Source organism: Pollicipes pollicipes, unplaced genomic scaffold (assembly GCF_011947565.3).
Source record: "Pollicipes pollicipes isolate AB1234 unplaced genomic scaffold, Ppol_2.1 Scaffold_7231;HRSCAF=8579_pilon_pilon_pilon, whole genome shotgun sequence".
Lineage (NCBI taxonomy): Eukaryota > Metazoa > Arthropoda > Thecostraca > Pollicipedomorpha > Pollicipedidae > Pollicipes > Pollicipes pollicipes.
The window spans coordinates 19,721,217-19,785,655 of NW_023597034.1; the positions used below are offsets into that span (position 1 = coordinate 19,721,217).

The 64,439-nt window shown below is 51.9% G+C and overlaps 3 protein-coding genes across 4 annotated transcripts in view; 1 reads left to right on the top strand and 2 right to left on the bottom strand.

Annotated features, from left to right (window-relative positions):
- The window catches only part of LOC119110725 (uncharacterized), an 11,181-nt gene extending 6,865 nt beyond the window's left edge, over positions 1 to 4,316 (bottom strand). For both annotated transcript variants that reach the window (XM_037234645.1, XM_037234646.1), the window contains exons 1-2: positions 4,143 to 4,316; positions 2,333 to 2,521 (exon numbers count right to left, since the gene is read on the bottom strand). In XM_037234645.1, coding sequence (XP_037090540.1) covers positions 2,333 to 2,521; positions 4,143 to 4,222 — 269 coding nt within the window. In that variant the 5' untranslated portion in view covers positions 4,223 to 4,316. The remainder of the gene's footprint in view (positions 1 to 2,332; positions 2,522 to 4,142) is intronic.
- Positions 4,317 to 32,809: 28,493 nt separating this feature from the next.
- On the top strand, positions 32,810 to 41,400 carry LOC119110224 (protein RER1). Its single transcript, XM_037233964.1, has 6 exons — positions 32,810 to 32,931; positions 34,178 to 34,266; positions 34,891 to 34,995; positions 35,550 to 35,652; positions 38,595 to 38,809; positions 40,757 to 41,400. The coding sequence occupies exons 2-6, from the start codon at positions 34,189 to 34,191 to the stop codon at positions 40,841 to 40,843; spliced, it is 588 nt and encodes a 195-aa protein (XP_037089859.1). The 5' UTR covers positions 32,810 to 32,931; positions 34,178 to 34,188; the 3' UTR covers positions 40,844 to 41,400.
- A 9,106-nt stretch (positions 41,401 to 50,506) lies between these two features.
- Positions 50,507 to 60,312, bottom strand: LOC119110269 (GATOR complex protein MIOS; the record flags this gene model as incomplete). The annotated part of the gene is given in 13 exon segments (XM_037234030.1): positions 50,507 to 50,785; positions 51,037 to 51,141; positions 52,193 to 52,295; positions 52,658 to 52,787; positions 53,209 to 53,347; positions 53,645 to 53,797; positions 54,150 to 54,336; positions 56,026 to 56,124; positions 56,742 to 56,897; positions 57,722 to 57,893; positions 59,053 to 59,249; positions 59,590 to 59,712; positions 60,237 to 60,312. Coding segments are annotated over 13 exon segments (1,916 nt in total), but the record flags the coding sequence as incomplete, so codon positions are not given.
- Positions 60,313 to 64,439: the final 4,127 nt, after the last annotated feature.

Below are 64,439 nucleotides of genomic sequence, written 5' to 3' on the forward strand. Positions count from 1 at the left end.
TCTGGATTAAATGGACGTTTTCCATCATATTGCACTCGTGAAAAACCATGACAATTTGAAAGGTAACCGAGCTATGGAGACTTTTCAAAGGTTTGCATCTTATGGGGTAACCCCGGCCTCGGGGCACCACCCAACACACCACTGGAGTTCGCCGTAGAGCGAGCTACATGGTTGAACAGTCCAACTATAGTCTTCGACTACTACATAGCTGAAGCGTTGTGGAACGGGTCGAGCCGAATGTATTTGAACGGAGCTCCTGCGTCCTGGCACTACGTGCGACACCAAAATACTTTGACAAAATGCCTGTTGAACTGAAGTTAATGTGCTGGGGTGACAACGTCGAGGGCACTGCAGCAAATAATGCTTAGAAGGGACCCTGGCCCGACCACTTTGGCAGTGCAATTGATTAGTCCGCGTGCCAGTGTCGCCGGGAAGTCTTTAGTTCAAGCCTGGCTTCGGCAGGTCTTTGGCTCCCGCCCAGGAGGCGGCCGCGAATGGAGATGAGAATGGAGAATGGAGATCAAATGGAGATCGCTCCGCCGCGGGATTAACGCAGTGTCGGCCAACACCCACGAAGATGGATTCACGGGCGCGGTCTGCCTTCAGACCCGTCGGTTCGGTGACAAAACAGTGTCGAGCGCACAGCCTGACTGGGTCACCGGAGCAGTCCTCTGATCGCCGGGCTCGGGAAGTGGGAATAGGCCTAATGTGTACATATAGGCCCACTGTGTGCATGTCTTGTGTACAGCCCCACTTTGTGCTATGGCAGGATCCTGACAGTAGGCGCGAGGTCAAGACTGTTCCGCTAAGGCTTCGAACAATGAGGCCTTTATCGTATTTAGTCTACGGTGCGTGTGTCTGCGCCTCTCCATGTCGCCGAACCAAAAATAGCTCGGGATGGGGCATCAAACAATAAAAAAATGTACCTCATAATAAAGGTAGCTTTGTCATTAACGAAACTGTCGGGTGGCTTATTTTATAGACAAGTTGTTACCATGAGACAAGTTTCAAGCGGCGCCTTCAGAACCCCCTTACCGAGCCAGAAGCCTTGCCGTTAACAAAACTCGGTCTTAAGATGGCACGTACACGTATCAGTTGACGCTTTTTCCTGCGAAGACAAAATCCCGCGTGCCGGGCTTCGCAATGACACACGCATGGTTTTGTCCTACGCAGCAGGATGACGTGACGTGAAGTCCATGCGATTCACCTTCGCCTGATACGAATATTTCTGAACTAGAAATGGCGGCAGGCAAAATCGGGATTGGAATCAGCGGCGTTGCTTAGAAATCTATTTTTAATTCAAGCAGCTATATTTCGATGCTTCTAAATTTGAAACGAGGCAAGAAAACTTATTTCAAGAACACAACCAGCATGATTCAAATCAAAATGTGCGTTGAAATTACTGCACGATTGTGCAAAGTGATGTGGGGTGTGCACCGCTGGTAACTCGCATGGAACGCAGCTCGCTTGTGGGAGGGATATGGATTCAGAGCCCATCCTGTCGCACGCACATTTGATGCACATCTTGGTGGTTGCACACTGGCCATTACACGATGGAGGTGATTTATGAGCTGCTGACATAAATTGACACCTAACACCCGTAGCATACTTTGCTTTGACTGAAAAGCAGTGCTTGACCACGTGATCTAGTACCACGCCAAGCGTATAAACACGAGTGATTGAGAATGGTAAGCATGCGGTACTGGTATCAAACAAATAATTTCAAAGCAATCAGAACCGTGCAGACGTGATGGAAGACAAGGCCGCCCAATCCTCACATATCACATGGCATCAGAGGGTAGACGTTCTGTGTGCGGAGATGGATACACGAGTGGGATGCATGATGTACCTTCATTAATTTATTTTTGTTCCATTCACCGGCATCATTGTGACGACTTTGGATCAATGTGCACTTAAGTGGTGCCTTTTTCGGAGTAAGAATGGACTGAATTGAACTGGTTTGGGGACTGAATTAACTGGACCGTAAACAATTATACAAGCTGATCTGCAATGGCGTCCTGCGGCCCAGGAGTAATGTGTGATGTTTTAACTAGCAATTAGTCCGACAAGCTCATCAGATCTGAATATGGGGGCGGGTATCAACTCCCACGCAGTTTGAAGGCGTCAAACGAGGCAAGAAATCCCGGAGTAAAATATTTGGGAAACAAATTATTTTAAGTGATTCAAACCACATTCCGAACATTTCAAAACATTTTAGGACTTTGCAGCTAGTTTTTGTTTCGTGGTTTTCCAAACCAATTGTTGCTTTATCCCAATGCACCCTGGGAACGCATGCTTCGACTACTGCAGCACCATCATGCCGGTCACTCACCTGCTCTTGATCTGCATGTTGCTGCGGTTGGTGAAGAGTCGCTCACCGTCGCTGCAGCGGCTGCCGTCGGGGCTGGCGCTGGCGGGGCTGGGAAGGCTCTGGAAGCCGGATGAGTCGCTGCGGCACGGCGAGGCACCGAACCGGGGCCCCGAGCCGGTCCCGCCGCCACGAGCAGTCATCGACAGAGGGCTGCGATATACCGCTCGTGTCAACCGGGGCCCCGAACCGACCCCGCCGCCGCGAGCAGTCATCGGCAGGGGGCTGCGATATACCGCTCGTGTCAACCGGGGCCCCGAACCGACCCCGCCGCCGCGAGCAGTCATCGGCAGAGGGCTGCGATATACCGCTCGTGTCAACCGGGGCCCCGAACCGACCCCGCCGCCGCGAGCAGTCATCGGCAGAGGGCTGCGATATACCGCTCGTGTCAACCGGGGCCCCGAACCGACCCCGCCGCCGCGAGCAGTCATCGGCAGAGGGCTGCGATATACCGCTCGTGTCAACCGGGGCCCCGAACCGACCCCGCCGCCGCGAGCAGTCATCGGCAGAGGGCTGCGATATACCGCTCGTGTCAACCGGGGCCCCGAACCGACCCCGCCGCTGCGAGCAGTCATCGGCAGAGGGCTGCGATATACCGTTCGTGTCAACCGGGGCCCCGAGCCGGCCCCGCCGCTGCGAGCAGTCATCGGCAGGGGGCCGCGATACACCGCTCGTGTCAACTGGGCCCCGAGACGGCCCCGCCGCTGCGAGCAGTCATCGGCAGGGGGCTGCGATACACCGCTCGTGTCAACCGGGGCCCCGAACCGACCCCGCCGCTGCGAGCAGTCATCGGCAGGGGGCCGCGATACACCGCTCGTGTCAACCGGGCCTCGAGCCGGCCCCGCCGCTGCGAGCAGTCATCGGCAGAGGGCTGCGATATACCGTTCGTGTCAAACGGGCCCCGAGCCGGCCCCGCCGCTGCGAGCAGTCATCGGCAGAGGGCTGCGATATACCGCTCGTGTCAATCGAGCTGGCGCACATCGCATCAGGGCCACATCAACTTGTCTTCGGCAAGACAGGCGAAAAATATTCGGGGTGACCTACCATTTCACCAAGGATTTCGAGATCCGACTTTCGGCGACAGCTAGAAGTGATGAGGCGATTGCGGTACTCTGAATGAAAGGATTCACATCTGCGCGGAACAAGCAGAAAGGCCCGAAACGACATAGTGAGATGTAGAAATTTGAAGTTCATGACCATTTATCGTTCGGTCATAGGTGAATGATGAATGAAGCTAACTCCAGCCAAGAGTGCATTCAAACGGGAATCTAAACAGTCAGTCGACTGTAATCAATAGCAATCGCAATCCCGACCAAGATGGTCAAAGTCAAGAAAGTATAACACGACACATTTCTGCAGGCTGAATAGCATCTAAGGGGCTTTCATGAATATGAGTTTGTTTTCGAACACTGCTTAATGTAAAAAGCGAAATCCGACGAGATTTTTCTAACAGCCAGAAGCCCGCTTTTTCACACACACACACACCCTCCCCAAGAGGCGTTCTGGATCCGTTGTGCCACCCGATGAAGTACGCATCTAACCATCCCTTAAATGTCACTGGGTTTCATGTTTGTTTAGGTGTCATTTTATACGGTCAGAGCACAACAGCTCGTTGAATCTACACAAAAGTTACCGGCCACTGGGGTCCGGATCTCACTGACCTCGGTGGTGGTTACACTCATCCCCTGGGTCAGCTTCGAGAGCATTGTGATACTTGTTTTACCTCATGTTTGTGTTGTATATCGACCACTAGCAAACAGCCGTCCGAACATACCTGATGGAGACATGTCTTTCGGGGGTTTTCCTGGTCGAGATTCGCAGTGGCTTAGGGCATTTCTTTTTGGGTCCCGCCATGTCTGAGCTCCTATTGGCTGACGCGAGATTCAAGGTCAGTGCCTGTAGGCCTATCAGCGCTGCGCGATCCTCCACTTGATCATATTGCGTTTTCGTGGACTTCAGGGACGGTTGGCGGCCGGAAACGCCAATAAATGAGGCGCACGACTGAAAGAAAGAACAGACCAGTTTGCGTACTGCGCGTCATGTTTCGCACGCCATTAGTAACACAAACTGGCCGGGTCAAGCGCGGTGAAGAGCGGCATCCCAGCGACGCCATGCCGCGACGTGCGAACAACGGGCCATCGTGTAGGACACGGATCTCCCGGCGGCGGCACACATCCGGGCGGCGGCCGGAGTACGCCCGCCGCCTTACTAAACAGCTCAGACAGCGCCGCCCAGTGTGGGCAGCAGCGGAGCCAGGAGCGTCTCAGGCTGGCGCTGGCGGCACGAGAGCGCATCAAACCTGCCATCTGGCGACAAGATACAAAGCTCAGCGATCAGGCGTGCCGAGCGTGTCGGAGATACGCGTCAGATTTTATATGCAGTCGAGAGTAATGCGACAGAACCTATATTTGCATGTCAGTATAGATGGCCCATAACCCATTTATAGGCTGACATAGAGTTACGACCAATCGGGCTTGCGATTCTTGACGGAGGTAATTAGAGGGGAGAGGGCGATATGCGAGGGAGAGATGCCACAGCCCACCTACTTTCCATGAAGGTTCAACATTCATCTTATGGTGGTATGGTCTCACGGGGCTCGATTCCACGCGGTGCCCGCCGTCAATCGTTTAAACCACTCCAGCCAAGTGAAGCCTCTCACGTCAGAGAAGCTTGTTCGCCCCCTGCTCTGTTACTAAGCCGCTGCCTTTTAATGGGTTGCGCGTCGCACGCTGTCGCTCAACTCCAAAGTTATGGAGCCCTGGCGACTGCAGTGGTCAGAGCAGCGCCCAGGAGCCATGGTGCCGGCCGGGAGCCGCACATACCCCCGACTGAGAGATGGTTCGTAACTGCCACTGCAGATCCGCGTCAGTTCCGGGTCATGTCCATCCGCCGGGCGCGGTCCCGGGCGACGCTACATGGGTATAACCTGGTCACGTGACAGCAAAAACGGTGACAGCCGCACCTGCAGGGCTGGGCAGAGGCGGGCACGATGTGGGTGCCTCCAAGGCAGCCGGTAGAGTGCGCACAGCTAGTACCATGGCGTGGACAGCTGCGCAGCGAAAGGCCGGCTTTGCACGCGTGCATGGTATGTTCTGCTCTTGCATTGCTACACCCGTCGTAGGCAACACGTGATGATATTTAAAATGTTGTGCATAAGCCCATGGAACAGTCCTTTAATGACGCTGAATACATCGTCGCTGCAATTACGTCTTCGGCATGCTTTGGAATGGAAAGAAAAGGACGCGGAACTTTTCAGCGCCGCATCTACTCTGATGGTCACTGAAATGCAAATGTTTAGATTCTTCAAGAGCTTCCCGCTTGCTCGCTGGAAAATGAACATGAAAAACGTCCCCTGTTCAGGCCTCCTGCCCGCATGCGCTGTTAACGACACTGGTATTGCACGGGCGGGGATCTATGGCGTGGATCGTCGCGTAGAACTTGTGGTATGTGTCATTTCACGCCAATCCGTGCTGCCGTTTGTTTTGCACATCTTGCTAAAGCGCTACGGACAAACGGACGGACAGAGAGAGAGAGCGAGAGAGAAAGGGGCGTACGCCTCAAATTAATGAATTAGATGTTTGCATATCGTTTTAGCATTTTGATTTTTTCTGTGACGTGCCTCTCTTGGCTCGTCACATTGGTGAAATAAACCATCATAATCTTGTCTTGTGACCCAATGGAAAATATCCTATGACTATCTATCAGTGAAGGTGGAAGCTGAACATTAAATGTACTCCGATTATGCAAGGATGAATTGGAATTGAAAATGTCTGCAAACCTGAAGCATGGCGACTTCCATCAAAAAATTATCGGTAGTCCCAAGCCATTCAGCTCAACTTGACGTGCATTTTGTGAGAAGCACTCGTCTGTGAAAAAGCGACTTTCAGCGAAATGATGCGGAGGTATAATACCTGCATCAAGAACTCTCAATTCACACGATCTTTAGGCATGACTACTGTTTCTGCCTCCCGTCATGAGCCTAACTTGGACGACTCGGCAGGGAACTGTACCACACTTCGGAGCACAGGAGCCCCGGGCCTTCTCATGTCCAAGACAAGCGATCAGCCCTCGTCATGCCTCTAGTTTTATGGCAGCATTGGGATGCCCTTGAAGTATAATTAAGGGCTACGGTCATTGCTACACTCTGATGCTGCTGAATCATACGAAAGCAAAACAACAAAACAAAAAAAAAAACTTACCGTTCTCTCGCCAAATCAGTAGAAATCCTAGAGCAGCACAGATTCTAACATAATCGAAATCCGGCCCAATCCCTCTATATTTTAAAGTGCATTATTCTTCCGAAATGCTTCGAGCACGCACATAAAGGTAATGGAGGCCGACTTAAGCTGTAAGGCGTAAATTGTTACAGCTTATTCACAGCCGTAATGGTACTGCGCCCACGCCAAGCTTTGACTTTTGTCACCCGATGTTTTACGACCAACTGCCCAAGGCCTCCTGGCATTGTACACTATGCACAATCGTAAACATTCCTCTGGAACGACGGGGCGGGGGGGGGGGGCAAACCGCACGGGCGTGTAAGTAAACTTGGAACGACACCCTACTCCGCGGCTACTCGGTCCGTTGCCAAGACAGCACGCCTGCACCAAAGGCTGCGGAAGGGACGGGCCCACTCCTCCGGGTGCCTCTCAGCAGCCTCGCGCCAGGTGCGCGCGCCGCGCCGGTCATAGACGTGGCGGCGCACGCCGTCTCGAGCTCCAGTGAAGTTCAGGCGGCCTTGGAGCGCGGGCGACCGCGGGCCGCTGTGGCATATGAGCCTATTTACGGACGCCCACTCGAGTGTGTCCACAATTTATCACGCTCAGCCCTCCCGGGCGGCGGTGGGATGATCGATAAGAGCGCGCCGCCCCAATCGTGGCGCAGTGGCGCCGCTGGCGCAGCAGGTGACGTGGCCCGGCCGCTGGCGACAGCCAGCACGGCGTGGCGTTGCAAATGTGACGCGGACACGACCGGTGCCGGTCGGAACGAGCTGCTCTCTAAAATGTAGACGTGTAGAGCCCTAAAGGAACCCTGCAATATTGCAGGACGGCTGGGCATCCTTTGACGCCATGGTGCAGCATAGCAGACTCAAAGCCCGGGCTCTTGCGTGCAAGGGACTCATCGTTCCTGAAGCCGTGTTCGCGTCAGCCTCCGTGGAAAGCGTGCTTCGGATACATTAACAGGCACTCGTGCACTCCCATGCCGAAACAGACCCGTAGATCATCTTTGTGGGCTTACTGTCCTCGAAGATGAGTTGCTGACAGAAGAAAGCACCAATGAAGCTGTGGCGGTGCAGCTACAGCGAAGCATGCAATGTATGTATCCAAGCTTCAGTCAAGCTACGCCGTCCAGTACACAAGTTTACGAGGGGCTCCACCAGTTGCATACAAATGCATGGTCATGACCGCCGTCAAAGCACAACGCATCCGTCGTGCCAGTGAAAGGAACTAGTGTCAGCGAGGAGCTGCTGGGCGCAGGGCACGTGCCCAAAACGATCACATTAGCTTTAATTGAATTGGATGGAATCCGCATGGTAAACGGGCCGCCCACATGGCCTACTGTTCGTATGATCTGCCGACAGTCGGGCTGATCTAATATTCCTGGGCATTATCTTTTGATGCAAATGGAGGAGCATTAGTACAGTTTTCGTGCTTCCAATGAGCCACTGGGTCGAGAAGCAGATCGCTGCCGCAGACACACAACACTGTGAAGGCTGGTAATGACACAACTGTGCGCTATCGCGGTTGCTATACGAGTTACGAAGTGGACTTGTCTGATGAAACGTATTCTGTTAGGCAATGATGTCATTTTTGTCAGATCCTGATAGTTGGCCGGTATTGGAGTGCCAGTGATGCTTTCAAGCCAGTCTCACCTAATTGCGATGCGACAAAACAGTAAGAAATGAGATTGTTTGAGACCAGTGTGTCAAAACGCATTGCATTTTTACGGAAAATGACAGCCGGTTCGAACGATTTAGGGCACCAAGCCTTTTCTCAAGTTTCGGTCTCGCTTTCATTGGATGGATTAGTTTATCTGTTGATTTCGATCTCCTTTCAGGACTTTAGTGACAGTTTTTCGGCCTCCATAGCACGTTTTGCTAAGGTGACTTGTACACACTGCGTGGGACGCGGCAAACCCATCCGACGTCTCGTTACAACCCAGCTGCCAGCCCAAGCACTATAGCTGACACGTCGGCCCAAGGCTGCCGCTCGGAGGGTCGCAGCGGGAGGTGGAGACCTCGGGAGGCTCAATGTCAGGGGCTCCAGGGAGCGTCGGCAACACTCTGCTGCGGGCGCCGGCGAGCTGCTGAGAGCTTGCTGCAGAACAGCTGCAAAACGGCTGCAGAACACGGCTGACGCCTCCAGCACCGGCCGCAGCTGTTCGAGCTGGGCAGCCGCAGCTGTTCGAGCTGGGCGGGGCGGCGGTGATGCGTCGTCTTAGCGACGAGTCACGGCACCGCGAGTAAAGAGCCAGACGGCTGTTGAATTCAGTCGGATGCAACCCGTGGAATACAACAGGCATAGTTTGAGCGTCATTCACGTTATTAAAAACAGAGGCCGTAGGGCTGGTGTAACTCACACCGGAAACGGAGGAGGGGGGAGGGGATTTCACTAACGGCTTAATTGGGAAGGGGGGGGGGGCGTTTAAGGCGTGGACATCGTTAGAAATATGATGAAGCGAAATGATTTCATGCCATAACAAAAGAAGTGATTTTCAGCGCGAACAAAATATACTTGCAGAAAAATCGCCATACCCAACGCTATGTTTGGTTTTCTCAATACTGCTAAAGCTGCTAGCTGTTAAAACTGCTAAAGCAGCACTGCTACTGCGATAAAATATTCTTCTCCGGCAGTACGGTTAGAGCTTGGTGCATATTTCAAGATTGCAGGCTGTATTAGCTGGTTGCACCACAAATCGTTCTGGTCCTCTGACATAACACTGGACATAAGCTATAAGGACATATAAGGACATATCCCATGATAACAATACGTTCTTACCGGCAGCCAGAGCATCAATAGCCAACCGCATGAAAATGCATGCCGTGTTATATCGCCAACCCACATTGCGGGCCTCTTTGTCTCACAACGATGGCAACGGTTCTGCGTCGCACCGCAGACAGCAGGGTGTGCCTCTACCTCTCACGAGCACGGTTGGTGCGGGGGGAGGGGGAGCGTGACCTCTGTATGCAGGCGGGAGGCCACGGCCGCGCCGCCGTCACGGCTGCTGGAGAGGCGCGGGCCGTGGGGTGGTGGACACCCGCCACCGAGACCACGCTAGGGTCGCATCGGGACGGGTAGACTCAGTCGTGGCAATTGCCATGACCCGACCCGACCCGACCCGACCCGATTCGATCCGATCCAATCTGATCCGATCCGATCCGATCCGACCCCAGCAACCGACCCGATTCGATCCGATCCAATCTGATCCGATCCGATCCGATCCGATGCGACCCCAGCAACCGACCCGATTCGATCCGATCCAATCTGATCCGAACCGATCCGATGCGATCCCAGCAACCGACCCGATTCGATCCGATCCAATCTGATCAGATCCGATCCGATGCGATCCCAGCAAACACGATCAGATCCGGACCGAACCAAACTAAACCGAACCGAACACATCCGATCCCACCCGACCCGACCCGATCTCACCCGACCCGACCCGATCCAATCCGATCCGATCCAATCTGATCCAATGCGATCCGGTCCTGTCCGATCCGGTCCGGTTTGGTCCGGTCCGGTCAGACAGGTTTAGTCTGGTCCGGTCGGGCCCAGTCCGGTCCAATCCGATCCGATCCGATCTTATCCGATCCGATCCAATTCCATACGACCCGATCCTATCCAATCTGATCCCACCCGACCCGATCTGATTAGATCCGATCCTATCCCAACCGATCCAACCGGACCCAAACTGAACGAACCGAATCGAACCGAGCCAAACGAATCAAACCAAATCGAACCAAATGAAAAAAACCGATCCGCTCCATACGTTATCCAAATCAAATTGTCTGCAGCCTATCCGTGGAATTACGTGTCATCCGAGTCGTTGCGAAAGCCTGTGAAACCGAGGAGGCAGTAAAAGCCAGTGGCTATCAAAGTCCTTTGTAAAAAGCACCAGAACTGACTTCATTACTTTTACATGACTCACAGTAAGCTATCACGTTATCGTAAGTGCGAGTTATCGCTACTTGCGAGACAAACGCACAGTAGTTAACAGCCTTCGAATAGGATTTATCATTGAAAAATTGTTATGGCTGTTGGCAATAACAATTAATTTCCAAACAGAAGGAAGGTGGCCGTCAGAATGACTGTTCCGGTTTCTAGTAATGACCCCACGACACGCCCTTCGTTACCGTAAGGTGCAGCTCTGGCGGGAGTGTTGGTATACAAACGACCGTTCAAAAAGGAGTGCTCCTTGCCCTTCTATATGTGGAAGTGGTTGAGCCCGTCAACGAGACATTTTTAAATCAGTGAATTTACGGCCAAAAAGAACATTTGAAGTCCAAAGAGCACCTTTTAAATGCAGCTCATTCAGAACGACTTAAACAATTCTACCAATGTACGTTTCTCTGCGCCTTAGGTTGCTGCCATCATGGTCCCCTGCGAGGAAGAATTCCATATCCGTCCCTTCCACTACCTGTGTAGAGGACTCCCCACAAGAGCCGTTTCTCCCCTCTGTTGTGAACTGGTGCCCGAGCTATCTCCGTGTGCTGTCAGAATTGTAGCCATGCTCACACCAGTACCCTGATATTTCTCAATTTTTTATCCGATTGGCAGATTCATCGGTTCGGCTTAAAGACCCGCGGGTTTATCTGGCCCACGAAGACCTCTAACCAAACTTGCACGCGGTGATGTAATGCCTGCACCTAGCTTTTCGTGGACGAAGAGGGGAAGATCTGGGACGGTCCGCAAAGGTCGCTGGAGAGGAAGGAAACTTCTGCAGAAAACCCGAGGCGACAGCCTAGCACGCATGCATAAGAAACCTGCACGTCTGTAGACCTAGCTTGATCCTTGCATTATGCACTGATTATCTCAGGAAGTGTTGAAAATGAAGTGAGGCTGCAGCATTATCAGCCTCTCTCACTGTGAAGCTGATAGTGCCTGTCTGCCCTCAGCTGGCATACTGCAAGTAGTTATGATTATCGCGCATTGCTTTAACATACGGCTCGTGTCGAAGCCGGCGTTTCTCGCTCAGCGTGGTATTGTAAGGAGATCGCTGATGGCGGGCAGATGAATCGGTCGAAAGCAGGAGGCCAGGACGCATTTCCCGCGCATGATAACACATATCTTCCAGAGAGGATGCTATTGAAACCATCGGATAAAATTGACGCCAAGGAAAAAGTAACGCTGCGTGACTCGATGAACTACCTCCTTCTCGTCGGCGATGAAGCCACGATAACCAGGAAGCCCAAATAGAGCCGTCGTTGTCGGGAACGAGGCGCCCCGCCGCTCTTTGACACCTTGGCCTGAGGACTCCCTGGCCCAGTCGGTGGCCTTCTAAAAAATGATCCTCGAATAACTTCCCTGTCCGAACAGGCGTTTCAGTACTTTTCTCGGGAGGGCCACGTGGAATCCTTTGGTACAAGAACCAGCGGCCAGGCAGCCAGGAAAGCCGGACGGCTCCAGCACCGCGCTTTGATCTGTAACCGATACCGTGACGTCATGGCGGCTCATGAGGCGCGGCCGTGTGGCCGCAAACGTGGCGGCTGCGCGGCGCGCCACGGTGAAACCATCTGCCACACAGCCTTCGGCGAGGATAACCAGCAACATCGCCGCGATATGGGTACCGGTCGGCCGACCTGCGACCCGAGCGACCCGAGCGAGGTCTGACCAACTGCCGCCTGACGCGGTCCCGACATCTCGCGGGCGACGGGACTCTACCCCAGCTGGAGACTCACTGATATGGCAGCTCCCCCCCCCCTACCCCACACACACCCGCCGTCTCCCGGCCGCCCACTGTGTCCCGGGGCGGCAGAGGCAAGCCCGCCCGCACGCCCGTCGCTGATATGGCAGCTCCCCCCCCCCCCCCCTTACCCTAAACACACCCGCCGTCTCCCGGCCGCCCACCTCGTCCCGAGGCGGCAGAGGCGCGCCTGCCCGCACGCCCGTCGCGAATGGCTTATGCCGGACAACTCACGTGGGCGGCGGCCATTGCCGGCAGGCGTCGGTGTCGCGGGCCGGCCGCCCCACCGACCGGCCCTGCTCACGCGCCGACTGACCCGGCGGCGACGCGTCGGCGGCGACGGCCGGCAGCGCGCCGGCGCCGATCTATGGGGAGCGAGCAGTTATGTGCAGCTACTGGTGTGGGTTGCACATGGAAAGTCCCGAAGCGCGTGAGTCAGCGCGGGGCGATCAATGATCGGCGACAGCGGCCACGTCGCCGCTGGAAAGTCCCTGGAAAGTGGCCAGTGGCGGTGCCAGGCGCGCACGACGTGGGGAGGGACAACGACGTAATATGTCAATTATGCGAAGGAGTTGGCTGTGGTCAATGTCATTACTGACACCCCGCCACGACCCATTGCTGCCTCCGCCATTGAGGTTTGAGATCTCCAAATCCTGGCTCCCTGCCCTCGTCAGGGAACCAGGATTGTGTAAAATGAGTTGAAATATGCCTAACACTAAGGCATATGAGTGTCATCTTGCTGGCCAAATGTGGTTGATGCTGGTGCGCACATTTAGATCGGACGTGTCCGATTCGGATTGCGGAACCAGTTCTCTAAAATTCGCCCTGGAGCACCGTATCTCATAATGTTCTTGAACGCTTGGGGCGAGTGCATGGAATTGTGGAATTTTCAGCACCATCGCTACTTTTGACTGACGTTTGCGTGCCTCCGCGACAAAGGAGTCGAGACGCGGATGCACACAATATCCAAAGACTTGACTCATGTAATCCTGACTAGATTCTGACAGGACTCCAAGATAAGAACATCTCCTGATCCCGACAGGAGTCATGGAATCCTGAGAACGACTGGGTGGTATTTGGCTTTCAGTCAAGTGTGCGTCACAATAAAAAATGAGCAAAACAAACGAACAGACGAGAATGAGTTTCTGCTTAGAATTGCTGGGATTCAGACCGTGATCTCTCGTTACAAGTCTATTGCTCTGCCAACTGAGATAACCGATCATATTCGCCATTAGTTCAGTTGGTACAGCGGTGGCCTTGTATACAAAAAAGCCCAGTTCCAGCGAAATTCCGGGGAAAAAATTCGGATTGCGACGCATACATGGCCGAAAGCCAAGCACCGTCCAGTCCCTCTGACGACGCAAGGACGCCTGACGATGGCCAGAGAATAATAAACTGGCAAAAACGTTGTGTTTCACGTTATACGCGGTGTACTGACACAAGACGAAGACCATAGTTCAAGCAATTATCCCACCCATGAGATTCCAAATATCCTTGCACTGTAATTTAAAGGAGCTTTAATTCTCATTCCACATCCTATCGGCAGATACTACAATCTATCAGCAGAGCATGACTGGTAAGTGAACGGCGATAACAGACTCACGGCGTTCGAAGTGCACCGGGCCTGTCACCCCACACGCACACGAGCGCTGGCCAGAACTCAACAATTCACTTGAAACTGAACCATGAGTCCTGCAGAAGTATGCTTTCCACTGGCTACTTCTTACTGAGCAAGGTGTGTAGAAAACGTGTGATTAGGTGGAACCCTAAAGACCTGAGCGGTGTAATGGTTTATGAAAAATAGACCGCATGGGTAACACACTCCATGAGCATGGCAAGCTGGGTTTCGTGGCCGTGTTTGCCGATACTAGCGCGCGGTCCACTACTACATGCCGGCATTGGTGGGATTTGGCATGGCCAGGCGGTTTCGCACCGGAGAGACCCCACTGGTAGACCACCACTGCGGTACCCGTCTGCTGTAGTGACCATGCGGTACCGGTCTGCTGTGGTGACCATGCGGTACCGGTCTGCTGTGGTGACCATGCGGTACCGATCTGCTGTAGTGACTATGCGATACCGGTCTACTGTAGTGACTATGCAATACCGGTCTGCTGTAGTGACCACTGCGGTACCGGTCTGCTGTAGTTACCATGCGGTACCGGTCTGCTGTAGTGACCATGCGGTACCGGTCTGCTGTAGTGACTGCCCTCTATTGATCATGTCGCACTAATGTCGCAGTATTGAGCCGGAGTCATTGATTGCATTCCTGTTAAATGGTAATCCATCAACGTCCAAGTGGAAGCCGTTGTCAGGTCGCGCGAAGGTCCTGCAAAGTCAGCTTGTGCAAAACCAAATGTGTTGCATAACGAAACACTGGAGCTGGATTGGTGCAAGAATTGGACTCCGTCAAACAATCGCCAGACATTGCTTAACATAACGCAGCATGTCGCAGGACAGGCAGCAGTCCATGTATACGTTCATCGTCATATTCCCCAAAACAAAACACATATCGCTTTTAAGAGAGCTATTGCAAAGGGATGCTGCTCAGAATGTTGAATTCTCGCCCGTACTCGCCGCTTCACCCTAAAACTAATGGGCAGGAGAGGGGAGAGCTGGATCCATACCCTGACATTGCAAAACTATGAATGACAAAGATAAAAAATAAGCGGATTGACGTCACCAAGATTCTGCTATTGGTTGCAGGGTTTGCATTGCCAGGTGAGCAAATAAAGCCACTAAGCTAGGTTAAAGGTACTTCCACCAAAAATCAGACAAATTCAGTTTCACACCCCAATTTTTACAAATGATGCAATGAAGAAATGCAAGACCCATACAAGCGTTCTCCTCGGTTAAAGGGGCGTTCCAAATTGTATGGCGGTTCAAAGTGAAAGGCCCATTTTGAAGATCATTCGGTGCAGCTCACAGCCCTGCCCCTCCTAACACCTAAAACCCTCTAGCTCCTGAGTTACACGCCCGCCAAGATGTGCTGAACGTCATTCAGTCACACATGACGCCATAGCAACGTCATTCAAATCCTGCCACCCCATTGGCCAAGCGGCGTTCAAGGCCAGGAAGAATGTTATTGCCACGCCCCTCATATCTGACGTCCATGAGCAGGAGTTGCAAATATGCTTTTAATCACGGTTTGTGGAGGGGTTATTTTGATTCCTTTTCTTTTGATTATGATTATGATTATGAGCCCTTCCGACCATCACTGATCATTGCAGGGCTATGGGATGAACGCAAATGGATAACGATAGGGCAGGACCACGTGCGGCTGGGGGTTAACCTTGAGCCTTGGCCTGAGCAGGAATTCTTCTGCGGGGCACGCGCCGAACGCCCGGTCGGGGTTCCCCTCTAAGTGGCCTTCGGCCCACTCGTGGCTGACGCATGCTGCATGTCCCGGACAAGCGGGGCGTCGTGACGATTTAGAATCAAGCAAGAAAGAGAATGATATGATTGGATCAATCGCGAGTCGCGTTTTGTGCCACATGACATCATAAGTCAAACATTCGTCTTAGTTACTACGGAAATTAGACTCAAAATCAAATAAGTTAAGACTAAAGCTATAACCGAGTATGTGAATTCAAGTAAACGTCTTAGGCTCACAGATCAATAAGCAAGAACACCACTAGAGAAAGCCAAAACACGAGCATATGACGGAATTTGGCTCAGTGAACACTTTCAGACTACCACTGTCATCTCACAGTGAATTTGAGGCATTACGAATGGACATTGGAGTGATAATGTCTACAGTTAGTTTGGCAGCACCTCGACGTGATACACGCGTTCCATGACACAATCAAGCGATGAAGTATCGAGGAGTATGTGCATTGAATAAAGAAACTGTGTGGTCCTGAGCCGTCTTTCCACTCCAAAAATGTCAATAATTATAAGTGAGCTTATTTCATTGCGTCTGAGGCTTGTTTCCATGCCTTCAGATGTGAAACATTCCCTTCAATTTGGAGCAGATTGTTATGTGGACTTTTGGCTTTACAAACATGTTTTCTAAGATTTTATGAGGTATTATGATGTAAATGTTCCGTGAGTATAAGTGTCGTCTTCGTCGACCCTTATCGGAGGACTCGTTTGTTATCGCAAAGGAAAGCGCGGAAAGGAAATAACGCTCCCTCTCGTGTAAAGCATTTAAGTGGTCTCACTGTCAGTAGTTTTTTTTTTAGGCAGACGTTTCTTTTTAGAGCCTTGACTGGTTTCAGAGTGGTTGGTAGCCTCACGATCTCAGTGAGCGCGGCAGACGGAATGAGCGTGTTATAACAAAGTCTATCTGCTGTCGGTATCGAACCGTCTTTTTTCACCGTCTTTAATAATGTTCGAAGCTCTCAGCAGTGGTACTGCATTACCTTCCAGTGGTGGAGAGGTTTATGTAGCATTATTGTACATGAGCCCAGATAAAGTTGGGCTGATAACCAATATGCTTTCTAATAAGCTGCGGTGTTAATTCTCGTATGGAATGACAATTTTTCCTTCTTGACCTGCAGCTAGTCGGTCGTCACTGCCACAAAGGTTTGCTCGATGCCCATGCTGCCTGAGCTGATGCCTTGCAGGCGAATTTGGCCGAAAACTTCGTGCCTTCGTCCAGGTCTTTGAAACTCTTTCAATTTTTGCCAAAGCATCCATGAAATTTGTGTGCAGACGGAATCAACTGATATCCAGCGCTGATCCTGGACGCCGATATATATATATATATATATATATATATATATATGTGTGTATATATATATGTATATATATATATGTATATATATATATATATATATATATATATATATATATATATATATATACGACGGCGATATACATAAGTGTTCTGGTAAACTGTTAAACTGTTTAATCTGTTAAAGAGCTCTATAAAGCTGCGTATCCATTTTTGGACAATTTCCCTAATAGACTTTGTAAGGTTAGGAGAATTGAAGACACAAAGGCTCAGGGAGGCATGCTCAAAACTAATCAAGGCTTCTTCCTATACTTGGGCTCAGGGAAAGACATTGATATATTAATTGCACTAGTTGGCAGAAATTTTCTTCTTGAAATGGTCAATACACACACTATTGGCAGATTTTATTATAAAGACCATCAAGGCAAATATAACATTTCATCCCTAATTTGTCGTCTCGATTTTACCAGCTGTATCACCAGCCATCTTGGAGGGAATGCTCCACATTTGAAGACATTAAAGCAAGCATCAAATATGATACCATAAGCTCACATATAACTATTAGTATACTTTTCAATGGACGAAACTCCTCTAGACCACACAATATCTCTGATGCTTCTCGATATGTCACTGTTTGATTATGTCACCATGCCTTGCACGACATTGATGGAGAGCCAATTGACGGTCGTTTTGTCTAAAAATAGTGGTCACAAGAGCCAGAAATGGACGACTCGACAGTTAAGTTTTTCTTGGCATTGATCACCGCATGGCTAATGGAATGACTGAATTTCAGTAACGCCATCAGAGCGTCATGTATACCAGGGTGACCTTGAAGTAGCCCCCCGAAATACTTTACACATCTTCGATGGCGTGCAGCTCAGAACTAGAGGGATTTAGGCCGTAAGAAGGGCAGGACTGTGAAATGCACCGAATGATCTTCAAGATGTTTTTTTTCAGTTCAGAGCCCATGCAAATGTGGAACACTTCCTTTAATTCACACAAGTGAGAAGTCGGTTTGTGAATACCGCAAAGGAAATCAGATCAAGCATGATTACATAAGGAGGAGGTTTACTTAGATTGTATGCTTTTGATCTATCGAAAACAATGATCTTTCTGGTACATTTAGGTTAAATGTTTTTATCCTCACCCTGAATGGCCCTTTTCCAAAACGTGAACTTGTACGGAGTGGATGTGACACCTCCCCCTCCCTGCTGTTTCTAGAATGAAATGATGCAAGGTCGTGTAAAACATCAGTGGATTGGTCCTAGTGAGATTCTGCTAATGACGATATATTTTATGCCTTTAAGCCAGTAGTTGAGCCCATGATGCCAGGTCATAAGTCAAACGTACACCACATCAGCTGCAAATCCATGCTGTTTTACGGACCATCGACACAATGAGTAATGATGACTCCTTCCATCCAGCTTCGGCTGCCAGATTGTGGGATGCATTGCGAGAGCATTTTGTGAGCGTCTGTCTTGACAGGGATTCCAAACCGTGCATGGACACAATATTCCTCCACATTGGCGAGTTTTTGGTAGGCACGGAGGACTGTTTCGCCATTCAGTCAGCAATTGGTAGAGCAAAGTGATATGGACCTGCGTCACGATCCTGAGCAGTATTATTATGATCCGAGGCGCCTGACATGTCAGCGCGTCAGGAGGAACTTTCTGCTCGGGAAGTAAATGCTGCTTCTGATATTTCTCGAAATGAGTTTGAATAGGCTTTTAATGCTGGTAGGTAAATGGAGCGGAATAATGGAGGGGAATTAAATAAATGGAGTTGGATAAATGGAGGGGAATTTTTGGACGCGACAATGGCTATGCGGATACCGATGCACATTTGGAATTTATCACTACATTTATGGTGGTTTTTGCGGAAGTTGAGTTAAGCAGCTTGCTGCCGGGAAAATAACGTCATATATCGCATCTTGGTGCGTTTCAGTTATCTACAATTTTGGCCACACCGAGGTGAGACGACCGAAAAACATACGCTGAGGTTTTGTGGCTCAGCGCCAAACGTGCAAATATAGTGATTCGCAAAACTGAAACTCAGCTAAATGATGCCAGCTAGGAAAATCTACTTGCTCTAAAGTCTACTCCCTGTGCGATGCTCAACGATGTTCTTGTCATCTTTGTTTTGCATTGGACATGATCGGTGTGGAGTTACATGAATTGCTAAATGCATTTGCGAGGAACATTGTTCACATAGCACAGAAGTAACAGCCCTATTCCTCCGAGAAAAACCAAGAGAAAGGAGATATAGGCACGTTGCTATTTCGGCAACAGGTACGTGCCCGAAATATAAACACATCTATATCTCCATACGCCTAGCTTTTCTCCGAGGAATAAGGTTATTCCTACTGTCTGATCAGTGTGGACATTAAACATTATGAGTTCTTCTCGCGAAATAAAAGCCTCTTCCATTTACTACACCGTTCTTACTTTCCTCAAATTTTTGCTACAGCTGAGATGAGACAACATACTAAAAAATGTCTGGCATTGCCTTTTACGGAGTCTAGAGCCGATCTAGAAGTGAAATAGCACTCTACGCAAAACAACACATCGTCAAAGCATGGCGGAGCGAAAGATCCTTGCGCATCTTTGCTTCAATCAATAAGTTAGAATACAGTTTTTGCGCGACTGTTTTCTCCATTCCTCAAATCGAATCCAAATATACTAGCCTTCCAGTTGTAGGAACTGCCTTTTTGAAAGAAACTACCAGCTCCATGAAATATGGTACTAAAGAGCACATTTGTCGATCACGGAGCCTGAAATCGGCGCGTCCAGTGCCTTTTGGCCACTGCAATGTCTTCATCTTCTAAGTACATATACAACATTGCAATTAAAGGGAACTTACCACATTCATTCGGCGTCGAAAGATGCAGGCAATCTTTCACTAACCTTGCATTTCTGGTACCATTGGTAGTTTGCTTTCAAATGCTGAATGTCTCCGAAATGCACTGTTTCTAATGAGAGAGGGGCCCCTGTGAGCCCGCCCAGCCGTCGCTAGTTTTCCAGATGGGACACTGAAATCCCAAATTTGTTACCCACAACAAACTACCAACAGGACGCAGTAATTATTCACTGACCAGCAACGGAGCAGCCACCAGGAACGTGAGCGTGATCCCGCCATCATCAGGGCCAAGATGCTGCCCGGAACGGGGAGAATGATTCTGGCCATCGCCAGAGCCGTGGTGCTGGATCATGATCAGCGCGTGGATCATGATCTCAGCGATCGTCGCGGCCGGGGTTCTGCTCAGCACGTGAGTGTGACCACGGCCATCGGCAGCACCAGGGTTCTGCTCAGCACGTGAGTGTGACCGCGGCCATCGGCAGCGCCAGGGTTCTGCTCAGCACGTGAGTGTGACCGCGGCCATCGGCAGCGCCAGGGTTCTGCTCAGCACGTGAGTGTGACCGCGGCCATCGGCAGCGCCAGGGTTCTGCTCAGCACGTGAGTGTGACCACGGCCATCGGCAGCGCCAGGGTGCTGTCCAGCACGCGGTGAGCTCTCACCATTGCGGCAGCCGGGACGCCGGGCGGCGGCGGACCTGCTGGTCGGCAGCAGCGCAACGGCGGTCCGGTCGGAGCGCGAGCCGGCTGCTCTCCGACGAGGCGTGCGGACGGCGCGCGCGACGGCGAGGCTCTGCCGGCGCCGGCTCCTCCGCAGCCCGCCGCGTCGCGAGGACGCGGCTTCAGTCGCCCGCGGGTCCACCACTCGCGCTGCGAGTCACGCTGCGGAGGCCGCTACAGCCCGCGTGGGTGAGCTGGGCGGCTACAACACACTCAAGGAGATAAACGAAAACTCCCGGTGCTTTGGCGACGTCACAGCTTTGCGTATTGGTCATAATACTAGGTGGTATCTACAAATATGGTGCAAATGGTCATATAGTCTTTGACAACGTATCCAGAGATTTAGTTGAGCTCATGTCCAATGGTGTTGCGGTCTTCTGTACGGTTACAATGTCTTCTGCTGTTGATTAGAAGCCATTTGATCCCTCTTGGCAGCGTTGCTCACGATGGGAAAACGGTTAGCAGACATTATTAGAAGTAAGAAGGCTTATCACGTATTTCTACATGTGGCAGATAGTCGAGAGATCTAAATAAGAGGCTTGCCATCAAGACGGTCGGACACATCGTGTTTTGGTACTAATGGGTCGACATGGACAGAGGCCTTGAAACGATTTATGCAAAACTGACATCTTAATACTGAGGCTGACGGACCCCACATATAACCATGATATACCAATGGCAAGCCAATGGCATGTTTTCTGGTACTATGTAAATGCCACCAGCCGCTCCCATGTGATCGCAAAACAGCAATGGCACCGACCGGGCAGGTGATCAGCTGTGCACGTATTCTTACGCAAAGATCCAACTTGGTTTGCGTCAACGCCTTCTGTCTAGACTAGCTTAAATAGGCTATCTTGTAACGCAGAGGGCTTCAGAGTATCAAAACCAGGAACCATTTGATTTGAAGCGACACGGAAGTGATCTGCGGACTTAGTGTAAATGTACATGCAAATAGACCTATGTAGCTTACGGACATAGTTCAGATATACGAAGTTAATGTCCTAAAGCCAGAACTTCAACCACGTTAAAACAGGTTTAGATCGTTGCTAAAGATGGAAACGAACCCACTAAAACCAAATTAGTCAGACCGACCCGATCTGACCCGACCCGATCGAGCCTGTAAACATTTCAAAGAACTATCTTTAGCAATTTGTATCACCAATTGAAATTTGTTTGCAAGTGTGTGCCACCTTTAGCTGTCCTTGGGCATAAATTTTCGTTGTCGGCGCGTCGGTGAGGTTAAGTTGTTTGGTCGCCTGGAAGGAGCTATGATTTAATTACGTAAAAAGCGATGTTAAAATGGTTTCTGCCATTCTCTGATACCATGGGTGTAAAAACAGGGGGGACAGGGGGGTCATGTCCCCCACTTTTCAGGGTGGGGGACAGTAGTGTCAACTGCCCCCGCCCCACTTTTGAGATTAAGGTTGTGTTTAGCCTACTTTTGCACCACATTAAACATACATGGCGATTTACATATTTCACCAGCCACCTTCCTCAAAATGTCATTTTTTTCGTTCGCTCATTGGCCATCGCAAAATATCACAGCCACAAGACCGACGCCGCGCGGCCTATGGAGACTGCAACGCCGGGGGTCGAGGCTGTTGTTGCTACGACTTGCGAGCGCGCATGTTCAGAACCATACTACATAGTTTTTATCGGTAATCAATTCTGACTGAATCTTGAACGTTTTAATATGAACACAGATTAGCCATGCTGACACAAATTTGGGGCCCATCTCATCGGCAATCTACGTTCAGGGCTCCACAATATTTCTGAAGAGTACATAAAATATGGAACCGGAGTCTATGTGACACTTATTGGAGCACCTGCGGTGAAGCTGCGCGGGTAATAAGACCTCTCGTGTCAGGGAGGCCTTCTGAACGATGTGATGTGATATGACATTCCTATGGCCTCCGGATCGACCAGGAGATCCCTCCCCTGTCGCCAGAATGACAGCCAGAAAACATTTCACGATGGGACGGAACGGCCCTTCAACCCTTGACCGGAAACGGTTATGCATCCCTGGTGTTCTACTTCTACCCTTACCCGGAAGAAAATAAGGGGTCTCATTATCGTTGAGTAAAGAGGGGGTCTCATTATTATTGAATAAAAAGGGTCGAAATGAGCCTACAAAATGAACAAGGCTATCCCATGTTTGCCTCAGAACGTTCACTTTTTCAGAATGGATTAGTGAAACAAATAACATCAAAAGGTTTGAACATGCCCGCCCGCAGCCTCGATAGCAAGGACATCGATGACCTGGCCTGCGACTTCCGCAAAACCGAACGGCTTCGGCCACTGCACGTGCCACCAGACGGCGGGGGCCGTGTTAATTTGTCCTCTGACCAAAATAGTAATTACAGAAACACGAAAAAATAGAGATTCCTCCTTTACTCTTCCAGTACAACCACCAGATACCAGCCCCACTTCGCAGTACTTCAAGGGCCAATCCGTTGTTATGATCAGTCTAAAAATCGCACACGTGAAATATGAGCCCAAACTGCCTTCTCAGTGTAAGATTTGATATCATGAGGCGTTCAAAGGTACTGCTTTCAGAAGCATCATCATTTTCGTCCACACGTTGGCCACGGCTCAATATTAACTGCTGTGCCGACGCTGCGCGGCCCGCGGAGACTGCAACACCTGGTGTGGAGGTTTTTGTTTCTAAGATTTTCGGGTGCGCATGCTCAAAGTTACGTCACATAACTTAATTACTAATTGGGTAATGTGTTTAATGGTAATAACTTCAAAAGTGTCATCATTTTCGTCCACTGGTGGACCAAGGCTAAAAGTTAGCCACTGGGCTAACGTTCCGCGAATTATGGAGACCGCAACGCCTGGCATGAAGTTTTTTGTCAGGATTTGCGGGCGCGCATGTTAAAAAAACACGTTACATAAATTGTATCACTAATCGATTTTGACTAAATGGTGCAAATTTTCAGATAAGCATGGCTTGACCTTGTGAATACGCATCGTTGACGATTCAATCTGCAATCAAATTTTCATCTTCAAATTTTGATCAAACATATCTATCTAATTTACCTTCGCGATGTCCTTGATGCCTGTAGAACCCAAACAAAGAATTTTGACAATGCTTCTGAATTCTTTCTGTTTAGAAAGCCGTCTACCTTGAATGATGGGCAACGAAATGTCCGTTGGGCCAAGTCGTACCTAAGGTAAGGGGCTTTCCGGATGTCTTTTCTGTTGTGGTGTTGTGTGGAGAAAAAAAACTCAGAAAAAGATGCTGATGTCCAAAAAACATTTCACTCATCAATTAGTAATAATGCTGATCCAGACATGTGCGACAAAGCAGCCATGCGATCAGTCCACAGTCAGTCATGCGGAAGACAGCCGGGCCAGGGCAGTGACCACCGATGGCGGACGGGAGCAGGGCCCAAATAAGAAGCATGACAGACGGGCCTTTATTATGTGGCTTGGTTTTTAAAAAAAGAACCTCCAGTTTTCGGTTTTTGTCACGTTGTTTTTGGCAATTTCAAGCTTCCGAACTTGTTTCCGCCAAAAATACCGCGGCAAGTCTTATCTTTTGAAAGAAACCAGCAAAATCAAGGCGCATGAAAAATCTGTCGCGATGTGAGCCATAGGTTCACTTTCGAAATTCTTACCAGGCCCTATTTTAAATCTATCTTGTGGAGGCAGATGCTTTCTTAATGACCTAAAATGCCTACCCGCTCTGGGAATTTCGCCTCACCAGAAAAAAACAATGTTAAAATGGACGAAAAAGTTTGGGAAGCTGGATAACCTTATTTACAGAATGGCATAGATGAGTCGAATGGGCAAGACTGTGCACCAGTAAGAAACAGCTTTAGATACGTATCTAGCATAGAAGCCATGCCATTTGGATAAAGGGCGATAACAGACTCCATCTCTACCCCCCCCCCCCCCCACAGTTATCGGGCTTACTTCAGAGAAATCGAGAAAAAGATCCTGAAGTGCACACTGAGCTTGGCCACCCTCAGTCTTTGAAACGTTCCTACGCCTATGGCTGATAATGAGTAAAACCGCTCTGAAAGTGATAGATATACACATATGTTTACGTGTATATTTATACATAATATATGTATATATGTATATATATACATATATATATATGTATATATATACATATATATATATATGTATATATATATACATAAATAAATGTAACATATATACACATATAAACGTATGTATATATGCACATAAACATATGCATATATATATATATATATATATATATATATATATATGCCTCCAATTATTGTGTACTCTTCAGGGACGATGCCGGATGAACCTCTTTAGAATAACGGGCGGGGCGCAGTTGGTCTCGGTCGCTTTATTCGATTCGCCCCTTCATATTCATGTTAAGTTTCCCGTTTTTGGAAAGGCTGAGGCTACCTACCCCTGGCTCTCCTAGTTTTTCGAGTCGAGCTGTATAGTCGGAGGTGAAATCTCCCACTGTAGCTTTATTAATGTCATGCCAAGTTCATTGTGGTATGCACACATACAGGCATGCACCCTAAACAGCACATACATGCTAAAAACATATATGTTGTAGGGTAAATACACAACTAACAAGATGCGTATCAAAATATAGATGCATTAGAATATAAATGCATAAAGAAGTTACACACCACAAAAGAGGCGCTGTAAAAAAGATAAAACCGAAACAGCTTCATAAACGCTTCAGAACATACACACTAAATATACGCACAATGACATAAACGACATCATGTTCGCACGCCTGCACACTCAGCCTGTGTAACAGGCGTTTTCTGACAAGCGCCTTAAAAGACATTGACCGTTGAACGCTCAAGTTATTCATATTCATACTAAACATATTCTGTGGTGCAAGGAAAAATTTGGACGACATTGATGAAGGATAACAATTGCAAATTTTCAGCTGCAGTGAATACCCATGATGGTGATCACAAGACCAGGACTGTAAATATATGCAGTTTACCTGAAAAGGGTAATGTGGCGTAAATCTTGGACAACCAGGGCGAACCTTTCACCTATACTTAAAATGGTGTATCTGTAACCTGCCATGCTCCTATTCACTGCTGCAACATACGTTTGCTGCTGATCCACACGCAACACATTAAGCTCCAACGGCGTTAGTTGCAATCCCATCGCATCTTCCACCACATCAGATGCAACCTTCGACACGTTCTTTTTATGATAAAACTTGCCTTCTGTTTTAATGTACACAAATATTCCAACCAGAGTTGCACTGTTAAGGTATATATTTCTTCATCAATACGATAAATAGGTGTTCATTGAGCAATTTTTCATCGATAAAAACAACATTATTTACCAACACCAAACTAACACACAAATATGACATTGGAATCGCGGGACTTTGTATTGCCCTACGAGCAAGTTTTGGGGATGTAGTAGCGGTACACGCTCAAAAAGTAGAGCGTGTTTCTGCTTGATGCACAAGCAAGCGCAGGCAAGTCTGTTCCCCGCAAACGCAGGTCACCAGTGCATTTTGGAGTCCACACAAATGCATGATTATAGTTTAAAAATGTATGCATTAACAGAAGATGCATTATTTATCAAAAATTGTATATTTTCCAAATTTGTTAATTGTGATGCAGCCTTGTACATGTTTTGTAGTTTTTTGGCAAGAAGTACTACTTTTACCAAACATGCCTGTGACCGATGCACATTGGAGAGAAAATATCCATTGATACCACGAAAGAAAAATGAAGCGTGGTTTCAACCAACGAAATACTGATGCTTCGGAAAATGTCACATTGAGACGTCAGATTAAACATCGTAATGCAGGTTACGGAAACCGAGTTTTTTGTGACTCGGGTGGGGACCAACGGCGCCGCGCTCTTACTCTGTGTTGCTCGGTGGCGCCGCGCTCTTGGTCTGTGTTGCCCGGAGGCGCCGCGCTCTTGCTCTGTATTGCCCGGTCTTACGTCCTTCGAAAGGATCCTGCCGCCGACTCTGCACCGTCACCTGCATCATCGATGGCGCCGATATTTTACTGATTCGAGGTTTGGGGTCTGACGACCGGTTACTGAATGTCGGCCGTCCATGCGGCATACAAAACACCGTCGTAATTACACGAATACGTGATTGGAAGTTTCAGCGGCGCTGGGCGTTTCGTTTTAACCGACCTAAGGAGGGTGTAAATTTGGCTCGATGGATTCACTGCGCCGCGCCCCGCCGTCTCCTTGCGCTAATGGTCCGTACGAACGTGACGGGGCGCCGCCGGCACCTCGGCGGCGAGCAACCGCAACTGCGAGGTGGATCGCGGCGGACCGGGTCTGGCCGGATCAGGCCTCTGTGGGGTCAGGCCTCTGTGTCTGTGTGGTTGTGAAAGGTCTGGCAGGTACGAAGACGTGCTCTGGTTGCCATTGATCACCACGCAGCAGAATCAGCCGGCCGTAATCAACACTACGCGCTTTGGCAGGGAGTCAATTTATTCCCCCCCCCCCCCTCCTCAAGCTTTTGCAGAACAATTTCTGAAATGCGCGGCGTAGCCCTATCAATATTTGTTCATCTGTAAGCAATTGAAGAGCGGATCTTTTTGGTGTAAAAATGGACGAACGTTGTAAGGTTGCTGACCTATGACAGGCCAAAATCAGGCCATGGCTATAAGCGAAGACGGTTTCTAGGGCATCGTTCAATCGGATGCGCCCATGGAGTGTTAGACGAAGCCATGCATCTCTGAGATAGTTTGTTCGACAAAAAATTAAATACAGTTGCTATGAAAAGTCACCTGAATGTTTGTGCAGGAGAGCCAAAGCTCGGAAGGTCGCATGTGAACGTCTAACAGAACACTCCTCGCATTTGGTCATGATCTCTAGAATCGACACCATGCGGCGTGATCTACTCTATACCGTTACAGTCGTTCCAACAGGCATAAGTACAACGTGATATGAGCCATTGGTATTTACACCCACGTGTCAATACTTTGACTTCTGCCTCATCATGTAATGTTTCAGGGATTGTAAATTTTACGAGGTTTGAGCCTCCCTAGGAAGTTTTTAGTGCACAGAATGTTGCATATTTTCCTCATTTATCTGGTAGCCGGTTGGAGCAAAACAAAAGAAACAGCTATGCTAGCGGGCCTTATATACATATAGCTGTTATGATTTATCTAACCTCTGTCCATGTTCATACGCATATGATGCGCATGTGCAGTTACGGCTTATGTGCAGTCATTCCTCTGGCGGCTAAGCCAACAGAGTTTAATCGCTGCATTATATCTGGGACCGGATCTGACCGACAGGGCGCCGTCGGTGCGTGCCAACGCGCCTTAAAAGTTTAACGTGGAAATCGCGAAATTAAAAGGTCACCAGAAATCGCCGAAACGCGTGTCAGGACTCGGTTCTTAGCATGGAAAGGAGACGTCACAGCGCAGTGCAAATAAACAGTTTTTCTCGGAAAATGATAGGTGATGGTATACCAAAAAAATGCAGATTGATGCGCACGCTGCGCATGTATCCTGGTGTACAAAAAGTGGATTTGGCGTCGTTTGGTCTTGTAGATAACGATTCGAAATTAACTGCACCGAGCGGATGCACGTGTCGTCCACAGGTCAGTCAGACAGCTCAGCACCGTCAGACACATAGCGACGCTAACAGTCGATCGGGGATTGCCCGATGTTGCGCACTTGGGAGGCAGTCTCGAATATAGCGCCCTGTCACCTACGCCGAGTATATCCTGACCACACAGTTGACACGTACGTAAAGCCAAGTTCATGGTGACGAACACCCAACCAAATATTTTCACGGCGATTTGATCGCTGCCGCCGGCAAGGTTCGTCGCTGTAACTTTCCCCGTTTACCTGGGTGCCAAATGCGGCGATCGTTTGCCGTAGACTCTGCACGTACATTGGAGTCGCGAATTTGCACCGTTCTCGGGCGGTTCTCCGCGCGGCCGATATTCGGGCGTGTCCCCGTGGCTTTCGGCAGCCGAGGGCCGTCGGTGATCCCCACACGGAAAGAGCAAGGGCGATACAGCTGAGGTAAATGCGATGCATGAATTGGCTCACAGTGCAACTACGGTGGGGAGACGACCCCCCCCCCCCCCCGCCCCTCCCCCACCCCCACTCCTAAAAGCCCGAATTTTCGTTTTTCATCGTAGGGGGATTCCAACAGAAAGAAAGCGAATCGGCGTGATGCGTGCTTACCGAGCCCCGTGCCCCTCCCTTAGGAAGCTCTTGGCTCCACCGGCTACGCCCTTCAATCGGCTAATGCGGCTTATGTAGCACGTGCCGTAGAGAACTTTCAGAATTCCGAGCAAGACGACTAAAAACGACATATAGCCAGGAAGCCTCCAAACAAAATGAATCCAAATAAGCTGTATGAAATTCACAAGCAAACAAATTTTATCAAGCAATCAAAGCTCGTCAATATTGGAAGTTCAGACGGCTCAGGCCAGGAAATACCGATATCAAACGAAGTCTTGGAAACGCGTTGCGCATCACGCAGCACTGGCTCTCTGGTCCATTTAAGTGTCACCTCACAAACTGTTTGAAGCAGGCTACACTTTTTACCCATGGTTGGACATTCAAATGACTTGCATAGAGCCTAATCGCCCAAATCTAGCATTGTGCTTTAAGCCCAACAATGCACTATTTTCAACCCTAAAATCGCGATGCTTTTGATATGCGTCGCCCTTCGCACACCACGGCCAGTCTGCTGCTGCACCTATGTGCGCGTGGTGCGTCAGAAGTTCCGCGCGACAGGAGTCACCTGCAGAGTTAAGCCTTGGTCGTGCTTTCTTTCTTCAGCAGCCTCTTCTCCCGAGTCAGGGTCCGTCTCTGTTTCTGCAACATTTGTGCACTGCTTCCCTTCTTCGTCCCGACCAGCGTACAAAACCGTGTAATTCGGCGACCCGGAATGCATGGCGTGACTGCATCTCACACAGCTGTGAGCAGTAAACACTGAATATGTTCCGTATCTCTTTCCATATCCTCTGAGGCTTAAGCAGGCCAGCCATTTCGTTTGGTGCACCATTTACGTGTGGGCTGTCCAGGGTATTTATGACTTCCCTCTGAATTTCACTATGGACATTGAGTTGCATATAACTCTAGATTTCACTACGGACACTGAATTGCATACAACTCTAGATTTCACTATGGACACTGAATTGCATACAACTCTGGATTTCACTATGGACAATGAATTACATATGCTTGATAGTGCACATCGAACAGCAATCGGCGGCAAAAAATTTGTGAGCGGGGCCTCGTAATCTGCTGACGCTTTTGTAAGCGGACATAGAGCTGCATTGAAGTCGGGGACTCATACGAGACACGAGCCAAATGTTTTGTTATGAAATGTGGGTACTGGATGTAGGAAAAAGCGATTGTACTTGAAATATTCATAAACTTGATATATATATATATATATATATATATGTGTGTGTGTGTGTGCATGTATATATATATATATATATATATATATATATATACATCTATCTATCTATCTATATATACATATGCATGCAGATTGATATAACTGATACACATAACTGCCAGCTGCGTTTAGCGTAAGACGGGTGTTGTGACGCTGTAGCAGTTCTCCAAACAGAGGCGCCTGGAGCGTTAGAGATGACCGCGTCGCGACATGTGCGGTGGGATGTTCGACACGCCCGGTCACCGCCACGGTGAGGCATGGGAAGCCGGACGCCACACTGGCGGACACCGCGGTTGCCCGCCTCAGTTCCGGCCAGCTCACCTGCGCACCGTCGCCGTTTCCGTCGCGCCATCGGCCCGTGAAAGGGCTGCGTGTTATGGCTGGCGCACCGATGTTGTGACCAACGCACCGATGTTGTGACCGATGCACCGATGGCATGTGCGTACCACACCAGGCATGTTCTAGCATGCAGCAGAAGCTCTGCACTTTTGCTCAAATATAAAAGCTACTAAGTGGCATGATTTTTACAGTTGGCTCACACTGGATGCGGACTTTGCCTTGATGTGCCGGCAAGCTGTTATGTGGCGGCAAGCCGTTATGGGTGATAGGCGTAGTGCTGTTCGCCGCTGGTACCGTTTGACTGAGGTCCGCATGGTCACTGGCCATGAACTATTGCAAACAAACTGGTGTTCCTTATTCTGACCGATTTTGGCAACTTTGGCAATGTGTTGTCCCTGAACCACAGACACTGGACATTCTGCCGGCACATTTCGTACATACAGTACAAGGATGCATGCTGCATGCGATAATGTAAAGAGGTAACTGTAAAATCAGTGATAACTGAAAACAGATTTACCCCAAAGATTTGATTGGTGAAAAACGTAAGTGTGCCTGTTATCTTCGTACCGTGGTTTTACTTTCTGGCGAATGGTAAAAAGGCTTCTGAGTGTTAGCTATAGGCATTCGCAAAGTAGATCTCGGTGAACCAATACTTGAATGTGACACAGTATATATCCTTCAATTGTTTGTAAGGAATGTGCTGGTAGAATTTCCAATGTTTGCGTTTCAGGGACAACACGTTGTCAAAATCGGCCAGAGATAAGGAACACCAGTTTGTTTGAAATCGTTTATCGGCAATGACTGTTCGGATCTCAATCATGAAGTGTTGAAATGCTTTCGTCTCCCACAGGTTTTGAAAAAAAGAATGAAGGAGACTGCACGTAAGTTTGTGTACACATGCACCTAAAGTGTATCATGCATAAAATGCTGGCCTATGATATTTGTACGTCAACATGATATTCTCTTCGTCAGTATGCTGTTCGAATGTATCAGTTGTCTTGTCGTTCCGAGAAACAGGATGTGTATACGCATCATTGTGTGAGGCGTGTGCAAGCAGTTGGTATGCGCGTGATTAACATTAATTTTTGCTTTTGCTTTTTATAATAGATGTTAAGCATTGTTATGCAACTAACAGGGGGGGGGGGGGGGGGGGAGGAAAGCATGGACGCGAAAGGGACGGGCCGAAAGCGACAGAGCAGACGCACAAATGTGGCATCTTGCTTCATCAGACGACGATGTATATGTGTGAGAGATGTCGTGTTCAAGCCACCGTCTAAAGAAACAGAGCAAGGGGATCAAAAGGGCGTGACGACCTTCTCTGGGCTCCTGTTCCTGCTTCATTTTATCTTGAGCTATCTTTTAGATATGCCATTCTAAACCGCATTGAAGACGATTCACATTCTACGCCACGCATGGTGGAGGAAGGGCTTTTTATGTAATGTAAGAGAAGCGTAACAAGGAGAGCAGAGGGGGTGGGGAAGGGTGGACAGCATAGAACTATATTGCCAGGTGTGGTTGCAAATCATGCCTACGTCTCTTTCAAATGTGTTCAAGCCTTAAAGCGGAATAGCAGTGCCTTCGTCACATAACATGCAACACACCCGTCTTTAGTTCGCACCTCTGGCTCAAGTACGGGCCAAACGGACGTTACCTTTTTGGGACATCGGCGTAGTGCTTAACGCGCGCCCTGGTGTCTGGTTGGATACCACTGCTCGGATATTTGTTTGACCTCTTGAAGGTCATGGTGACCAAAATCATAGAAGACTGCTTTGAGTTTTGCATAGGAAAAAAAACAAAGATAAGGTAGGCAGTATGCTCCTGGAAATGAAATTTTACCCGGGTCATTTTAGGTCAGTGATCTATTATGACCCACAACAGGCCATGAAGGATGTCTTATGTTGCTCATGTTATCAATACATTCGAAATGAGCACCAGGAAATACCCCAAACAGCAAGCCCTAGAGTAAAAAAAACAAGTTGGCTTTAATTGGTCATTCAATTGTTGTGATGCTTAAGAAAGCATCTCAGAGATGTGTGGCTTCGTCTAACACTCCGTTATTCCATCAGATTGAACGATTCCCTTGAAATTGACTTCGTTGAATCTATGGCCTGACTTTGACCTGTCTCAGGTCGGCGACCTGATGAAATAATCCAATTTTTAATTCTGCACGATCCACTATTCAATGGTCTACAGCTATGCACCATTTGACGTGGCTACGCCGCGCCGTTTGGAAACCATCCCGGAAAAACCCTCAGGGTGTCAATTTGACCCCCATCCGAGTGCGCTTAACAAAGCGAAACTATTGGGTCGCCCAGCCTAAACAGTGCATAAACAAGAGGGGATGAAAAATGACCAAACTGTGAGCGCAATGTATCGACGGCCCCGGAGCTATTAATCCGTTTTTGGTACTACTGCTTATTAATTAACCCATGCCTGGCTCGCAGCCCTAGTTTTCCTTTACCATTTTAACTTCCAATAAAATGTCAAAGAAAGCTACCAGATCAATACTGTTACGTAGATGGCGCTATCAAGACAAGCGAAACAGACGCTATAACTACAGCATATGCCCTACTCCAAGAGCGTGGGTCGGCTGTGCTGGTATTTCCACGTAATGCGAACAGCCCTTCCGGTTGTTGAGTCAGGCTCGTCGTGGCAACTCACGTAGCCACGCTGCGGAATTGAGGAAAACCACAGGTATCTATTGTCAGTGTGTTTCCTGAGGAATGTCTGTCCGTGCTTGTGGTCAACGCCAAGGTACAAACCGTGGACTTACATGCCATTAGAGGTGTAATATCAATCTCCCTCTCTATGCCCTGCGAAAAAATCTGATCTGGTGTACCAGCACGGGTGTAGCCACTGGAGGTGGGAGATACATGCTCCCCCCCATTTTCCGTAACTGCATTCCAATTTTACCTGCACAATGTGTGTTCTCCATGAATGCCTTTGAGTATTGGTGAACCCCTGTACAATGCAGTGTGCATAACAAGCAATAAAATAAATGTATGTCTTCCCATGGAAAATAAATGCTGAAAGGTCAGGCCACTTGTGTATTTCAGTTTTGCCCCTCAATCTCAGAGAAATGATGATGGCACATCTGGCTGGAAGGTATTCCAGTGCTGTTTTTGTAGGCAACCCTAGTCACCACTTACCATGATATAGGTTTTGCCCTCAGTGGTCATCTTATTGCCAGTCATGGAAGTAAACATAGCAGTCAGCAATAAATATGTTATAAAACTTAGCACTGCCCTTACATGTTTTGCAACATTGTTGGCACAGGTATCATGTTTTTTACGCTGTCGTGCCAGAATTCTTAACAATATAAGTAACAGTATGAATGTCAAAATATAATTTAGCACTATCAGAATAATCAATGATAATGCATTTGTGAACAAAACTTTCATGTGCAAAAAGCTCAACCCACACCAATAGTATGATATTTGACATTCCCTAAAGTCCAGGTTGTGATGCCAACAACTGATGTGGGCAAAAGTGAAGCTGTATTCAGCCAGTGCATTGCAACATATTTATTCATAAGATATCAGCTGCTGTGAGCAGTTTCTTTTAGCAAATAAATGCCGCCAAAATGTGACAAAAAGATGCAGGATTAGACAGATACACATCAGAAAATGCTTGATTTTAATATTTTATGGGTTGAAAATAGTACTGTATGTAGAGCAACTATGTGTGTGTACTGTATGCATACTAGCTTGTGAAGATATCAGAATGTGCATGATTAACTTGGAGGTGTGGAACTAGAAGATGTAGGTTGGTAAAAACCAATAAGATCCAATGGGATGTCAGGTCTTCTGATCACGTGCTTATATGTGTACTGAAGTATGTTAAGTCCCTTTAATAAGTTTTTTTTTGTATGCAATTGCAGCTGTTCTGCAATGTTCTGTGAATTCCAATGGCATTAAATGTGGATTTTTGTGTATTTTAGGCAACTGAAAGATGGAACCAGAAGATGTCACAGAGGAACCAGCCAGTGAGCCTGGTGCAGTTAGCAAGCTATGCACTAGCATTGGGCAGGTAATCGACTACAATGACTTGACACTCTGATTTGAGGCTATCCACATATAAAATTATGCATTTTTTAAAAGAATGTTGGCCCATATCCATTGTGGCATGCTGTAATGCTGCCTTTACACTCCATAAGTAAGCATGACATTTGCCTGATCTGATTTTGCTTTTCTTTTTTTAATGCTTGCAATACCATTTTCAGTTTTTGTGTTTTTATGCCTTTAAAAAGTTTGGGTAGTGCATATAGATCAGTGTGCTTAAAATGCTGACTTAGCTCATGGAGACCCATCTTTTGAGTTGCCAAGAATATCAGCCATGGCCCTTGAAATTGTATGTTTTCCCTTCCAGCCTACTTGAAGCATGGGAAAGGGCTGAGTAAGAACTAAGCAATGTGATGTTATATTCACTGCTAAATTCAATAATGTCATGCTTGTGGATGGAACTGTCTACCTCTGATGTTTTCAAAGGAAATCAGGCCAGGGCACGTAAATTGATCTAAAAGTCATGCACCTCTCCCTTTGAGCTCAGGTCACTATTGTATTTCAAATTTCCATGTGAAGTGTGCCAAAAGCCATATTAGGCTTTGGCACATAAGGTGTTTTCATGGCAATGACATGTCAATCTGTTTAACAGCGATATCAGAAGGTCTTGGATGATGCAACGCCTCACGTGCGACGACGATGGATCCTGGCAGGCCTCTTCAATGTTCTTTTCTTGGGCCGCATTGTTTACATGCAGGTGAGATGAGACTGTGCTATATGTGAGCTGGTGTTGTGGCTAAGACCCGCTATTCAAACTACCAATGTCTCAAGATCACATAATTTATCGGTCTGTCCTCGCCTCCAGTGGCGTTTTGCGCACGCCACGTTTTAGCCAGCTACTTCTCCGGCCGGCTTCAGGTGTAGCCGGTTCTAATGGGGACCGGAATATGTTCGGTTAAAAGTCATGCATGCATCACAATCTCGAAAGCGTTTGGTGACAGTAATGTTAAAAGGGTTAGATGTGCTGCTATACTGTATTTTTGTTGGTACAAAGGCAATTAAGCAAAAAGATGGGCAGTCCTTTTTCGGATATCCCAGTTTGCCTTTGACGAGGTATTTATGGTTGGATGTTTTTGGTATAGTTTGAACACACTTCTGAGCATAGTTACCTGGCCGTTGCAGTGTCTGAATGCAGTGTTCCCCAACCCTTAAATGCCACCTAATTTAATTTATGCCAAAATGGCTAAATTTCCTTTTCGGGCTCCACTTACCATCAGCTGACAATTAATAACGCATTATTTTTCGTTTCAGGGCTGGTATGTTGTAACGTACGCCCTGGCGATATATCATCTTAATCTTCTTATAGCATTCCTGACTCCGAAAATCGATCCAAGCTTAGAAATGTCCTATGACGGTAAGTCGTGTTCTCATGATGTGCCCTCAGGCGACCCTTCCCATCGACAGCGACGAGGCGCGTGCTCTCAGTAATCCATCGGCTGTGGAGTCGAGGGGGCAGGTCTGCGACGCACGCGCTAACGGCCCATACAAAGCCGAGTTTTATCAGTGTACGTGATTGGGGGTGGGGGTTGAGTTGAGCCGGCGTGGCGCCGTGATTTTCGGGGGAAATCGAGATGTGGCGCTGTGGCGAACGGGGTAGTCCTGGAGGATACGGAGGGCGGCGTTCTCGAGGATGCCGCGTGGCTCCGGCCAGAGTCCAAGGCGGCGGACCACATCAACATGGCCGTGTTGGACGCGGCGATGGGTGGCTTGAACATGGCCCTGGCATGGGGCGTTAAGCGCTTCAGCTTACGCACGGACTCGGCAACAGTGTTCAAGTGTTTGAGTGACGCCTTGAGCGGACGCTCTCGTCTCAGAACAAAGGCGCGGGGGGAGATACTGATCAGACGCAGGATTGGCCTCATGCGACAGTTGGTCGACGAGTTCCAGCTCTCGGTGATCGTCCAGCTGGTGGGGTCACAAGACAATCCTGCCGACGCGCTCACCCGAGTTCCCCAGACCTGGCAGAGCAGGTCTGGGGAACTCGAACGGACCAGACCCCGCGAGCAGAGCTTCGAAATGCGACTTTAGCCGCAGCAGCCGCCGCGCCAAAAATTTTCACGGCACCCCCGCGAGATGCGACTTCGGTCTCCGCGACTATCAGGCGGGAAGAAGTCGCGGCGCCCCCGGCGGACCACGAAGCCGCTCACCAACCCACGGCAAGCGACGTTCGTGCCCGGATTAAGCATACACGAATGGACGGGCCACCAGGGGATCCGCCGGTCCCTGTGGTACACCAGACGGGACCTCGGCGGACATGTCGCACGGGCCGACGTGCGAGCCGTCGTCAGCCAGTGCGATGTGTGCCGTTCGATTGACCCTGCGCCGACTCGCTGGCGGTCCGGCTCACTCAGCGTCCCGACAACATGGACCCGACTCGCGGTTGACGTGACCCAGTGCCAAGGCCGCCTCTACCTCACGATCGTAGACTGCAGTCCGTCCTGGTACAGCATTTGGAGCGCACTGCGACGGTCTGACGCGGCAGAAGTGACGGATCATCTGCATCAAGTGTTCCTAGAACGCGGCGCGCCGGCTGAGCTTCTGCTGGACAATACCACTGAATTCCGGAGCCGGCGAATGGCTGCATTCGCCGCGAAGTGGGGGGTTCGGCCGCGGTTTCGCGCGGCGCACGAGGCCGGCGGCAACGGAACCGTGGAGCGCCACCACCGAACTATGAAGATGATGGTCGCCCGCCAACGGCGCTCCGTCAGTGAAGCGGTGCATCGGTACAATGCGACTCCGCGGGACGGTGCCAACTCGCTGAGCCTGCCGATGGCGCAGGTATTCCGCGCAGCCCGTGCCGACCTGCCGACCGGCCAGCGCGTTGCCGAGCCCGCACCGCCGCTGATGCAGGAACCCGTCTCATCATCGTTTTGCGTCGGCGTTGCGGTGTGGATGCGGCGCCGGGGGCCCGCCACGCGGTGCACCGATGTGTCGCGCCAGGGCGTAGTTACGCGGGTCGTATCGGACCAGGTGGTTGAGGTCGACGGCACGCCCTGGCACGTGCGGTGCCTGCGGCGGCGGAACCCGCAGAAAGGCTCAGACGGGAGCCGAATTCTCGGCGCGGGTGAGGAGTTTGGGGACGACACAGGCACGCTGCCGATGACAAAACATTGTGTCGAATCATGAGTACACGGGGGAGGGGGCGGTTCAGATCCGCCTGCCGTACCATCAACCCCGTTGTTGCGGACCCTGCTGAACGCCTATCGCTATCTTGGAGCGATCGGGATGAAGTGTCAAGCGCCAGTACGAATTCTCAGTCATTGTGCTGTGATGAGCATGAATTGGATGAGTGCGTTGTGCGCAAAGATGACTTGTTCGTGTCCAGCAACGGTGCGGCGCTACCACCGCCTCGGCCGGATCCTCCACAAGGAGAGAGAGAGAGAGCCGCAGAACCGAGGAGCGGTCGCGCTCGCTAGCAACCAATCGAGTTGTATGGCTTCAGTGTCCCCGCCGATCTCATTGACGATTACGAGTGTGTGTAGATTGGTAGAGCGGCATGATTGCTTACAATCAGATGGAGGTGTGGTGTGATTGTGCGGGGTGTGCGCCCTCGCCCTCGCTATCTTCCGAGCTCTACATCTGACTGGATGCGGGGGGGGGGGCATCACGTGACCGCGGGTCTCCCGATTCGCCGGGGGTCAAGGGTCAGCCGCTGAGGCGGCGGCGGGGACCCGACGCTCGCAGGTGCGAGTCGGTTTTTGGACGAGTCCAGGCGAATACACACTACGTTCTCTTACAGTGATATATCAGGAGTCATGGTGATTGATCTTTCCATGTTTACCGAAACTATGTCGATATTTCTTGCTTTTCTTTAAACGTTCCAGTTTGACATGCAGAGGGTGCCTTTGTTTACGTCTGGGCGACTGCACCAAGCCATAAACCGACGTCGCTTATGTCAGGGTTCATACGGGGTTGGCGCTGCTCTGAAGATGAGCTGTTGCTACCTGTCTCACCGTTCCTGTGATTGACACCTCACGTGATCATCAGCTGACGTTCCTTGTGTCGTCGTCCATCCGTTTAACGCTCCATCAGACGATGAGGCGATGCTGTTTTCGTCACCAATATTTGGTTTAACGCTCCACCAGACGATGAGGCAATGCTGTTTTCAACACCAGTATTTCGTTTATCGCCGTACTAGACGATGAGGCGAAGCTGTTTTCGTCACCAGTATTTCGTTTAACGCTCCACCAAACGATGAGGCGATGCTGTTTCCGTCACCAGTATTTCGTTCAGCACTTCACCAGACGATGAGGCGATGCCGTTTTCGTCACCAGTATTCGTTTACCGCTCCACCAGACGATGAGCCGATGCTGCCGACACGCTCCAACGACGAGTTTCGGCCGTTCGAGCGGCGGCTGCCCGAGTTCAAGTTCTGGCACAGCGTCATGAAGGCGACCACCATCGCCTACTGCTGCACCCTCTTCAAGTTCTTCAACATCCCTGTGTTTTGGCCCATCCTCGTTATGTACTTCATAACGCTATTCTGCATCACCATGAAGCGCCAGATCAGGGTGAGGGCATTATGTTTGTCGCGTGCAGGATGTTTGACAGCTCATGTGGGCGTTCTAGATGCAGCCCATCAAGACGGCCAACGTCACAGAAATAACCTAGAGTAGCAGGGTTAAGTTTGAAACCAGGGCAGCGCACTGGTACAGTACGTGGTCACCTCCGTCCGATTATTTCCATTATGAAAATCAAACATTGTGTTGTTCGTATCGATACGTTTTTTCTTGAATGCCAGTTAAATGGGCTCCTTATGTTTGTATTTCTGTCCTTTTTTGTGAAATGTGTCGGTTATGTAGAGAAATAAGTGTTTCCAACATAGATAAATTTTGTATTTGGATGTTCATCCTGTAATTGGAAGCTGTTTAGACCTAAATGTTGTTTCTGGCGAGGCTGGAGGCCAAGTGAGTCGCAATTTATCTATGGAAACATTAAGCTTTAGCAGTCCAGTCCGACCGTCACACTTCCTAAAAGTGTGACGTGTTCCAAGTTTTCCAATATCTGCACTACCACTTGCCATAGTGTCATGAAGTGCTTAGCAACACGAAGCGCAATTCGTTAACAAGTTATGCTGTGTAAATTGTTGGACACTTTTGTTTTGTCAGGCAGGGTTGTGAGATCAAGATCTGCAGATATGGGTACCGAATGCCATATATTGCAAAGCACCACTTTTTCTAACCGTCACCCAAGGTCAGGCGATCAGGGGTGCTTTAGCCGCGGCTAGGGGCAACAGAATCTGACGTTAACGCCGCATAAACTAAAAGTGAACGAGTCGTCGAACTTCAATCTAACAAGCAGCGAAACAAAAAACAAAAACGAGCGAAAGAAGTAAAAAAAACTTTTTACATGTTAGCTAAGGCAGCAGCCTTTGAAAGGAGACAGGAAATAGTTATAGCTAAAGGTTACGTTTGGCTACCCACCAGCCCATTTCCGACGTCAAATTGCTATGATTAGGGCTAGTCAGGTCGTTACGTACATACAGGTGCACGTGCTCAAAACACGCACAAACTATGGATTCGACCGATTTTGGTCGCTTGCGATGATTGAGATCAGATCCCAGCGGTTTGGCCAGATGAAGGCCTGAAAGGCGGGTGTACCCACACTATAGCCCGTGGACGGATCTAAAAACGGTTCGACGTATAGCTGCTCAAGAGATGATTCGGTGGTGGGCCGGAGAGCGGCCCGTGCCACCGGCTCCAAAACCGACCTCGAATACAAGGCTTACATCGAGAGATCGAGCCGTGGAAACTGTACATGTGTCAAATCCTGTTCTTTGTGGCCCACATGCACTCATTTTTTCGCGTTTGTGTGATGCTTTACAGCGTAAACCGTAAATTATTGTAACCATATGGATATCGTCGATTAAGATTTACAGACCTAACCGGACTCATAGCCTGACAATTCCCAAGCAGAATTTGTTGTGAAGTGACGCGCAAAACAGTGGACCTGCGCCCGCTGAAAGCCCTCTTGAAGGCGTTTTTCAGTGCCTTTCTGAAATTCTTTGATATTGGTCGTCTCATTGGTACTTGTCTGGCCTCATTAGTGTAGCTATTGTCATCAGTTACTTAATAACAAAAGACAGCGCTCCCTTATGTGATCACCTTGTTTGTTCCACGCCGCTCCAGGAATGTTGCCGATTTACATGCATTTGATGTCAGCATGAGTAGTGGCGTTCTCAGAAGTCCCAAAGCTTTAGACTGCAAGTCGGCTTTGTGTTTTCTTAAGTTCAGTCAATTGGTATTTAAAGTCGGTATGGGTGTAATTGATATTAGATACTGTGATACCTATCCGCATTGTATGTAATTTATCCTCATCTGTACCGTTATGGTCCTTCTCATTTGCATCCGCTCCCGTTCACACTACATGTGACGCCATTACGCCTACTTTTTACTTGCGTGCGTGTGGGCGCGCCTGTACCGACCTGAGGTATAACGACGCCCCCTCTCCGCCTGCAGCACATGCTGCGGTACAACTACCTGCCGTTCTCCTGGGGCAAGCCCAAGTACGCCAGCAGCGTGGCGCCGCCGACCGACGCCGTCTGATGGCGGTCCGGGGTGACGCGGCCGCTCCGACCCCGCCGCCGGCCAGACCGCGCCTGCGCCAGGGTCCGAACACTTCGCGCGCGGCGCGCCACAGCGACGGCAGGGCCGGGCGCGGCTGCGGTGTCGGCTGCAGTGATGGACGCACGCGCGGCTGGCGACGGCAGCGTCCCTGTGCCACTGCTCCGGACGCGACCGGAGCCTCGCGAGCAGCCGGGCCGCGGCCTGGGAGCGGTGACGGCGTCCTGCCGCGCCCCGCCGGCACCCAGACGGTCGACCCGGGTCTCCCACCAGGCCATCGGACCCACTTGTTGTCTGTTTTCACGTCGTCGGACTCGCAAGGGAGCATTGGTCGGTCCACGAGGACTGGTAACAATAACATATATGTTTTTTACGTAGACTCGTTTGTCAGGTTGGCATTTTTTAGTTGTTAGGAAGCGTCCGCTGTGTTGCAAGAAACTTGGACATGTTCGTAGACCACCGCAATGGCGATGATGGTGCACTGTTTGTGACACTTACCCATTTTTGCTGGATGCGGTAAAATATATGAGGTTATGAAACGTCGACCTATAGAAGGGAAAGGCATGGGTCCGTCGTCCCGCACCATGTCTTCGCGCTGCTTACTTCCTAGCGTACAGACGATTAGCGGGCTGTTAAGCGAAGGGCATGAGGCTGCATAAAAGTTTTCGTAGTCAGAAAAAAAAACGTTTTGTCAGATCTCATTGTCCAGATTTTTGGTATGAGTTGAATGTTTAGTTCAGTTATGACGAACGGGAAGTTCCGACTTAAACTACAACCAGTGCCGGGAAACTGGATCGCCAGTTTGGCGTTTTCCGTTAACCTTAGGTTTTGGACTAGTTTCAGTGCTGTCATGATGAAAGTGTCACCACTGGGGACCGTGCTTTGATAAAACTTAACACTACTGAGTACCATACATGCTGTGATCACCGCGACACGACTCGTGGCGAAAGAAGCACTTCAAGTTAAACAGGAGAGTACAGATTCCAACAACTTTCTGTGCACTTGACGGAAAAAAGGGTTTTCGTTGTACCCAATTTCGAACATTATTGGCTTCAGTGCTCACGGGTACCAATCATTGTCAGTTATGCGATGCCCGCAAGGCGGTCAGGGCCGCGTACCCAATTACCAAACGCCGTACACAAGTTCTAACCTCATGAGGTCAGTTAAGTGCGCCACGACAGTTCCTACGGTTTAGAAGATAGCCGCTTGTGAATTGCGTACGCACCTGCGATGCCATGGGTAGATGATCAGATAGGTACTCCGCCAACGGGGAACGCGGCTTAGGTGTGGATCCACTTGCAAAAGCCTCGTTGCAGGCTGCATTTGTGTGTTTAGGCAATCGGACAAGCTGTGTTCTTCATTCAAATTATTTATGTGATTGTAGCACCTGGTGACAGATATTTGCCTTCTGTGCTCTAAACCTACGGTCAGTTTGGCTTAAAGGGTGTCCCACATTGCATGGGATTCGAGCTGAAGAGGCCATTTTGAAGATCATTCGGTGCAGTTTACAGCCCTGGGATGCGTGGCGCCATAGCAAGGTCATCCAAATCCTGCCATTTCACCAGCCAGGCGGCGTCAAGGTCAGGAAGAATATAGCCGCTCGGCCGTTCAGATTGGCATCCGCGAACGCGACTTCCGAGTAAAGTGGGCGTCAAATGACTCTCAGGCAATGTTGCGCAAGCTGTGGAAGCTTCAGTAACGAAAGACGTTGTGCGCTACATAGTTCAAGAAGTTCGACATGGCTTCTTCACGTGCTAGTTATTACAGAAATCAGACTTGTAATCTAATATAAGCTGATTGGTAATGCAGTAAAAGAGTCATGTCATAAACTATGATGCAGAATGCTTAAGATCAGTCGTTATATGCAAAATGAGACATAATGTGAGTAGGCACAGACCAATATACAGAAGTTTAATTTAGATGCAGGAGAAATTACTTTAAAACAATCGGACCGTACAGCCCCCAGTCCTGCTGCGACGCCGAACTTCATGCGCCTTACGACTCATTTAGTTCTGGGGCCTTGACGGCTCAGACGCCGAAGTCATGCACGGACGAACCGGCACCTGAGTACTCCCTTAATTCCAAAGAGAACAGTGCACATAAAATCTGCCTGTTTTGTTGAGGAGAAGTTATACACGACCAAAGAAAATATGTTTTAGGGGGCGGCCAGTATGATTTTCTTCAAAATCGCCTCATCGAACCATGAACCGATGGCCATCAATCAGGCTGAAGAAAACTTATGAGCCATTTACATGTAAGGGTTCAAAACCGCCTAGCAAACTTTTATGATGGGATTGTTCACTTACTTAACGACAAATATATGCCGAATTACGTTCGTATGAAAACATCAATCAATCCAAGCAAAGAAATGCAAACATAGTTTGCCTATCTTGTCTAGGGGAAAGTTACACACACTCGAAAAAGCATGACTAAGGAGCGGCACCAGCGATTTTCTTTAAATGGCCCCATCGAACCACAGGCGGATGCCCACCAGCCTAGCTGAAGAAACCTCATGGCCCATTAATATCTAAGAGATCGCAACCTCTTAGGCAAAATAGATAACGGGATTTTCCACTTACTTCCGACAAATATGTGCCGAACTGCTTATCACATGCGAGCAATTTGTCAACCCAAATCGATAAATGAAAACATTAACTACTCACATTGTCTATAATCGAAGAAACGATGTCTATGGGGCGGCCCCTATGATTATCTTAAAAATTGTCTCATCGAACCAAAGACCGATGCTCATCAATCTGGCTGAGGAAAGCGTTTTGACGCCTTACATGCCTTTGGCCCATAAGGTTTCTTCGTCCAGGTTGATGAGCACCAGTCCTTGACCTTGCCAGGATGTCATGTCAATGCATTTGAGCGTATGTCTGTGTCCTATGTCTATATGTATGTCTATATAAACCTCTGTGTCCTCTGTGACCTGTGCCCTCCTCGGCGACACGGGGTTCGTCACGGACTTCAGGCGATGTATATATAGGTCACTGTCATTGCGGTGTTTGCGGCTGCACATTACACAGCCGCGTGGAGGTGTGGTCAGACTGTTGTCATGGCTAATGGAGGGCTGCAAGTAAGCGAATTGCACTGCTTATGGGGTTACACAGCGCCACATTGGTTCGGCGTGGATGTAATGGATTGCAAGTCGTAGGTTCAGAGCTAGCTTTCACGTGTTTCCCTGGAATTTGGGGCTGTCAACATTTAGTCTCTTACTCATCAACGCATGCAATAAATTTAGTAAGTGGGGGACGTGCGCTTGAGGGCGACCTTATGCGCATGCTCCTGCTCTTCTCAAGTGGGGGGCCGCAACACTTCCCCAACTGAATAGGAAACTACACCCCTGGGGTAAGGTAACGCATGCGACGACCTTACTATACATGTTGATTGTAAAAACGCTGTATTGGGGACCAGCGTAACTTATAAGCAAAAGATGAAATGATGTCCTGCCTTTTTCGAAACTCAACGGATTTGCTTCCTTTAATACCAGTGTTCGAACAGAAACTACCCTTGGTAAGAGTTACTGTGCTTCCTTCGGAATCTAGAGACTAGAGATGTCCTTTCTTGCAAGACTTCGACCATGTTGAGGAAGCATTGCCCGGTTGCCCTCTTTGCACTAAGCGAAACACGAAGAACTCGATATTGATTTAAACGGGTGGGATTGTAGCGGTATCAATAATTACTTTAGAGACATTTCTGTTTGAAAATCTCTAGAATACTGGCCGTTTTCGTCGCCGTCAAGATCTGTTCGACGATCTCAGACACGTCCATCGCCCACTTTTGAGGGCGAGTGAGGCGGTGAATGTAGAAGTTCCGCGATCATTTCGCTCATCATTGACATTGACATTGAGGACTGGTTTGGACCTGAAACGAGTAGTGTACCAATCCCGACAATAACAGCCACACACAGTCTGTTGCTGTGTCTACGTAGATGACCCACCTGGCTACTGCTCAATAAAATGAGCCCGAGCCTTGACAACGTGGGTTGCTGTTCCTGACTTTCAGGTATGCGTGTAGTTGCTAAATTTGTGCAACCTGGCTTGCTACAGTATTTTCTGACCTCAGGTCACGCAATGGATTTTCTATCGCTGGTCACACTTCCACTAGTTCTGTTCCACTAGTTCCACTTCCACTAATCCACTAGCTCTGTTCTGTGATACTTTCTGTCCCCATATATCAATCAGACTGTAGTTTTCATGCAGTTTTGCGTTTGGCAGGGCATCGTAAGTTTTGGAAGGTTTAAAAAGTCATACACCTGTGAAAAAGGACATCACCTTCTTGAAATGTTTAGCTCACAAAAGCCTGCCAAGCATGGTCCACAAGCCTACCAAAACCCAGCAGGTCACTGCCAAGTCAGATATGACGGGTTGAAAAGTTTTATCCAGATCCAGACAATGAATGAGTACCTTGTTTTGTGGACGAACGCTGGGGCATGGAAGTGATCAAATTGATTGGACTGACCCCAAATATTGTTTAACCCTTTGTCTCGGACTAACCTGACAGGCATATTCTGCTGGATCTGATGGGTGGCACTGCTGACATGATGGCATGAAGCCTTATGAGTTACATGAGGACCATGCGGAATTCGCAGATTACTGGGTGCTGTCAGCAGGCTTAGCTTTGACAGGACACCTCGCACACTATAGTATTGCATTCTAGGATGAAGCGAAACGCTGTCGCGCCTGGCGTCGATGGGCCCAGCTAGGCATTACCCACCACTGGGTTACCCCTGTCTGACCCCGATCCAGCCCGCGGGGGTGGACTCGGCGGGCGTTGGGAGACCGACCCCTGTGCGCGGTCGACTTCCGGCCGTTCACGCGCCGCCGGTCCGCTTCGCAGATGGGCGACAAGCATGGCGCGCCGGCCATCGCGGCGCACCTGACCGGCTCGGCAGACTCAGAGCTGGGGCGTTTCGTGAAGCTCTGGCAGGAAGAGCCGCAGAGTGAGCCAGACGCCGGCCTGACGCCGCTCGCGACACCCTGCACTGTGCTCGTCGCCACCGACGACGGCATGCGCTTGTGCGCACCGGCCTGACGCCGCTCGCCACACCCCGCACTGTGCTCGTCGCCACCGACGGCGGCATGCGCTTGTGCGTACCGGCCTGACGCCGCTCGCCACACCCTGCACTGTGCTCGTCGCCACCGGCGGCGACATGCGCTTGTGCGTACCGGCCTGACGCCGCTCGCGACACCCTGCACTGTGCTCGTCGCCACCGACGGCGGCATGCGCTTGTGCGTACCGGCCTGACGCCGCTCGCCACACCCTGCACTGTGCTCGTCGCCACCGGCGGCGACATGCGCTTGTGCGCACCGGCCTGACGTCGGCAACCCGATCAGGACGACCAACTGCGACACACCGTGCTGCGCCGCCACGTGCTGACCGAGGCCGTGCGGTCTGATGACGCGCGGTTTACCGCCGGCGGCTGCGTCGCCCGACTCGACGACGGCCAGATGCGGTTGATGCGGACTGACGGCGAGCTAGCCTTCGACGCCTGCGATGCCAAGTCGCCAAGGGAGCGAAGCCTCGTCGGCGACGCGGCGAGCGCCATGGTGGTGTACGCCGTGTCTTGTCCGTTCGTCAGCGGCGATGGGGTGACGGCCGCCCTCGGCCGACACCGGCAGCGGCTGTCGCGGGGAGCACGGTTGCCGCTAGACATCTAGCCGGCTGATGGCGGAAATAGACAGCGAGGCCGCCATCTGCGCTCCACAGACCACCAACCGCGCGCCTACCGCTTCAGAAATCAAACGTGGGCCTTTTCGTTAGTTTGGTTGCGCTGTCGAAGCGGCCGAGTTCGCCACGGCACTTCCGGTGATGGTTCATGCCTTCTTGCTGCTTGGGTGTGGGCGGGGCCTCTGAGGAGCTACACCGCGATACTTCTTGTTTGTTGTTTTTGTCAATGCCGGTCCGAACCAAAAATCGCCAGGTTCAGACAGCGCAAGCCTCTGGCAATGTGGTGGCAATATTTCCACACTATAAAGCCTTGTGATAACACAATTTTCAGATCTTGTCAGATTCAGTTTTCAAAGTGTTGGATCATGCAAGTCTCTGGCAATGTATTGCCTTGTGATAACGATATGCTCATATTTGTGGCTAACATAGACCCGTGCTGCATGCGACAGTCTCTAGGACACCTGCGCTCGAGCTTAGCAAAAAATGGAGCACTGGACCTGGCCTGTTCCCTGTTCCCCATCGCATAAGCAACTACCCGCAACCGGCGACGCCATTCGCGTCCCAACAATACAGAGAAAGCACGGGCCGCAGCGTTCGCAAATTTTCTGACGTAATTTCAGTTTACGCAGGTGCCTATCAATCCTGCGGTGAGTCGGACGAGCACGAGGAGGACGATGCCCAACACCGGTCGGTGGAGGCGAATCTGTGTCTCTGGGAGGGGGCACTCTGGAGCGGCAGCGCTCCTGATAGGCAGAATAGTCGTAAGTACGCGAAACAGGAGCTTTCTGTAAACTTGCTGAGCTGATCTTACATTGTTTTGCTTTGATTGTGGACGGCCATTGTCTGGAGCCGTGCCGATCATGAACGGTGCTTTTCGGGACGAAAGGTGGCGCACTGGTGCAGAATGACGTAATACACTGGTACTGGCAGCAATAATTTTCGTTGGGGATAGCGGAGACAACACGAGAGAGCAAAATGCTATGATGGTGTCATGAAATTCAAAGCGCCGAATGACCGAACAAGTTTCCTGTGATCTCAGAAAAACAAAACATGCCTTGTTCCTGATAATTAAGTTTAATCCTTTCAAAGTCAGCATCCCACTTTTTCACTGATTGTTAGATCGGACGCGTACGATTTGACCCGTTATACCGGTTTTCTTGAAACACTTCTACATAAATCAGAATTTCCTTTTCAAGTAGCCGGTCGTGCGGAGGAAATCTCACTCGACTCCCTACTCACCTCTGTGAGCGTAATATATTTAATTTCCCTTGCTTTTCCGACGTGTGTGTTCCGTCATGTTTGCAACACATCCTTTGGTCAAAATTCTTGTGTAATAAATGCTACGAAAGCTGGAAACATTTTTCAGAGAACCATATACGCAAACGTGGCATTATTATATCGCGAATTTAACGAAACGATTTACTATGACTTCGATATCTACATTATGACGCTCAACACAATGGCTTTGTTTGAAGCCCACCTTGGGTTTCTCGGATACGCACTGGCTCAAACTTCAGCTGATGCGCTTCGCAGTAACTGGCCCTTGCCGCCCGCTGTGCAAATGGCTAACGTTATGTGTAATGTGTCATTCACGCCGATAGAGGCGCCACTTTTAAGCCCGCAACCCCGCGATATGCGGGTTGGAGATGCTCGAAAGTGGCACTTCTTACCCATGACAGCTGACAATTGTATTCGGCAGAATCTGCCGTCTCATGACGTCGGTGGTGCATTTATTTGACGAAGTGGCCCTGAAGTTTTCTCAAGGTTTCACCACAGAATGTTTTTGAAATATGACCCAGAGGGATTGCAATAGCAGAGCCGAGGGACGACATAACGATAAAATGGCCAGCGATACAATTTTTAGAGAGCACATACAGTGGCACACCAACGGGGACGTTGGGCCTGTGTATCACCCAGCACCACCAAACGTTGGCTCCACATCGCCCCGTCACTGAACTCCTTTTACAGGAAATCGAAACCGGACACTACGAAACCATGGGCGCTGGGGTCGGTGGGGTCCGGGCCCTGAAAGCCGTTGGGATGAATTTTTATGTTTTGACCGCATCAAAGGGCACTAGGGCAGAACTGGACCACAGTGACACCAAGCCGTGGTTACACCGATACGAAACCAAAGTAGCGCAGCGCCCCGAACCGAAGAGAGTAGAACATCAAGTCAAGCGAGGGGCCATACTAAGCCCAGAGCGGGCGCCCTGTATGCTGAAAGTTGTTCCAAACCCGGGTATAGGGCCTACCCCAGTCCTAGCTCAAGATTGGGACACACTGGATATTGAAGTGTGGCGTCCCTCGCCAGCGGACATCCTTGTGCTTCACTTCGCGGGAGCTCACGAGAGCAGCCCGGTCGCGGGTGGTCGGAAGTGCGCACAGTCTTCCGACAGTGGAACCTAGCGCTTCACACTCTGCAACGAGTACCGGTTATGAGGCTACGTACAGCCAGCATTGCAGAAAGGAAAGATGGTAGTATGTGCATTCCAGGCTAAAAAAGTGAACTGCGGCTATCGGGCTGCAGGCCCGCGTGACGCGCATAGGACTCCACGAATTCAATTTCCTCTCTCTGAATGATGATCATGCGGCTGTTATTTGATGAAATGTGATCATGAACTCATCAACGCGCAATTAATTCTTTACAGCGATTCGTTACAGGGACATCTTTTTAAAGCCTTTGCACAGCCCGAGTTTCGGCCTCCTCAGCTTCCGGGCGGCGTGCCCCGTGACGTCCGCCGTAAGGTCTAGCGGTCTCCAACATCCCGCGACCGCTGCCGACAGCACGCTTCTTCAGTCTGAACGCATCTTACAACAGATACTGACCGGACCTCGGCGGAGAAGGGCACTCGTGTTGGCAAAGCATTGTAGCGACGTACAGTCTGCTGCCGGTGTGTGTAGCTGTGCCGCTCACGTCGGTACCTGGCCCCACATTCCTGCTACCCCGAACCACACCATCCTCCATGGTCGTACTGCGACCGGTGTGTGTAGCTATGCCGCTCACATCGGTACCTGTACCCACATTCCTGCTACCCCGAACCACACCATCCTCCCTGGTTGTACTGCTGCCCTTTATTCACATGGTACAGGATCAGACACTGAGTAACACAAGACCACATACTAGCACAAAATATGGCGAACGCGCAGCCCTTCAGCAAAATATATGAAAGCCTTCTTTGCACACTTCATAAACGTGACTGGCGGGACGAACGCAATGGTTACACTAGCCCACATATGACATGTCCTCATGTTGTCAACGGTTGGCCGACCCGGAGAACCACTTATCCCGCAGCGACGCGTTACCGCCCGACCTGAGAGGGGGGGGGGGGGGGGAGGAGCGCTCTACGGACGCCGTACAGTGCAGCTCAGCCACGGTACGGACAACTGCTGCGTCACACGGTGACTGCCCCAGCCATAGCGGGGCCGGCTAGCGCCCGCGTCCCTGCAGCGCTGGTTCAGGCGCGGCTCACGTACACAGCAGCGCGGCGGCGACGGCGCGCCGACTCATGCCCTGCACCGACTACCAGGTACATCAGGTACATCACCTGCACCAGGTACATCGGACCCCAGGACATCACAGCAATGACGACAGTCTTTGAGGAGTCCCACACAGTGCTCTTGACATCAAGGCGACGATAGCGTTGACTCATTAGGGTTATGGATGGGGTGTCAACAGTGCCCGACCGACTGGCACGCCCGGCGAGGTGCCGCGCATTTCAGTCAAATCAACAGTCGTTGCACACTAAACAGCGCATCAACACTCAAATATACCACCTGACTGCCAAATCGAACTGCCGGACAACCGCGCATGGCCGAGCACTGCCAAATCTGTGAGCCCCAACACCAACACCGAGCCGTACCGCGAGGTGGGCCAAATACAACAGCCGGCCCATCCTCGCGGCAGTGCAGCCCGGCCGGCGCCGTGACCTCTACCTCCCCCTCCCCCTCCCCCGCCGCCGCCGCCGTGCCGCTCCATCAGCTGTCGGCCACGGGCAGCACGCGGCCCACCGAGTCCAGGCCCATACACTTGCACGGGCACCCTGTGACGGGACACTCGGCGTGCTGCTCGAACCAGGCCACCATGTGACCGGCGTGGCCGCCGTGGCGACACGTCTGGCACCAGGTGAACCACGAGTCAAAGCCGGCGCTGCCCTGGCCGGCCGCGCCCCAGCTGCCGGCCGTCGTGCCCAGCTGGGTCAGGCAGAGCGCGCAGCGCGGCAGCGGCTTCCGACAGTGGGGACAGCACATCACCTGGCGGAGCAGGCGGACGCGGTCAGGCCGGTCGGCGGCCTCCGGCAGCGGCGCGCGCGCACCGCACCGCCGCACGCGCACGCCGGAAGCCAAAGCGAGTCCCGATCCAGCGGACCTGAGCAGAGCAGGCGCCCTCCTCGGCATGAGAGAACTCCCGACATGACACGTATCACCGTCCCGCCGGGAGAGGCAGGCAAGCAGGCGTCACAGCGCAGCCGCCGCTGACCGCCTGGCTCAGATCGCAGGCGTACCTTCACCGAGGAGTTGGCACCTGTCCTGCTCATCTGTCGCCGCCTTCGGACGTCGTCGATGAAGGCCGCCACGCTCTTGTTGCAGAAGTTGCACGCGACAACCGACTGCGGAGGGATAACACAGACAATAAGGGCTCACTGCAATGGAAACATAGCACGCGCCACACTTGAAATAATGGTCTTCGGAGGCCAATCAATAGACTACAACCAACGTCTCCACAGCAAAAACCCGCTCCGTGATTTGGTGATTTGAGAAACAAAGTTTGAAGGAACACAAGTGACTCGCGTGTACTTAAAGTCCGGGACCTTGATGAGCATCAACTTGCAGGGATGTTATAATCGTTCGAACCATCGTCCTTGTCTGGTGTGTGAGTATAGTATGAGCGAGTGTACATACTAACACACCAGACGGAAAGACAGTTTGAACAATTCTTCCATCCACCATACTGATGCCTCGTCTCCCTCCTTCCGTAAAACTCGAGTGTACATACAAACACTCCAGACGAGAAAGATAGTTTGAACAATTTTTTCCCTCCACCACACTGATGCCACGTCTCCATCCTTCCGTAAAACTCGAGTGTACATACAAACACTCCAGACGAGAAAGATAGTTTGAACAATTTTGCCATCCACCATACTGATGCCTCGTTTCCATCCTTCCGTAAAACTGTCAGCTTGCAGGCTTCTACACGCGCAGCAATGTGCGCCACTCAGCGCAACACAGTCAACTTAACATCAAATCATCTCAGCATCAAATCGATTAAGAAAAGACAGCAATGTACCGCACTCAGCGCACCTCAGCCAACTTAAAATCCAATCACTACAGCATCAAATCGATGCACAAAGGAAAGTCATCTCTAGACATGCCACGCTTTCCAGAACGGTACGTGGCGAGAGACTGACATTTGAAAAAACGTGTGACGTTAACCGAAGTGCTTCCGTAATCTGTTATCAACAATCCTCCATTATGCACGCGGTGGCCATGCCAGCGGCGACCGGTCCCAGCGACCACTGGTTCCAGCGGCGACCGGTCCCAGCGGCGACCGGTCCCAGCGACCACCAGTCCCAGCGACCGGGCCCGCCCCCTGCCGGCCGCCCGGCCGCCACCTCTCGTCCCGTTTCTCCAGCTTCCACGGGGTGTGTGCGCGCTGCTGACCTGCTTCGGGTACTGCGGCACTTCGGCGGTCTGACTGAGCACGCGCACGTCGAAGAGAGCTCGCTGATTCCAGAGTCGCCACAGATCCAGCATCTCCCGGTAACTGGCCGGGCACGAGACGTGCAGAATCAGACACGGGCACACAGCAACACCAAGCAACGGCAGCAAAGCCACACAGCGACTTTATCTCACATGGCAAGTTCCCAGCGGAATGAAGCTGACACACGTCATCTTAAGATCAGCTTCAGCCGAATGTAGGTAGCGTTACGAATTATGATGCCGGGGACGAAAGGAGCGTGTTATCCACATAATGCTGTGGAGCAAAGCGAGCCTCCGACTGGCAGACCCAACCGCGGCCTCTCGCCATCTGTCCGCTCCAGAGACGGCGGAGGGCCGGCCGGCCAGCCGACCGACCGGCCCGGGCCTCCCGCCCCTACCGGTCCAGGCCGACCTGGCGCGCCTTACCTGTCGATCCAGACCTCGACGCGCGGCTCGGTGGCCAGACCGGCGTGGGAGGCGATCAGCGCCGCCGTCTGCACGTCGCCGCTGACGTTAACGTAGTTCTGCAGCAGGTCCAGGCCCTCGTCGGCCACGCCTGCCAGGCGACGCACGCGGACGTCCCGCGTGTCAACACGGCACGGCCGCTCACACAGGGCGAGGTCACCCCAGCGGAGCGGCAGCGGCCATCCCGCGCCACGGCTCGGCTGGACAGAGGTCAACTCATGACACAGTGCCGCTAGAATGCGCATTGCGGCCTGCCAACGGCATCACCGCCGCAGCGGTGTTCGGATCAGCTGGCGGACCGGAAATCAGGGCAGACAAAAGAGACAGGCTGGGGGTAAAGTCGCTGTCCAGAGTGGCCAGCATGCTTCCTTTCCACATCCCAGCCCATTCACCGGCTAACACGGAGCGTTTAGGTGACAAAAGGAAAGACGCCGGCCCCGGCAGCGCCAAAGCATTTCGCCTTAATATGGTCAGGACGGCCAACGTAAAAGGGGGGGGGGGGGGGGCTATACCCGTCAGCAGGATGGCCTGCAGGTTCGCTTCCTTCTTCAGCGTTTGCGTGATCTGGTTCAGGCATTCTGCCAGTCGGTCGTCGCTGAGGAAGCGGCAGGCGAAGGCCACACGGTCCTGCACCGTCATGCCGTACTCCTTCTGCAAGCATGACACAGCGAACGCTGGCGGCGCGTCCGTAGCAGGAAAACGCTGGCTCTCATGGACCAACCATAGATGGATCAAAACCAGCTGTCACCCATCAACGCGACGTCATAGCAGCAATAAACTGTCAGCGACCAACCATAGACTGTCCGTGTTCCTCCAGAAGCCCCTCATAGCAGGTCAAGCCCTCAGAAACCTCAAGCCCTGCACTCGACCACAGGCCGTCAGCACGTCATCCCTCCAACCCGTCGGTGAGACCGACCCCAGGAAGCCTCCTGCCCGTCGGCGACTGACCAGAACGCCGTCGTAGTTGTCAGAGTCAGCGGTCAGGAAAGCGAAGATGGCGCGGATGTACGGGTCGGTGAGCGACGGACGCAGCTCGGCGCTCGTCTGCTGCCACAGCGCCTTCTTCTCGTTCGTGTAGCCCGACAGCGCCATGGCCACCACCTGGCGACAGATGGCGGAAACTGCCACCGTCGCACGGGCACGGCCCGGAGGGCGCGCCGACGGGCTACTGACTCGAGTCAGGACTCACGACTCGACAGTTGCGACCACGCAGTAGGCTGTCAGTCACCTTGAAGGCGTCACACAGCCCAGCCACCAGCCAGTCGCACACCTTCATCCATGAGTGGCGGACATTTCGGTTCACGTCGCCACACAAACCACAGTTGTGCGACTGATATATGCCGGCCTTATGAAAACGGGCCCCGCCAGCCGAACTAGAGAGGAGCGGCCGGGCTACGGCACCACGTATCAAGGTAAACTGGTTCGCCACCAGGGGACAGTGCACGGCCCGGACCTTGAGCGTGGGGTCCTCTGATCGCTGCAGGATCTGGATGGCTCGGCGCAGCGTCAGCTGGAACACGGCGACGGCAGCGGCGCGCGAGCAGCTGCCCTCGCGCTCCAGCACGTCCAGCAGCGCGCTCTGCGTCACCTCGTCCACGCCCCAGCCGCACAGCTGGAGCGCCCGGTCCCGGCTCTCGCTCCTGTGGCCACGCACGACGGTCATGATCAGCACTCGCTCCCGGTAGGACGGCGGTCATGATCGACAATCGCTCCCGGCGGGACGGCGGTCATGATCGACACTCGCTCCCGGCGGAACGGCGGTCATGATCGACAATCGCTCCCGGCGGGACGGCGGTCATGATCGACACTCGCTCCCGGCGGAACGGCGGTCATGATCGACAATCGCTCCCGGCGGGACGGCGGTCATGATCGACACTCGCTCCCGGCGGAACGGCGGTCATGATCGACACTCGCTCCCGGCGGAACGGCGGTCATGATCGACAATCGCTCCCGGCGGGACGGCGGTCATGATCGACACTCGCTCCCGGCGGGACGGTGGTCGTGATCGACACTCGCTCCCGGAGGGACGGCGGTCATGACCGACACTCGCTCACGGCGGGACGGCGGTCATGATCGACAATCGCTCCCGGCGGGACGGCGGTCGTGATCGACACTCGTTCCCGGCGGGACGGCGGTCGTGATCGACAATCGCTCCCGGCGAGACGGCGGTCATGATCGACACTCGCTCCCGGCGGGACGGCGGTCGTGACCGACACTCGCTCCCGGCGGGACGGCGGTCATGATCGACACTCGTTCCCGGCGAGGCACGGGATCCCACGGCGGTCACGATCGACGTTGGCCCCCCACGGGTCACAGGATCACACGGCGGGTGTGATCGACACTCGCTCCCGGAGGGGTACGGGATCACACGGCGGTCATGATCGACGCTGGCTCCCCACGGGTCACAGGATCACACGGCGGGTGTGATCGACACTCGCTCCCGGAGGGGTACGGGATCACACGGCGGTCACGACCGACGCTGGCTCCCCACGGGTCACAGGATCACACGGCGGGTGTGATCGACACTCGCTCCCGGAGGGGTACGGGATCACACGGCGGTCACGATCGACGCTGGCTCCCTACGGGTCACAGGATCACACGGCGGGTGTGATCGACACTCGCTCCCGGAGGGGTACGGGATCACACGGCGGTCATGATCGACGCTGGCTCCCCACGGGCCACAGGATCACACGGCGGGTGTGATCGACACTCGCTCCCGGAGGGGTACGGGATCACACGGCGGTCGTGATCGACGCTGGCTCCCCACGGGTCACAGGATCACACGGCGGGTGTGATCGACACTCGCTCCCGGAGGGGTACGGGATCACACGGCGGTCATGATCGACGCTGGCTCCCCACGGGCCACAGGATCACACGGCGGGTGTGATCGACACTCGCTCCCGGAGGGGTACGGGATCACACGGCGGTCATGATCGACGCTGGCTCCCCACGGGTCACAGGATCACACGGCGGGTGTGATCGACACTCGTTCCCGGCGAGGCACAGGATCACAATGTCAGTCTTGCAGCCCTGGTACAACGACAGGCACACAGTCACGATCAGATCACCTGTTGTCCCAGTCAGAATGATAGAGGAGTCACAACCAGTTGATCTATCCCTCCTGTCACAACCGACGACGGCCAGAGGAAGTGAATCTCTTCTCCCGATACATCGCACCATGCGCAGCTGGGCAAGCGCAAGCTCCCGACGTGTGGTACACTCTTGAGAGCATGCGAACCGTGCTGCCTTGAGGCGGACAGACGCAATGCCTTTCACCAGGACAGTCAATCACGGACAGAACACATTGAAACACACGATCCCAGCCAGACCTGAAGACCTTGCACTTGGCGACCTTCTCGACCCCGATCCAACTTCGCAGTTCGATGGCCGACTTGGGCGGGCTGCTGCCGTCCCCAGCCAGCACGGACCTGCGGCCACGCACAGTCAGCACAGGCGCCACCGCCGCTGCCCGGGCCGAGTCGGCCGTCCGACTCCACCGCAGCCAGGCAGGCTAGGCAGTCTTCATCCAGCCACGCTCATCGCAACCTGTTCTAATTAGATACGCAGTGCTAGTCTGCATCCACTTCGGTTCTATTTGGCGAATATATTTCATGAGGCGTTAATCTTAACGTGATATTTTTGTTTGAGTTTTCAGTTAGCAGCCGGCCAAAGATACTGATACACCAGAAAACTCAGCACTACATTCAAGATACACTGTTCGATTAACAGCATTTCGAACAGGTTAATGGGGTTCAGCGTTTTCACTTTTGCGCATAACTGATTTTTTCGCGCTCTCGCAGCATGATCCAAATACACGATCGTCTGTCAAGCTTGTTAAGCTAGGACAATAAATTTGATTACAGAAATAGGGTAAAGGATAAACAAGAGCACGATGGCAGTCGTTGCCTCTCCTTGCGGTCGTTGCAGTTAGCAGTCGGTATTTCCGCGTCCGGCTGCAATACTGGCTTGCCCCGAACGCCTCTGTCCAGAACAGTGGTGCAGCCCTAGCCTCCGTCTGCCCTAACCTGACAGCCGGCGCACTAACCTGACGCCCTGGAACGCGGACGTGGGAGCGGCGCCCGTCTCGTCGCCGGCGCCGGCGCCCAGCTGCTGGCTGTAGGCCATCCACTTCCAGACGCTGCGCAGCGTTTCGTCACCGGCCAGCGCCACGTTGTCCCTGAGCCGCTCTGTGACGCCGTAACTGGCGACCGGCGGGCGGCGGCGTCAGCAGTCCAGCTGACCATCCGGGCCCTGTCCGCCCCCCCCCCCCCCCCCCCTCCACAGGCTGCTTCACGTGAGGCAGCCAGCCACGCACCGCCGCGGCGCAGACCCACCGGCTGAGAGGCGTCGGTCACGCGACAGCCGCCCTTCTGTCGTTCCACTGATCCCTATCGCAACAGTCAAATTGAAAGGAGTGGTTCGCAGTCGTGTGCAGTTTCAACTGTGACAGCCAGATGGCGGTCCAAAACGAGACATTCTAGACCATACCCTCATTCACATCTGGTAAGCCCTAGTCGTGCGACGCCTGACTGCAACACAGGCGAGTTAACTAACCAAAGTATTTATCTGAAAAGAAAACTCACAACATCAGAATTCCGACGGTGACTGCCAACGAATGACAATCGCTGATCGCGCACAGATGGGCCAGATTCTTTGACCGCAACAAAACAAACAATAATCAACAACATGTAGCGGGACAAAGTCCAGCGCAATCTGTCTAAGCCCATTCGTTTCTTTCTGATAACCCGCCAAACGGGACAATCCCCGGCCAGCTCGCCACGCTGTCACCCCTAAATGTGAGACTCGAGCAATACCCCGGGCGACTGAAGCGACCAGGTTACAAAACAGAGCTGCGTCCCGCCCCTGAGTGCCAGCCCTCAGAGAGCGCCAGCCAGCAATACCCCGGCGGCTGAAGCGACCAGGTTAAAAACAGAGCTGCGTCCCGCCCCTGAGTGCCAGCCCTCAGGCAGCGCCGGCCGACACGGCCGCACGTGCTGTGACGGGTCAGGCGCCGCAACCGCTCACCCGCGCAGCGCTCGGTCGCGCATCACCAGCGCGATGTCCTCCAGTTGGTCGTATATGTCGTCTTCGTCCCCGACCAGGTTCACCTTGCGTCCGCCGTTCGACCAGACGAACGAGAAGCACGGAGACCAGTTCATGGTGATCCGCTCGAAAATCGTGAAGTCGATGTGCTTGCCTGTCGGACATAATACAGCAGTTCGTGATGCTCACACAATGCTACTGAACCACCTTGTTTCTCGCATTTCGTGTTTCGTGCCACCTTTAGCAGTTACTAAGGAAACAAAACGTCTATGAAAGATTGCCCTTACTCCCAACGACAAACGGCATGAGGGCGAGGACGTTGTCGTGCAGTTGACTCGACTGAGCAGTGTTACAGCAACTCTGGGGAGAAAACGAAGATCAGAGCAGCTTCCGGTGAGAAAGAGTGGGAAAACACCGTGTCCAGCTTTTGGAGAGACTTCCCTATGCATAACAGCGGATCAAACAAAGAACCATGCGCGCAAGAATGCCAGACACATTATGGTGGTGTAGCCTGGTTTATATGGTGTCCGTTGTGCTCTGAACATTAAACCCGGCATCCGGGCCCGTGCAAACACTGAGCAGAAGTGGCTGTAGAGGGCGCCCGTGCACAGCACGACCAGAGCGCCGAAGTCACCGTGACGTCACGTTGATTACAGAACAAACATCAACAGCCGAAAAGAGACACTTCGACCGCCGTCCGAGACAACGTAAGCGTTATGGCATAATCTGGCAGCGCGTAACGGAGAATAAATGTCCCAAACAAAGCAAAGGCATATCACGTGAAGTGAAGTTCCTCGGTAGTTTAGGTGAGGTAAGGTCCCAGAACAATGATTTGCCCATGACCGGTGCCGCGCAATGATGCGGTACCGCGCGATGAAACGATTCGACTCTGACGTCAACCAGTCGATCGCACTTCCGCATCGCGACCAATCGCGGAAACGCGCTCTGACCCATCCCCGTCCGGTCACGGCTGGCGCTCTGACCCATCCCCGTCCGGTCACGACCTGTGCTCTGACCCGTCCCCGTCCGGTCACGGCCGGCGCTCTGGTCTGTCCCCGTCCGGTCACGGCCGGCGCTCCGACCCGTCCCCGTCCGGTTACGGCCGGCACTCTGACCCGTCCCCGTCCAGTCACGGCCGGCGCTCTGACCCGTCCCCGTCCGGTCACGGCCGGCGCTCTGACCTGTCCCCGTCCGGTCACGGCCGGCACTCTGACCCGTCCCCGTCCGGTCACGGCCGGCGCTCTGACCCGTCCCCGTCCGGTCACGGCCGGCGCTCTGACCCGTCCCCGTCCGGTCACGGCCGATGCTCTGACCTGTCCCGGTCGACACGACGATGCGGTTCTCGTCGGTGGGGTGCCACGAGAGGTCCGTCAGCTGGCCGCCGCCGCAGCTCTCCACGTAACGCTCGGCCACCGTCGGCTCGATCTCGTCGTTGTTGACGCAGTAGTGGTTGACGTCGTGCAGCTTCAGCAGGCCCGAGTCCTTGCCCAGCGAGGAGAGCAGGTCCCGCCTGCGGCACAGGCGCCGTCACCGCTGGGGCTGAGGCGCCAGCGGCCGGCGGCCGGGCCGCGCGGCCGCGTCACACAGTGGCGGTCGACCATCGCCATACTCTAACGGCTGGCGGGGATCACGTCCTGATGCAGACATAGCATACATAATCCAAGGCAAAATGCAGCGTTGCAGGCCACGACCGCCGCCAAATGTGAATTGATTTGCGAGTTTGAGGTTGATCGTGGGGACCATAGTCACCGTCTACCCGTGGCCAATGGCAAATTAGGTGGGAGGAGAGGGGTCGGCTCCATGAATTATGTTTAGAGGGGGAAGGGGGTCGACTCGAGAATTGTTCTCACCGAGTAGGTGACCATCCGATGCTGGAGATGGACTTTGAGCGTGCGTCGGTGAGCGTGATGACAGGCCTCTCAAAGTTACGCCGGTCCCAGATAGCCACCTGGTTCTCGGCGAAGGTGGCCAGCCTGCCGACGTACCGTGCGTGCCGTCAGCTGCGGGCGGGGGGGGGGGGGGGGGGGGCGGAGCGGCTGGCAGGCGGCCCGCGGCTGGCCATCGCACGAGCACACCACCGGCACAGAGCCACCTGGTGGGCGAGTAGCAAACGGAAATATTGCACAGGGCACTGCCATGCAGCTGCATCCATGACGCTCTTCTCACTAGGAGATTAACTGAAATGCAAGCAAATGCCGCGCCGTATTCATCAGCCTGTCGATGATAAACTATTGAACGCAATACACGCATTTTATCGGCGTGCACCGCGAATGTGCCCGCGCTGAAATTGTCGCAGTGTACAGCGATGCCTTCCCGCCCTACTGAGAGTAGCCCGATGCTAGCGGCCACCGCACGGAGCAGCCGAGCGGTGTCGGAGGCCGGCGAGAGGCGATCGGTGGCGCCGGTGCAGCCCGGCTCGGCTCGCTCCGGTCCGGCCCGGCTCGCCCCGGTCCGGCACGGTGCCGGCACGCGACGGCCAGCCGGCGGCGCCGCTCACCGGTCGTCGATGAACGGGTCGACGCAGACGCCGTACACGAGCCGGGTGGGCGCGCTCATCTGCGGCTTCACCGGATCTGGAGACGGGGCCGGCCCGGTCAGCGGCCGCCGCCTCGGCCAGGGCCCCACACGCCCGCTGCCGCGGCCGCCGCCAGGGGTCCGGGGCCGACCGGCCGGCGCGGGGCGGGGCGCCCAGGCTACCCCGCACCGGCGGGAGATGGCTATACCGGCGCTGCGTTGCCCCACCGTATGCTTGACGGGATATTACTAAGCCCACAGATTCATTCAATAGTTCACTGCCAGACGTTTAGAAACATTTAGTTCAGCACTCGAAAAACTCAAAGTTGTTGATACATTTTGCGGAGCCGAGTCTTCGCAGTAACTTTATTAAAACACACCATCGACTTAGCTAGGTGTGAATGTAAAAGGTTAAAATGAGAGTAAAATAAATGCACAGTTGAAGAGAATATTCCCAGGTGAATGTTTGGGAAATTTTTAGCACATGAAATAACTATAAACTAAATCTATGGATTATTTGTAAATCCATCTAAATCCTAGTAAGCATGGCACGCAGAGAAACGACAACGCCCGAGTGCGGCACTGGTATACAACTAGTCCAACTTTCATATAAAAGTGAACCAAATAAGAATAAGTAAAAGTGAATAAGAATATGACGGATCCGGCACGGCTGGCAAATGCCAAGCGTGCATGATCCACCATAAAGACAACGCGATGAAAAATGGCGCAAGCTTTGACACATCTACGGCTTAAGCGGGGTTCTTGCTACCGAATCCACTCGCGCCCGCCCGGGAGCAGAAAATTTCCCCCTTTCCTGACTTCACAAAATTGCTACATTCCACGTCGAGATCAAGCTTATATTTGTTTCGCTTGTCGTAGTTTTAGAGTCAGAAAATGGCACATGTGGGATACCGCGTAAACCGATTCCATTAAAGGGTTGTCGAGCACGACACAAAAAATACTACAAGATCATGCTTGGAAAGGTTGTGTACGAAATGATTTCATACCATGATGCAACTTGAAAAAATCCTACAGTTTTTGCAACCCAATACATCCCAGGCGGTTGGGGTCGGTGAAATACTCCCGTTGCAACCGAACATCAAATCTGACTAACGGTATGCAGCGAGCCACTGAAACCATATACACGAGAGTTGCATGGTTTCAAGTGGTCACCAATCAACGTTCCCCGGTGTTTGCATCGGGGCATTTGGTTGATATCCGGTTCCTGGTTAATATATCGCTTCACTTGCTGTGATGGGTCAACACATACGACGGCACAAAAGCTCATGTCATTTTACTGTAGCAAAGTTAAAAAGTGCAATCGTTAGGGCGTAGGATCAGCCAGGTGCGCCAAAATTAGGGACCCATTCCAAGTCAATTCTAAACATGTAAAGCATCGATTGGTATGCAAAATGAGGCACAGTAACACAGTGACCCCGGAAGCTGTTTTTCTCCAATGAAGCACGTTGCCTGTCCCGCTGGCAGGTTAGTCCCTCGCACTCGCTGTGGCTTCGGACACATTCCGCCGCACGTGTTTGACGGTTGGTCATGCCGTATGGCCTCAGGTCACGCCACATCTGACGGACCGCCACTATTATTGACCCCTGTACAGCCTGTGCTGACCGCGATCTGTGTGATCTGACCCTCTGTGTTTGATGTGACCTCAGAGGGAAGTGGCCGGCGGTGAAAGGTGCGGAGCGCACACAGCCCAGCCAGGGGCTGATTGGTGCCCCAGTATTTCGTTCGGCTTTAGGTTTGGGTTACAACCCCTTTTGGCCAGCAGTGGCCATCTGATGGCTACGGGATGACGGGGAGTGGGGAGTGGTGGGCATGACTGCAGGCATGCGGGAGTGACCCGCTTCTGGGCCTTGGCCCACGTACAGTGGCCATCTGATGACTACGGGATAACGGAGAGTGGGGAGTGGTGGGCATGACTGCAGGCGTGCGGGAGTGACCCGCTTCTGGGCCTTGGCCCACGTACAGTGGCCATCTGATGGCTACGGGATGACGGAGAGTGGAGAGTGGTGGGGTATGACTGCAGGCGTGCGGGAGTGACCCGCTTCTGGGCCTTGGCCCACGTACAGTGGCCATCTGATGACTACGGGATAACGGAGAGTGGAGAGTGGTGGGGTATGACTGCAGGCGTGCGGGAGTGACCCGCTTCTGGGCCTTGGCCCACGTACAGTGGCCATCTGATGACTACGGGATAACGGAGAGTCGGGAGTGGTGGGCATGACTGCAGGCATGCGGGAGTCCTCCAGTACTGAGCCTTACCCCACACACATACCCCCTCTTTACGATAATGCCGGCGCTCGGGCAGGGCTCTAGTCCCCCCCCCCCCCCTCATAGCTTGTGCGCATGATCTGCCGAGGGCACACAAAGTGTCGCGGGCATTCGGAAGGACGCGCAAACCAGGGAAGAAATGTGAATGTGCTCCCGTAGGTAAGTCGACCATCTGCAGCCTGTAGCCATCCCAGCGTTTCAGCCGCTCTGTCTAAAGTGGCATCGACTTCATGAAATCACGCATTATCAGCGCCACCTAGATCTGCGAATCGTTACCATAACTTCTTCGGGACTTGCCTACCCGTCGATAGAACCACCTCTGCGTCGTTGGTCTCGAGCCAAAAGCACCCAACCATGCCTCGCGGGCCGCCAAACACCACCACGTGCACTCTAACATATGCAGAGGTCGCTCGGTACACTTCTTGTTGATAGGGTTTTCGGGCGCGCCGACTGCAGTGGTCATTTGGCGCCCATAACGAGCAAGTCCGCAAATTTAGCATGTGGATGTGTTCCTAACGTTCTGGCAGTTATTCTGCCGCTCAAGTGAAAATATGCCCCGTGGATCCGTTGCAGCCACTCCCGAGTCTCCACTGCTTTTCTCGCAGATCCATCGCTACACCTCCACACTATTTCGCAGCGAAAGTCAGCTTACTTTTGACCTTTAACCTTAAAACGAACCATCTTCAGAAACCTTGTCATTACCCTCAGTACTCATGTTTCGTTTCTACCGAGTTTTGGGCCAGACAGTGATGACACTTCTGAGGACTGAAGCAAATTTTTAAAAATTTGCAGAGCTTTTGGATGAAAGGATCAATGCGAGGTGCCTCACAACTTATTTGATAGATCATATATCCTTTTGTATCCGTCTTTTTCAAATCTTAGAACTGTCCACGCTGTGATTTTCCTCGCGCAAGGATCACGTGTCTTGCAACAGCAGGAAAAAAGACGGTTGACTTGCAACAACAGATTCCGTTTCTAGGAAGCACCCGACGACCTTGACGCGTTGTTACCAAATCAGCAACATGCTGACGGAACTTAAGCAGTAATGCCCACAAAAAGTCCCTGAAAATTATATTGATGGCACGTTTACGGACCTTGTGCCTTGCCACTTACTCAGTGCCTCACGTTTTGAAAACGGGAAAATAACTTTGGCGCACCCTGTAGGAAAGACATTTACACAACAATAAAAAAACGAACACGCGCCATGCGAAACGTGAAGTGATTGTGCATGGTTCCCGGAACGCTACGAAAACCCTTTTGTTATCTGCTATTATTTCCTAAGTCCAACCGCTGACTATACTACAGAAGACAACAAGTATTAAGCTAATTTTAAGCTATACCTAGTGCGGCAGCCAATGACAATCGCCCCCAGAGGACTCCTTATTACTGGTGCGGTATCTCGGGGGGGGGGGGGGGGGGGCGAGGGAAGAGGCAGGAACAAGGCGGATTAAACCCCAGCACCCAACTAAACCCACCAATACGGCTGGCAGATTTTCAGCTTCACCTGCCATAGCCGGCAGCCGAGCCTCATGGTGCTGAGACAGTATGCGTGTGACAAAACAGAAACCCACACAAAACAGAAACGCTCGGTACTGGCGACATTGACGTCCCAGAAGCGCACAAGCCGGCTCCAGCATCGCCTCCAGCACAGCGCACCGTCAGCAGGTCACAGCAAGGCAGACTACAGTGAACACTGAGCAGTGACCAGTGAAGCCGAGCGGAGCCCAACACCGAGACGGTGCCGAAGCGTCTAAGCCAGCGGCGAGCGAGTGAACGAGCGCGCGTGCGTGCGTGCGTGACTGGCAAAGCACGCGGCAAGGGCCGCGTGGACCGTGGCGGGGCGGGCGGGGCGGGCGGGGCGGGCGGGGCGGGGCGGGGCGGGGCGGGGCGGGTGCGACACCGG

Excerpts from the sequence above, each read along its gene's own strand:
- LOC119110224 (XM_037233964.1), top strand. The coding sequence starts at position 34,189 with ATGGAACCAGAAGATGTCACAGAGGAACCAGCCAGTGAGCCTGGTGCA. Across the intron at positions 34,267-34,890 it reads TATGCACTAGCATTGGGCAG|CGATATCAGAAGGTCTTGGA; the intron begins GTAATCGACTAC and ends TCTGTTTAACAG. Across the intron at positions 35,653-38,594 it reads CTTAGAAATGTCCTATGACG|ACGATGAGCCGATGCTGCCG; the intron begins GTAAGTCGTGTT and ends CCGCTCCACCAG.